Source organism: Argopecten irradians, chromosome 14 (genome assembly GCF_041381155.1).
Source record: "Argopecten irradians isolate NY chromosome 14, Ai_NY, whole genome shotgun sequence".
NCBI lineage: Eukaryota > Metazoa > Mollusca > Bivalvia > Pectinida > Pectinidae > Argopecten > Argopecten irradians.
In genome coordinates this window covers 7,864,757-7,936,845 of record NC_091147.1, presented here as the reverse complement: position 1 = coordinate 7,936,845, position 72,089 = coordinate 7,864,757, and the positions used below count along the sequence as shown (strand labels likewise).

The 72,089-nt window shown below is 37.1% G+C and overlaps 2 protein-coding genes across 7 annotated transcripts in view; one reads left to right on the top strand and one right to left on the bottom strand.

Moving 5' to 3' along the window:
• The window catches only part of LOC138307004 (E3 ubiquitin-protein ligase TRIM45-like), an 11,306-nt gene extending 2,660 nt beyond the window's left edge, over positions 1 to 8,646 (bottom strand). Inside the window, exons 1-3 of the mRNA XM_069247623.1 lie at positions 8,388 to 8,646; positions 1,322 to 2,801; positions 327 to 398 (exon numbers count right to left, since the gene is read on the bottom strand). Of these exons, the coding sequence (XP_069103724.1) occupies positions 327 to 398; positions 1,322 to 2,801; positions 8,388 to 8,390 (1,555 nt within the window). The 5' untranslated portion in view covers positions 8,391 to 8,646. The remainder of the gene's footprint in view (positions 1 to 326; positions 399 to 1,321; positions 2,802 to 8,387) is intronic.
• Positions 8,647 to 20,650: 12,004 nt separating this feature from the next.
• LOC138307006 (peptide methionine sulfoxide reductase MsrB-like) lies at positions 20,651 to 47,485 on the top strand. 6 transcript variants are annotated; one of them, XM_069247627.1, is made up of 5 exons: positions 20,703 to 20,797; positions 30,924 to 31,043; positions 31,271 to 31,530; positions 38,147 to 38,319; positions 38,714 to 38,969. In XM_069247627.1, exons 3-5 carry the CDS (start codon positions 31,307 to 31,309, stop codon positions 38,875 to 38,877), a joined length of 561 nt encoding a protein of 186 aa, XP_069103728.1. In that variant the 5' UTR covers positions 20,703 to 20,797; positions 30,924 to 31,043; positions 31,271 to 31,306; the 3' UTR covers positions 38,878 to 38,969. The 6 variants fall into 6 exon arrangements, with proteins under 6 accessions (XP_069103731.1, XP_069103726.1, XP_069103728.1 ...); XM_069247628.1 differs by lacking the exon at positions 20,703 to 20,797 and adding an exon at positions 27,637 to 27,766; XM_069247630.1 differs by lacking the exons at positions 30,924 to 31,043; positions 38,714 to 38,969 and adding an exon at positions 41,001 to 47,485 and having other exon boundaries at positions 20,651 to 20,797.
• The last annotated feature ends 24,604 nt before the right edge of the window (positions 47,486 to 72,089 follow it).

Below are 72,089 nucleotides of genomic sequence, written 5' to 3'. Positions count from 1 at the left end.
GAGCCATATTATCATTCCTCTCAGCCAATATATATACTTCACAGGCTACATTTGTACATGGTGAGAGTCATAACAGCCAATATCCCCCGGTAATACTTGTTGGCTATTAAACTTTAAAATGCGATTGATCTTTTATCGGGACAATGTAATATCGCCTCATATAACAATCAAAATGTCAAATACTATGAGAGTGAATATTTCAGTGGCAGAAGTACTAGTAATCATTTTAAATGTCGCTAGTCTGACAAGTTTGTAATATATGAAAGCGTGAGCCTAGCAAGGTGCTTTAAACCATTACATATTACAAACGAATGCAGCTTACTTACAGTATAATTCTGGTTCTTTGTGAGACATGGATCCCACCGAATTTGTGCTCTCCTTTGTCTCCTTGGTTCTCGCTGCAACAATACATAAAGAAACCATTTCTAATAAAATAAAATGTGTAGTCACTTGACGGAATTCGTAATGAATAGTAACAATTCAACTGGTATCAGCGCTGCATAAAATAAGAAACATTTGCAGTATAATTTACATTTGCATTGGTTAATAATGCAAATGGATAAAGGAATACATGTATATTGATCAATTAGTATACATAATTATGCAGGAGCGTATCTGCCAATATGCAATGATGCATAATATGCAATGATGCATAAGATGATCACGCAATGTTTTCCACTATGTAAGTAACATTAGAAATCCAGAGTGCAATGTATAGTCAAAGCTATCTATAAAGACCATGGAAGGGATAGAGGCAAAAAGGTCTTAATAGCAGGTGGCCTTTATACAGTGTTGGTCGCTAAGGCAGGTTTTACTGTATATTTACATATTAATTCTGAGTAGAGATTATATGATACCCAACATATTTTATTATTAGAATGACAAAGAAGTGAATGATTTTGAACATGAAATTAATATGTACGTATAGTACCATATTCGAATGACAATGAGGACGTTCTGATTTTCCAGACATATAGGAAATGTTGGAAGCATTTCCCGATATGTATATGGCTGGAGATGTCACACCTGTCTCTTTTATTTGTTATTATTGTATAGATTCTGTAAAAGTATTTATCTGTGCATCATTAAACTACAGGCCAAATCGATATTGAAATAATTACAGCATTGATATGCTCGCGTTGTTTTCGATAATACTGACGACAAATAGGGACTATATACATGTAGATAAGACAAATAAAATAAGACCGATACTATATCTGTTTACGGTTCACCTATACGTCGATACCACAAATGAATATTATGACTGTTTGATACTAATTTAAATATATTCTTTAAAGATGAACCAGTAGTCCATACTTACGTGTTTCTAGTTCAGAAAGATCCAATGAAAGCTCGTCGGATTTTTGCACATAAAATTTGAACCCGTTTTTATTCAGGTTTCCATCACATATCACGACTTTGGCTCTGTGTTCACCCGTCGTCGTTGGTTTGTATAAGGCTTCATAGGACCCGGTGGTCTTAACACAATCCCTGACGTCGGCAGCCGAGGATTTACCCTTAGGATCGGAGATAGTGACAACGATATTCACCCCACTTTCTCTGAGAGGGACATTTTGGCTGTCGTACAGTGTTATTGTTAAAACTAGTCCCTCCTCGCCAACGCAGGCATTATTAGTTTCAACTTTTGTGTTCGGCAGAAATGCTGACGTAGCTATTACGTCATCAACGTCTGGGATGGATTTCAAGAAGTCGTCAGCGGTGGTACGCGGGGTGAATTTCGGAGCAGACGTGATGGGATTGCTGATCTTTGTGACGTCCTTTTGTGACAGGTTGTTGACTCTGTGTAGCACTGGATCCTTTACCACTAAGAACTCGGCAACGTCGCTGTACGTTAGGTGGTTTTCGGCGTACTTACAAGCCTGGGACACGCGCTTACGTTCTCCCTGGACTGTGGCAATGTGCTGATTAATATTAACTTCGTTGTTTTCACGTGCAGCTTGCAGCCTCGCCTTGAGTTCCATCTTTCGCTTTTCGAGGGCATGAACACATGATTGGAAATAAAGTTCGAAATCTTCCTCTACTTTATCCTCTTTCTTTTTCACTCTGTCCCTCTCTGCCTCCAGTTTGCTCATCTTCTGCTCGATAGCGTTTGACTGTTGTCTCAGATGAATGAGGTACCCCTCTAGAAGTCGTTTGTTCTCTACGTAAACATCATTGATGTCTCTGATAATGTGTCCTTCACTTTCGGGGTGGTCATCCACACAGATTCTACATATAGGCTGGTTACAGTCTGGTTTGGCACAGAAATGAACTAGTGAATGACCTTGGTGATCGGGTAACTGGCATGATTGTTGACAATGAAAAGATTCCAGAGGTGATGTTCGGAGTTTCTCTAGACTTATCACAGTATGAGTCTTTGTGAGTTTAGTTTTGTCATGGGTCTGGCTGCATTCTGGACACAAATATTCTTCACATTCTCTACAACGGCCTGAAGCTAAATCTGCACACTGTTCACATTTAATATCTTTTGACGCATGTTTTATTCTATACAAATCAACCATGTGCTTTTTTGAGGTGTCTACTGGAAATTTAGAAATATCTCGGCTTTCATGTTTGAAAGATTCTTGACAATCGGGGCACACTATTTTGGAATGTTTTAAAGATTTCTTCAGACAGGATGAACAGCAGGAATGCAGACAAGGTAGCACGTGAGGAACATGTTCGTAGTTATCAAAGAACTCTTTGCACGACACACACTTCACAGACGCCTCCATATCCGACCTTGACCTTGAGCCTGGATTAGTGACGTTTAGAACCGATCCTCGCTTTCTGTAGGACGCCTGTAATAAGATATAAGCTAATTAAAACAAGAAACTTCTGTCGACATATATTTATATATCCCAAATGATATACAAAAAAATGCGCTCTTAAGTAACTTCGTGTTTTAATAGTAAATTTCCTCATCGCATAAGTTTCTATGTAAACTGTTAACTGTGGTAGATGAAATCAACCTTATTGATGTATAACAGTAATGTAACTCTGGCTACTCGACTTTCAGTCGCGTGTGACTTACTTTCATGAATTTCGCGATCCAAGTAAATTCAGGAAAGATAATCACCGCGAATTAATATCTATATCATTATTGATAGGAATTATGATTCAATAGTTAAATCCGCGAATATTAATCTTCGCGAACTTGTTTTTGAATGGAAGTCGCGAAATTTAATATCCGCGAAAGATAGTTTACAGAATATAACAAGTGTCGAATAAAGGCCATGGTGTCCTGCATTTACTTCAAAACAACAAGTAATACAGTAATATAACTATAATCCAAACATTAAAAGGTATAAACTAAGTACAGATTCGCTCGGACACTCCTGGAATGGAAAGTCACTCACCTTCTTGGTACAAACAACTTAAAGAAACAAGACGGTTTTCAAAGTCCAGAGCCTATCTGCTGTTATATGTGCTATGACATCGCTTGTGATGTATTCCACAAAACCAAGATCGTTCACCAGAACTATCAAATGTAAACCCGGTCAGTATCCTGGTCATATCCCCGACACACGTGGCAACAATCTTTACATGTTGCCATATAAAATTTCATTCAACATATGATATCAGAAGTAAATATACTAATCTATGTTAGGTTTAACAAACTCCTACTCTATAATACGGACGTAACGTGATTAAATACTATGTACTAAAACAGTCATCGCTGACGTATAATAATATCTCTTTCTCTTTTAATGAAAGATTGTAGTTATCAAACGTAACATTCCTGTTCCGGTCAGTGTTAGTAAAGCATTGAAGATATTACGAGGACTTTCAATTCCTAGTAACATAATAATGATTGAGACTGTAGAATGCGTGTTTATTGATTAATGGAATACATTAGGAATGGTCTGCTAAACCTACCTTCTGCCTGAATCATTAGGGTCCCCCAGCCAAAAAAGCCTTATAATATAGACAGGTGTAAAATGGTAAGATCCGACTTCATTTTACATTTCATTCATGTACTTTTGTCTTGGCTCCGATTTCTCGAAACAAAAGTGCAGACTTACTCAAAACTTAATTTTTTCTCCTTATATAACTTTTATGAAAATTTATGTCATCAGTTAGTTTTTGACTTAAATTTATTTCAAGAAATCGGCGCCAGACCGATTTCTCAAAACAACCTTAAATCCAAAACAAGACTTAAGTAAAAATACCATATAAATGTACAATACATGAGGAGAAACCCTTAGGTTTTGAATTAATTGTGGACATTTGTTTCGAGAAATCGAGACGCCAGGTCTATCTAGTAACAAACATGTGTTTTATCAATAACAAAGCATTAATATACATTGTCATCTACACCGAGTTGACGCTAGGATATATGAAAGCCTTTTAAAAATGAGATAAATACGGTATAAAGCTAGTACATTAATAATCCAAAATAAAACTAAATTCAAAGTAAAATCAAAAATCATTTTTAAAATATGTACAATATGTTCGTGAACACAAATAATAAACCAATGTTCTCATACAATTTTTCTACATCAAAAAAGCAAATTATTCAACATTGTCAAAAGACGCCGTCACTAGAGGTTATCACACGACAAATTTAAAGACAGAGAACGAGATAAAAAGAAATCGAATTTTGTCTGCACCAAACAGCTCTTTTGTTTGTTTGGGTTCGACCTCGATTGCATTGTAATTAATGAAAACGATATATGACCTGTTATTAAAAAAGTTAAGAAGACAAATATTGATTAAATCCGTTGAAATAGATCCTGATTTTGCTCGCGCCTTCTTAAAATGATTAATTAGAATTGTTGTTTTATGTCACGGAGATATAACACAAATATCTCAATGTATTCACGGTTTACACTACAGTGGTCCGATTTTTTTGTGATTGTGATTAAAATTAAAAAAGAAAAGAAAATTCTTATAATTCAATTTACTAAAGATAAAGTCTTAAATATTTTTGATAGATTTTTGTTGTTGTCATTATCCAGTTCTATCAGCCTATAAGATGCGACATTACCAACGACAACGCCATTTTCCATTTTATATCTGATAAAGTGAAATCGCATTGCAATGAAAACCCCCGTTGTAATCACGATTGAATTATTAAGAAATAAAAGCCTGATAAAATGCAATGGCTCCATAGGAAACCATGCAATAGTCTATAAAAATAGTTTCGGCTCCTGCTTAGCTCTCAGCATACCGGGAGTGGGACGACTGGTTCGCCCGTTATCAGTTTATTGTGATTGGATGGGTTGTGTTGGTGTATTTGGCGACATGTTTCAGTAATATAGCACTATAAAAAGGGCAAGAGTTCAACTTTACAAAAAGATACAACACGAATATACCGCAGCCTCCCATAATACGAACCACACACTTCATACACGTAACACACAAAGCATACATGGAGTCCTTCCTTACATGACACTGGCTATCAATAGAACGTTAACTTAATCAATCAAACAAACCAAAGCAAAAGATTCTGGAAGAGTTAACGTCCCCTGTCTCAATGGTGGTACTCGTAAATCGAAACTGCTGTAGCACGAATTAACATTGGACTATATACGTACCCGGCCTATTATGTTTTTTTAAGTCTCTTCAGCTACAATATTGAAGCGAGTGTGTTGATTCGGCTTTAACTCCTATATATTAATAACTGATGTTATTCAAGGACGGTACGACATAGTCAATTAATGCTACGGACATTCAACAAGATGGAAATGGAAACGGTACTTCCTGATTGATGTTTCCTAATTCTGACGTCATCAATACTTAATATTTTTAAAATTTCAACTACGCTCTGTCCTAGTGAACTACATGTAGTAATCTCAATACACTTTACTTGTTAAAACAGTTTACAATTATTTGCATGAAGTTCACTCGCTCAGTTAACACAAAAAAGTCATAATCAGTAAATTCCACAAGCTATTTTAATTTCAGAATATTGTATTGTAGTAATATGGAATTACAATTGGGCTACAGGCAATGCCTATATATATTAGCCTCTCTAACCTGTTTCATGCGTCATCAAATAAGATTAACAGTAATAACAGTAATCAATTATATAAACATATCATGACCATTTAACCAAGTTGTCAAAAACGTCTTCTACGTTTTGTAATTCATAATTATGAATAATTTCCCTCCATTAATGCACAATATTTTACATACCTTCATTTCACAAGTCTCTAGATCAGTTTATAAAATCACGACCGTGATGGTATAGTGTAGTATCCATCTGTTTACGGTGGGGCCTGTAACTACGTATCTGTCACCATCCGTGTGATGAGTAAACAAACAATCGCTTTACTGAGGGCTCCGTGTTACCAAGTGATACGCTTATTAAATAATATCTAATATCCGTTAACGATTTCTTAGGCTAATGTGTTGACTTGACGAACAATACTGTCGAATTATTCATCACACACTCTCTCGGTCCAGTGCTTTTCCAATATATACAACACCTATCAACTATCTCTAAAATTACTATATGTGTATGTAGCTGTTCAAATACCGAACCCCTTGATATCACACTTCATGTTCGGCATGCTAAGAAGTCCAGCAGAACCAAATTCCAGAATGACACAACTATATTGGCAATGCATACCGGTTATACCTGACAGAATGTTAATTTATAAGGTCTGCAGATTCTGTCGCGTGCCTCTCTGTTAGAGCATGAGGAACAAATATCACTGTTTTCTGTACATCCAATAGTAACATAATCAATACTATCTAGTGATCCATCACAACACAACATATGATATCTATAAATGTTAATTTGGAATTTCTGAATTATAACAATTGTTTTCTGCACCTTCAACTGTAACCAATACTATCCAGTAATTAATATATAGTCCCAATCATTGTAATATCTGTTCTTATTGCATAACTGTCAAAAATACAAGGCAACAGGTGCAGAAAGGTCGAGTTACACTGTTATTCCTTTGACGGAATAACGAATTAGTGTTCGTTATTAAATTACAATATGAAATAGTATTCATTAATCTGAATATGCAATGACTAAATATCACTAAAATGTTTAGTGTTTGAAAATCGATCAGAATGGTCGATGATGCATGCTTAATGTTGCATCTGTAAGTTTGCTAAATAGAATATAGAATATTATTATCGTGTATAATGATATCTTAATAATCTTATAACGTTATAAATGGGAAAGTTATATATTATACAAACGTATAATAAATCATGTCATCGATTTCTTCTTTAAACAATAAACATTTATATTCCTGAAGAGCCATCAGGAAATGGCGAAAGTACTAGAGGAAGGTCGTTGAGTTTTACTTTTTATATTATACACATGTATATTCAGCAGAATTTGACTACGTTAATTGCCCCAGCTAGGTGAAAACCTCAAATATAAGAAACAATGTGTTTAATGTAAGTACAAATATCAATACTGGGAAATTAGGAAGGACAGGCTTAATTGTAATTACAGTATTTCTTAATTTAAAAACAAGCAGTCAAGGTGAAACCCCACGGAGTACATTAAAGTTTAAACGCTTAATACATCAACGATTTTCAATGAACCGTGATAACTACCATTCAGTTTTAATATGTCGGCTATTTAAATTATATTAAAACTTTATGAACATGTTTGGACATAACTAATGAGATAGGCTATCCTCTCGCCCATTCTACGTATTATTAGCATGTTGTACTGGAAGGACAGTGATAGTAATGTTAATATGGACCTTGTAATGTGGAATATTGATAATTATATACATAATGAAATATAGTTCATCTTCCTTGGCCAAAAAGTCATCCCATGTGCATAACAATTTATGTCAATGTGAGTTTATCAGCATTTATCAAATGATTTCTCGACGATAAATTGGTTATGAGATTTTATTCAGTGCAGTGAAACCAATATCGAATGCATCGATTGAGTAAAATGTGTAATATAGTATAGCTGCACGTAACATAGCGTCTTATTACAATAATGATGCGAAAGTCATTCTTATTTAAGCTGATTGAGATTTAGTTCAAATCAACATATGGACATAATAGTTGATTTAGTCATTCATTCACATTGTTTACCAAACGTCCCTGTGTCCGAAAGTTTGTACAAAAATATAAAAGAATGTACGATTTCCCAAACTGGTTTAAACCACAGGTATCAAATAATACTCGAATGATATTAAAAGTTAATTTAAGTTAATTGAACAGAATTTTACTAAATTGTATATTTATTAAGAAAGACCTTTCATATAATCATTGATGTTTTTCCTTTTTCAGAAAATAAAGATTTTTGGGTGGTCGCTTGTTATTTTTATTTTACTTTCATGTATAAGGATAAGAGAATTCGTACCCGTAATTACTCGTCAATTATACGTATCGTTTGTGAAATCAATTCAATGGTATCAAAAGAAAGTTATCAATAAAGAAGAATGACTTACCATGCTCTCAAGTCTTCAGTATAAACCCTAACACATCACCCGACCCTTCTATACCAGATTACAGTGGCCGTCAACAGGTTCACTATACTAGTCATACACACATCTTATCAACACAACTTAAGGACCATTTAAATCATACATCACTATTTTGTTGACAGGAAATTGGTTTTGAAGATTGCAGGTTAAGACGTGAAATTGAATTTTGAAATATAAATCGTTAATTCATGCATAAAAGTGTTTTTTTCCCCTTCACGCTGATGAATGTAAATGTTCCGTTAATAACGCCTATTTACCTGCCCATATAAAGCAGAGTGACATCGACCGGTTGATTCAGTGTTGTGAAATTTATTGGGTACAAAGTTACATCCGGGTAATATTTTACCTACGGTATATATATCCACAAAGTGTTATTGACATGGAAGTTTCTTGAGGGAAAAGAAAACTGGAACCAAATTGTTAAATATCAAAAAATAGGTATGGCAACATAGAAATTGTATAATCATTAGCCAAATAAGTTATTGTTCGATTGTTAAGGCAAGAAATTGTAATAATCAACAATACCATTCATACTCATTTTGGTCGAAACTTTTGTTTGTTGATTCAAGGCATTTGAAACATTTAATGTTGATTCAAGACATTTGAAACATTTAATGCTCACTAGCTGAGATAACATGGTTGCTCAAAGTTGTTCTGCTGGACTTTTTCAAAGCTATTTTGAAGTCCAAATCGAATAATATGCCTTTTTATGCCATAATCATTCACGCACTACCGTCTCAATTGCTTAGATGATTATTAATTCAGATTCTATGTAGGCTATACTCACCTAAAATGGACAACTGTAACAAGATATCCCCAAATATAAAAGACGTGAGGTCGATCAAATCCTCATTTAGTGTCAATTTGACTAATCTTATCGAATTGGCTAAGTCCCTAAGTTCAAATATAAAAAATGTGAATACATATTTTATGACCAATCAGATTGGAAAATCTTTATCAAATATTTGAATAGGTCCGTTTTTTCATTTGTCCATAATGGAACCGGATGGGGGTTACATAATTTTCAATAAGATAATGAAATAAAATAAGTTCTTTTTAATTTTGTCGCTGAAAAACATCACTATTTTAATTGATTTGCTGGTAAAATCTTATGCCAATCGAAAAAAGCAATGGACATCACCATACATGGTACTCAGTCAAATTTGTGTGATATTGGAGCTTTTACTTCTAAATAATGTGTGCACAAATGAACACAATAATAAAGTATAAAATATATATATAAAAAAGATGTAACATATTTGGAAACATTTGCTTTTCAATTTTCTGAAATGTTGGCTACCGAAAAAGGCATTCTATTCAATAAATAGATATAAAAGCATTTCATTGCATGATTAGTCAACTTGACAGATTGATATCTAGTTTTTGCTGGGGAATGTAATATCGGTCATACATTAATATCAAAGATAAAATCATCCTTTAAGACGTAAATCGTAAACTGATATTGTCCAGGTTCAGATTTTATATATTTCTTTGCATCTAAAAAGCGTAAAAAATGGTAATGCTGGCTAAATTCAAAAGATTTTGAGCCGTTTGCATCCTTTAATATTTCTTCAATGGACTGGAATTATTGTATCATTTCAACTTAAAGGGACAATTCATTCTAAGAGAACATTAAAATTTGTACATATATCGGAAAAACCCAGTTCTAATGGAATTTAGATCAGTCAGTTTTACTGTGATGTGCCTGAAAAGCCCATAGTGGTGACATGTGTGTGAAATTTTCAAACTCGCTCGCTGTCCGCCATTACACATTGTGGTCGAACTTCTTGTATGCCGAACCCTGTCCCTTGCTCGTAGAGTAATGCAACTTTTGTCTATAACTGCTCAAATCGCTCTGACTATAGTTTGTTTACCTTATTAGGTGAATTATCTTGCCTCAAAATCATTTTATCACCTTCGCAGTGGTTATGTAGTTCATTTGTTTAACGTGCGTGACTTTGGCTCGGGTATAGGTACAGCGCCCATATTCTACCTGCTTAATCGTATTGATCAACGATTTGATATTTCAACGATATTAATCAAAATACTTAACAATGACGTGGAATTTGTCAATGTTTAACGTTATTTGTTTCATAAGAAATATAGAACAATACATTTATACCATATTTCACTTCTTGGTTATGTAAAAGAATTAGCCTGAGTGAATTGTCCCTTTAATACTCCAACCTAAAATTGTTCGATTTTATATTTCAGTTATTGCAAACTAGCAGATATACTTTAAAAGTGGTTAAAAGTGCGAATTTCTTTATATTCTTCATTTTGGGGTGTTGACAAAACGACTTTCCGAACATATGATTTTCGGTGACTTTTTTCGTGTTAAAAAAATGCTAAGAACCTCCAACCCAAAAAGCAGAAGACAAATTCTGTAGCAATTATTTGTATTTTTTATTTTTATTATTTGAATTATTTTTCGTATTTACACTGGACTAATAACGCCAATATTAAGGATGCGCTCAATGGTTTGATAAATAAAAACTTAGCAAAAATGGTCAAAATTACAGTTGAATCAGGGATGTACTAAACATTACTTGGTCTCTCAGTTAAAAAATGAAATTATGCTGAAACACTTCGAACTTCTTTAATTCATTCCAGAAATCAATAGCCCAAAGCGTTGATGTTTGAGGTCGATTTAAAACTAGTTTCTGCAAAAACCCATTCACCGAGACATTCGATCACAAACCATCAAAATGTATGCAATAAAATATATGTTATCCCAATAACGAATGTCTGTTAACACTTGAAAAAATATATTGATTAAAAAAGATGTCCACTTAGGTTCGAACTCAAGACAGTGTTTACCTATTCATGATCAGTTATCAGTGTTGATAACACGAGAGAGTGATGCGTTCTGTACGAGTTAAGTCCGAGTTCCAAAAACTAAGGCATACGGTACGTTTGATGATATTGTAACAAATACTTGTCTCACCATAACTCTAAATGTTTAATTGCTATTCTAAATTGTTTTTCTTAATTGTGTTTATTGCTTTGTATAAGTTTGTTTACTATACATGCAATGCATGTGTTTCTCCTAAAATAGTCGTCTGCTACGGCACTGCTCTGTTCCTGTGGTGACTGGCTTACCTGTGTCATGCTTGATTGCCTCTCAGGGGTCAAGCATGTGCATGAGAGGTCAGTCACCCAAGGTAGACAGGCAGAGCTGTAGTAGACCTCAGTTGGTGTTAGAGAGAGCTACAGTGTAGTGCACGTGGTAGTAGGAGAGCCAGCATGCAAGCCCAGCTACAAAGGGTGAGTTCCACCAGCGTTCTTGGGTGAAGTCCACCCCTGAACTTGGTGATACTTCAGCCAGGGTGAGAGGCCCCTGGTGAAGGTGTGGTGAAGGTGAAGGTGTGGTGAAGGTGTGGTGAAGTCAGTGGTGGACTTCACCCTATCCAATGGTTCACTTGTATTATTATTGTACCAGTATAAATGTTATAGATGTAATGTAAATAAATAATAGGACCTTCTGTTTTGTGTTGTGTAGTCTTTACTGTAGGGCCCACCGTGGTGACTCCCTGCAGAGAGTAAAAGTCATCACATTGGCGCCCAACGTGGGGCCTTGCAGTAAACATTACTACAACCATTTAATTGGGCTAATTGAATTGTGTAAAACTAATAAAGTTAATTAATTTACTGATATATTCTCACCTTTACACCTATTTGTTTGTGATACAAATCCTTGGTACCATGGCTGACACCACTCGTGATAATTCATTGACAGATAAGTTACTCTGTGATTTACACACCGAATTATCTCTACTTAGAGAAAGCACCATAACAATCCAGAAAGATCTGGAGTCGATTAGATCTGACGTAAGTGATCTAAAATGTCAGACCTCAGATCTGAGAGATGAGGTGGCACATCTTGGTGTTCCTCAGACTGAACTGATTTCCTTAGATGCCGACGTCGAGGAACACCAGAGGTCATATAGCAAGGAGCTCTTTGACACTCTGTCTGGCTTGTACCCTCCATTGAATACGGGTCAAAGTGACCCTTCGGCAAAGTCCAGTAATAAGCACACGGAGAAAAGTGTCACGTTTAACCTTGATACTGGGATGGGGTATACTGGCAAATCCACCATACCTGCTGATGAGGATTCAGAGCCATTAGTAGCAGAACAACAATTCTGTAGTGGTATAAAGGTAGACACAACTAGTACCCCACTTCCTCCTGTTAAAGTATTGATACCAGACACCTCTAAGTCAAGCCAAAAACATGTCTCCATGCGACCAGTCATCTATGACGGATCTGATGACTGGGATGAGTATGTTTCTCAGTTTGAAATCTACTCTGACATCAATTGTTGGAACGATAATCAGAAGGGACTGTACTTAGCTGGAAGTCTCTCAGGTGCTGCTAGGGCTATCTTAGGTGAACTTGACCCAGATAAAAGGAGAGATTATGACACTTTGACAAAGAAATTGTCTAGAAACTTTGGGAGTGCTGCTAAGTCAGAAATGTATAAGGCTAAACTCCAGGCTCGTATCAAACAGAAAGATGAAACAATTTCCGATCTTGCAAGGTCTATAAAGAAGCTAACTCGTCAGGCATATCCAAAAGCAACATCTGACATGATAGAGATCCTATCCTTAGATTATTTTATTGACGCATTAACCGATGCTGACATTAAATGGCGGTTACGTGAAACACAGCCAGAAAGTATCACACAAGCAGAAACACTGGCAGTGAGATTGGAGACTCATAAGATGGCTGACAAGTTTAAGAATAGACCTGTGAGGTCAGTACAGGTGAAAGATGATGAGTCTGACGAGAACCAGCCAGACACACCATGTGATCAGGTGAAATCATTGAAAAAAAGACATTGATACCCTGAAAAAACTGGTTGAGAAAAATCTATGTCAGTTGTCAAATCCCGCTAGTCACTCGGATAAAAAGGGTAAAAATCATGATGGGGAAAAAACGTGATCGAACAGCAAATAATCCACCCTCCGAGAAATCATGTCCGCCTAAGAGTGGTCCTTCTAAAAAGGGAAACTAGACAAGACCGAGCTGGCGGACCACAGGTCGGTCAAGATTAGTATGAGAAGGTCCAAAGATGTGTTAGTTTGTAGTTCATCCCCCTTTGATGATGGTGAATTTGTTAAAGCTAAAATAGAAGGCTTTCCCATCACTATGTTAGTTGATACTGGAGTAACATTTACTGTCTTCCAGGGAAGTGTCTTAAGACGCTTACCTAAAGCTTTACAGGCAACTCTGGGACATGACAGGAAGGTGATGTTAACCGCAACTGGAGAACCTACTCCAGTGTTAGGTTTTCTGCGAGTCAGGATTGAAATGAACGGCTTTGTGGTAAAGCGAAAAGTTTGGTTTGCGGACATAAAAAATGAGGGCATTTTGGGTAAAGATTTTTTGCGTGGCGAAGGATGTAATATCATGTTAAGGGACAATGTTTTGGATATTAAGGGTGCTAAGGTATCATTGCTACCTTCAATGCCAGAGGTAGAGGATACATGTTGTAGGGTAGTTTTGAAGGAAAGGACAACTATACCTCCAAACAGTGAAATGCTTGTCACTGGAGCAACAGTGAACTTGGTAAAAGATAATACCGATTATCTAGTGGAACCATCTCTAAGGTTTCTCTCCCAGCACCGCCTTTTCGTTGCTAGGACTGTGGCAAAATCCTCCCATGGGGAGATACCACTACGTGTTATGAATGCTTCAGAGAGACCTATTACTGTTCCTAAAGATACAGTAGCTGGTTTTTGTGAGGTTGCTGACGTTCCCTCAGCTCAGTCTGACCCAGTAGTTAATTTAGACAACACAGACATACCAGATTATCTGAGCGATTTATTTAATCGTTCCACTGATAATCTAACTGAGATCCAGTCTGTAAAGGTTCGGAATTTTTTGGCACAGTATGCAGATATCTTTTCCTCTTCGTCAGCTGATATAGGGAACATTAAGCTTGTCACTCATACCATTGACACAGGTGATTCAAAACCATTCAAACAGGCCCCAAGGCGAATACCGATTGCCAAAAAAGCTGATGCAGAGAAGGAGGTTGAAAGCATGTTAGCTAACGACATCATTGAGCCTGCCAGCGGACCTTTTGCCTCACCGATAGTCTTAGTTCGTAAATAAGATGGCTCATTGCGGTTCTGTATTGATTATCGGAAACTAAATAGCATAACGGTGAAAAATAGCCATCCTATTCCCAGAATAGATGACACATTGGATACACTGGCAGGGTCCTCATGGTATTCAACTTTGGACCTAAAAAGCGGTTACTGGCAGGTTGATGTGGCTGAACAAGATAGGCATAAAACAGCTTTTGTCACTGGCAATGGAGGCTTCTGGCAGTTCAAAGTGATGCCCTTCGGCCTATGTAATGCCCCTGCAGAATCAGATCTGCTAACCTCAAATTGAACGCTAAGAAATGTTTTCTTTTTCAACGGGATGTCAAATATCTCGGCCATGTTATATCAGGGGAAGGTGTTTCTACTGCCCAGAGAAAGTGTCTGCCATAAAAGAGTGGCCGTTACCTAAAGACCTTAAGGAATTGCAAAGTTTTCTTGGAATCTGCACATACTATCGAAGGTTTGTATCTGGCTTCTCCAAGTTGGCCAAGCCTTTGTATAGACTGACCGTAAAAAAAATCCCATTTGAATGGACAAGTGACTGTGATGATGCATTAGATGCACTTAAACATCATCTCACCTCAGCCCCAATCCTGAGCTATCCACAGCAGGATGGTCTCTTTGTGCTGGATACAGACGCCAGTAACTATGCTCTTGGTGCTGTACTATCTCAAATTCAGGATGGCCAGGAGAAAGTCATCAGCTACTACAGCAAGTCATTCAGTAAGCCTGAAAGGTCATATTGTGTCACTAGGCGTGAATTGTTGGCTGTGGTCACTGCAGTAAAACAATTTCACTGTTACCTGTATGGACAACACTTTCGTGTCCGTACTGATCATGGATCTCTCCGGTGGCTTCAAAACTTCAAGAATCCGGAAGGTCAGTTAGCTAGATGGCTGGAAAGACTGTCAGAATATGATTTTGAGATACAGCATAGAGCAGGAAAGCTCCATTCAAATGCAGATGGTTTATCTAGGAGACCATGTTATGATTTGCATTGCTCGCATTGTGAGAAAGCTGAGGAGTTAATAATAGACACTCCTGAAAGAAATGAATTCATCGTAAATGTAGTTACTGACCCAGGTCATGATGAAATCTCAGACTTGCAGACTGATGATATTTCAGATCAAGGAACGATTACTCTGGACAACCTTAGGGACCTCCAGTTGAAAGATGGCACGATAGGGATAGTTTACAAGTGGGTAGAGGACAAAATAAAACCATCCTGGTCAGAGATTAGTCATCTCTCACCAGGAGTGAAGCACTACTGGGCTAGGTTGTAGATGGGAAAGTTCCGATGGACGCAAAAAAGAATGGCAAATTGTACTTCCTGAAGCATTAAGGTCATGGGCAATGAGAGAGTTGCACAGTAACATCACCGCAGGACATCTAGGTATGAGCAAAACCCTAGCTCGAGTCCGCCTACGGTTTTACTGGCAAGGGGTAAGAAGGGATGTTGAACACTTCTGTAAAGTATGTGACGACTGTGCATCCAACAAAAGTATAATGTAGGTGCACCAATGGAGAGGGTAGCCATAGACATTTTAGGACCCTTAGCACCAAGTAGTGATGGTAACAAATATATCCTTATGGTGGTCGATTATTTCACTAAATGGAGTGAAGCTTATCCATTACCCGATATGGAGGCAACAACTGTAGCTAATATCCTAGTAGAGAGATTCGTGTCAGAGTTCGGTGTTCCGAAACAACTGCATTCAGACCAAGGTCGAAATTTTGAGAGTCGTGTCTTTGCTGAGATATGTCAGATTCTAGGTATTGAGAAGACACGAACCACCCCATTGCATCCACAATCTAATGGGATAGTAGAACGTCTCAATCAAACTCTTGAAAACATGCTTGCTCTATTTGTCAGTGAGAATCAGAGAAATTGGGATCAGCTTCTTCCTGTGTTGATGATGGCTTATAGGTCTTCGGTCCATGAGTCTTCTGGGTACTCACCAGCTCAAATGATGTTTGGCAGGGAGATTTCTCTCCCAATAGACCTCATGTATAGTCATCCTGAAGGGGAGGAGCCGGACCACCTGACAAATTATGCTCATGATTTGGCACAAAAGCTTGAGAAGGTACATGGATTCGCACGCGAAAATCTTAAATTTGCAAGTGATGCCATGAGAAAGAGTTATGATGCAGGGGAAAATTTCAAGGCGTATCAAGAGGGAGACTGTGTGTGGTTGCACAATTATATCAGGAAAATTGGAGTTTGTCCTTAACTTCAGAAACCCTGGAGAGGACCATTTGTAGTGATAAAAAAAACTCAGTGATGTCACTTACAGAATCAAGGAGACATCACGGTCCAGGACAAAAGTCGTTCATTACAATCGGCTGAAACCTTATAAGGGAGACAATCCCCCTATCTGGTTCCGTGTCAACCTGAATGTAGATGATAGTCTTGAGACATCCATTGATCCTAGTACGGAAATCCATCTCCTTGACAATACCATTGATAATGAGGCCATAAATGATAATTTGGATAACCTCTCATTATCTGCAGACCTTAGTCATAATGAGCAGGGTACATCTGATGATGATACAGAAAATCTTACTGTGTCAATGGATTCCTCACAAGATGTCAATCATGGCAACCAAGGTCCTATTGGGAATGACAATACACCATCTCCAACTGTTTTTAACCGTCGTGGGCGACGCATACGTCCCGCTAAACGTTTTGCTGATATGTAAAGTTATATGTAAACAAACACATGAAAACTTGTTGTAAACCAACATTTATTGTTGTTATTGCAGGATAAACGGGATGCGGCAGGTAGAACCTTATGGCAATGCCGGATCTGTACCGACAAGAAGGAGTTTGGTACCATGTCTGCAGCAGAGCGGCACATCATGGAACAACACACCTCTTATGGATGGAAGTGCACTTATTGCGGATATATCTGCTCACGGGCAGACGGCAGACACAGCCGCTGCACTAGAGGTGACCAGCCTATATCAACAAGGTGCTACAATAGGCTCAATGGCTGTGAAGGTGACGAAGCCTTAAAGGAATATGAAAGATTCCGTAAAGAGGAGGCCTGGTCTCGACTGACACGCCTATCAGGTCAAACTTTTAGCGGTAAGTTCAAAACTGGACGTACAAAGGATCCTAGAGGTTCATCAGCAGTCAGGGAAACCCGTGTAAAATCACATATCCGGGGCAGGGAGGAGGACAAGGGCCCGTGTCTCTCCCCTGTTAAGTCCAAGGGTAGTAAAAGAGAATTACACTCAAAGTCTAGGTCCCGGAAAAGGTCAAGGTCGAGATCAAGATCTAGGTCAAGGTCCATGTCATTGTCTAGGTCAAGGTCAAAATCTAGGTCAAGAAGCCCTATTCTCTCAAAATTGATAAAAGAGACTGTCAATTTAAAGGAGAATGACGACATTGACGGCATATCCTGTGAATCCACGTATGGTCCTGTGTCACTCCAAAAGACACCTGTAATAGAGGGTTTCCTTAAGAAAGAAACACTTGCACATAGGCAAAGAGCATTAGCCGACCGATTTCGAGTCATCAATAAAGCAGCGATCACGCTTGATGTGGGAGGAAAAGTGTTCAAAACCTCTTTACCAAGCCTCCAAGCTGATCCTGAGAGCGTATTTGCAGTATTAACTGACGAACGATTTGGCTATATTGGAGAAAGGCGGTTCTTCATCGACAGGGATCCTGCGCACTTCGACCACATCCTAAATTATCTTCGCAACAGATGTACGGTAGACGCAGAGACCCTTCCCAGAGATAGGAGTACCGTAAAGAAGATCATTCTGGAGGCTAAGGAGTACCGTCTTAGTGGGCTGGAGAGGATTCTAGAGGCACATCTTGAGAAGATTTCGTTCCCATAATTCCATCGCTAGTTGTCGTACCAAATGTGACTGGACATATCAAGGATCTGGCTGAAGGAATTTCGCGTTTCGCTCTCAATGACTATCGCGCATCAGTTGGATAAATATTCGTGTTTCGCGCAACGATTGTGGTTACAGTATAACAGACACAAAGTGACTTTTTCCAATTAATGTGTCTTCATTGATTGTTGTGTCATCAGTTAAGTTTGTTTAAAACATTGTAATTCCTGCATTATATTTGTAAATAATTTTCAAATGTTCATAATTGTTTTGTAACACCATTATTTTGTATCATTTAAAATTTAATTTAAAATTCATTGATCATGAATTGATGATCATTTCACACATTGATGGTTACATTTGTAGTTATATAATTTCATTTAGGATTCCATTGTGTCATATCTAATTAGTTGAATCAAATAGTCTATCGTTATATTCATACATGTCATTTCCTCAATGTAATCTCATTTTGTTTAATTTTCATATTGTTTTAAGGTCCTCAGGTTTGTGAAATAATCAATTTTGTAATGATGTGTTATCAATTTCAAAACTAAACTTTCTGGTGAATAGATTGTTATGAGATGGTTAATTTGGAGTCATTTAAAGTTATAAACTTGCAATATTATGCTTACAGTCTGACTAATTTGAGACAAATGCCAAGTTTTAGAGGGGGGCAATGTAACAAATACTTGTCTCACCATAACTTTAAATGTTTAATTACTATTCTTAATTGTTTTTGTTAATTGTGTTTATTGCTTTGTATAAGTTTGTTTACTATACATGCAATGCATGTGTTTCTCCTAAAATAGTCGTCTGCTACAGCACTGCTCTGTTCCTGTAGTGACTGGCTTACCTGTGTCATGCTTGATTGCCTCTCAGGGGTCAAGCATGTGCATGAGAGGTCAGGCACCCAAGGTAGACAGGCAGAGCTGTAGTAGACCTCAGTTGGTGTTAGAGAGAGCTACAGTGTGTAGTGCACGTGGTAGTAGGAGAACCAGCATGCAAGCCCAGCTACAAAGGGTGAGTTCCACCAGCGTTCTTGGGTGAAGTCCACCCCTGAACTTGGTGATATTTCACCCAGGGTGAGAGGCCCCTGGTGAAGGTGTGGTGAAGTCAGTGGTGGACTTCACCCTATCCAATGGTTCACTTGTATTATTATTGTACCAGTATAAATGTTATAGATGTAATGTAAATAAATAATAGGACCTTCTGTTTTGTGTTGTGTAGTCTTTACTGTAGGGCCCACCGTGGTGACTCCCTGCAGAGAGTAAAAGTCATCACAATATGTAAATGAGCTGCGCAACGTTCATGCAACACATGTTTGTATAACACGAATAATACAACATGTTGGGAGGGTAGGATATCTTGTAGAAAAGCACGTGAGAGAACTCCAGCTTGATACGCCATGTTACTGCATACTTCCAACCTCTCACAATGGAAAAGAGTGGCCAATAAATAAATGTCTTGTTACCACAGTTGACCGAAATTCCGGAATTATAAAAAATCGCATACGAATTTCCTTTAAACACAAAATTTGGAGAAAATTATAAAAACAAACAGACATAAACCAGATATACTATCACAAAAACATATGAACTGATGTGGAATGTTTTTTGCGGCATGATTTTAGAAAAATAGTCAAATATGACCCATCTTAGCATTGGATGAAATGGGGGTAGGGTTGTGAGTTACAAACTTCAAGCTTACAAAATTGTGAAATCTTGATCGAGGACCCCATGTTTTTATATGATATTTAAAAAATATATTATCTTGGGCATATCATATACAAATATTGTGAAATTGACATGGGTTTTTATTTCCTTTTTGACCTATTCATTGATTTTTTTACGGGCGAAAATATGGCAAAACATGATAATTACGTATAGAAACGGTCCTGGAAAATAACAAAAATTAGTTAGCATTTGTAAAAATACAAGAGTTTTGTATATTGTTCTATCGTTAGAAATTTAGGACAAAAAATCAACAGGATCGAGACTACATTCACCCTGATATTACAGAAAACATAATTTTACGATTTTTTCTATTTTCGGCAAGCAAATTTGCATGGATGGTATATTTCAAGCCCAAATATCTCAAAAAGTAGTCCGAGAACACCCATTTATCTTTACAGAATTGAAATCTACATGAAAAATGCAAGAAAATAAGACCTGTTATACTGAAAAGTGCTCACAAGCTTAATAGGTACAGGTAAATCAAAACAGAGAACGATGGGAGAGTGTGGGTTATTTACAGATACAGGCCTAGGTCCCCCGTCGGAGGCCTCACCACCGGATGCGGAAATGCTACAGCGCTGTGCTGTGTATTCCAAAAATGGCGACTGGGTCCTTCCAGAAAGTTTTGACATAAGCCCTTCTTGGCTGTTTTGGAATTGGAACATTTGCGATCAGGTAAATCATAACCGAAATGTAATTATTATACATAGATGTAGTTGGAGCATATTCACTAACACTCTAAGTATGAAGGGCTTTGTGATAGACGACTTTGTAGGCCTAATGTTTGTTTATCTCGCATCTTTTGACAGGTCGCGATCGGACATCAGATACGTCGTATTCTATTACACATGTATGATCCTTGGGTCAGTTTATGTCTTTGGTTACTCCGTGGCTATTTAGCATTAATTTTATATACTTCCAATCCTCGTGACTAATGATGTTGCCACACAATAAAACAGCACAGCTTATTACCTTTCCCAGAAAGAGTAAACACATATGTAGTCTACATCATGTAACGTCGTTATGACTGACAAGTGTCTTCAGTGCGTCACCTGTTTTGACGGATTCTTTGTAATTCAACGTGCGTCGCTACATACATGTAATTATTTTCTTCTGGTGTAAGATTCATTTTGTTTTGAAATCTGTACTCATTTTAAATAGATTTCTAATGTTCAATAATAGATGTATTTAAAAAAATCTCTTATTTTATGATTGAAAAATACTATATGATTTTGACAGCTGGATCAGATGTAACAGGGATTGAACAGTGTTTTCATTCAATACAGTGGTTTTGAGATCCCAAAATGATGTTGGAAAAGAACAATTTACTATCTTTTTAGTAGTCCTTCCTTCCGTTGATTGTGACATCATCTTTTGACCTGAATTTTGTGACGTCATAATCACTGAAAGATGGGACTAATCAATGGTAAATGGTACTTTACCCATATTGTTTTGGGATATTGAAACCCCCGTATTGTCAACATGCTTCATTATGTCTGTGTCCAATTGCTTTCATACCAAGTTGCTAACACAATAAAAACACTATAGTACTCAGCTCTTATTTTAACATAATTGCATGGTTGTCATTGAATTTTGATCTAAAACAATTGTTGGTTTAAATTTAAGTTGGGTATATGCAGAAGCATATATACATAGAGATTGGCAATCCTCCATTTTTACGATCGACAGATGAACCTCTGTATGTGCTTAGGGGTTTTTAGATAAACTCTTAAATAGTTGAATATAGAAGAATAGCTTTGATATGTTGTAAAAGTTCAGTAATTTTCAGATGGTTTGAGAATGATTTTGGATAGAAAAAATAATATTTCAACTTATTTATTAATAGAACAAAACACACTTCCGATTTTGAATGCCTGATTTTCGAAAAACCAAGTAAAATTGCTTATTTTCTTGCTTTCATAAATCATATTAAATATCAATCATCAATTGAACTGATCACATCAAACCATGCTTTAATGTTGAAACTTATTGTTGATGCAAAAATAATATTTGTCAAAGAATACACTTAAAAGTAGTTAGCCAAGGCAAAAAGCCTATAAACTGAAGGTCCCTCTGCCTGTCAACAAAGACAAAGAAGGGGTTTCCAATCTCTATGTATATATGTTTCTGGTATATGGTAGTCAGGCTGAATCAAAGATATTGTATTTCCATATCTTGAATATTATAGCTGCCGTTTGATCAATAATATAACAATGATAACTCTCAGATGTTTTAAAATCATATAAATAATATCATTAATTTTATATCAGTAATGTTAACTTGAAAGTCCTTTGGAGATTAGAGCTAAGCTATAACGGTACAAAATTTTCGCCCTGGGTACTCGACAGTAGTAACCCGTCCCGTACTCGGTTACCCACACCTTATAAGAGTAATAACAGAACATTAGACATTGATAGTAAGATCAACAATAACACATTCTTCTTATTATTATACGAAAAAATTGACCTTAAAGAACTCTTTAGTTACTAAAAATGTGATCATTTGAACTGTTGTGTGTAATATCCAAAAGATGTAAACAATACTGATATCGAGGGCCTTTCAGCAGTTCTGTTTTTCTCGCGATCGACAATCAGGCACGAGTAGATATCGATGTTAACAGCTTGTGAAACAAGGCAACATTTAATCACTGAAATACTGTTTAACTATAGAAATATGTGTCTAGATGAAGGTACTTTTGTAAAAGATTTTATTTGTACTTGTAATTTGGAGTAGTTGCTAAAAATACAAAACTGCTTCAGGGTTCGGGTACACATTTTCGGATCCGGGTATGACTCAAACCCCACCTGTAACAGGTTACCCGGGTACTCGTTACAGCCCAAATTATAACCAAGGGGGAATGATTAAGTATCAATCACTGTCACTAGTGTCAGGGAGATACAATCGTAGGTGAAGCAATTTACGCCATATTTCATTTTTAACTGAGAAAATTTAATGTGAAATACATGTGTAATAATAATTGATGGTATGGCGGTTGATCCGTCTACAAACATGAAATGGATCCAAAAACCTTATTTTCATGACCACAGCATTAAACTTTGATTTTCTTGTACAGAGGAGAAATGGGTGTTTTTGAATGTAAGCCTCGGGTTTTACTACATTTTGTGACCCCGAGGGTAAAATATCCCTATCCTTCATATCCACTTATGAAAGAGTATTTTTCTTTGATACCTCGACGTTTTATTGCAATTTTACAACTATAATATCCCGCCATTTTGAAATAAATTCGAAGAAATCCACGACTGAAAGTCAATTTTCCAAACATGAAAAATTACGCGATATTTTCAACCAAAATTCCGTTATTTGCATCTTTTATAGTAAAACCAGTCAAGTTTGTGGAAAAAATGTTTAAATTTTACCGAAGAAATTGAAATTTTGTTGATGCCGTGACGTCAAGAGGCTTTATTGCGTCACGAGGCTTTATTGCATGGATAGCCATGCAATACAGCCTCAGGCGACATGAGTGTATTGCCCTTGACCAGCCAGAATTACACCCGTAGGTATGAAAGAAAACTGTATACAAAGATGGAGAGTCAATCTGATTAAGGTTTGGATATTTGCAAGGGAACCTGCACATGATTTGTTTATATATCTACACAACTTTAAAAGTTTGCTTGAATATTGATGCCAAGAGAAGTTCTCAGTTCTCCTGTATCTTGTATTGGGATGATCGACCCCCGCCCCTCCTCACCCCACATCCTACCCTCGTTGTGCTTGTGCTTAGAGTTTTACATGTGTAACTTAATTCACTGCTCCAGTGTAGAATAAACTATTTTAGTTAAAACATGTTTATCAAATGGTGAACTAGGTGGAGTGTAGTAAACTGCTGTACATTATATATAACTGCCACCACACAAGTTTATATCTCTGACACAAGTAAATATATAGGTTGAGGTCTGTGTTTATAGATTGGCATTACAAGTCTTGAACAGTCCTGATCAACCGATGTAATGGAATATTTACTGACTTAGTAACCTATAAACTGATGTAATGGAATATTTACTGACTTAGTAACCTATAAACTGATGTAATGGAATATTTACTGACGTAGGGGCCGCGGTGGCCGAGTGGTTAAGATGTCTCGACATATTACCACAAGCCCTCCACCTCTGGGATGCGGGTTCGAATCCCATGTGGGGCAGTTGCCAGGTACTGACCGCTGGTCGGTGGTTTTTCTCCGGGTACTCCGGCTTTCCTACACCAACAAACCTGGCACGTCCTTACATGACCCTGGCTGTTAATAGGACGTAAAAATAAACAAACCAAATTTACTGACGTAGTAACCTCGGATGAACCAGTAGTTACAGTGATTAGAGACAATGGATACAGGTATATGTAGCATTGTCAGCTTTCAACTAAAAAACTTTTATAAATAAGTATTTTAAGATAGAAAATACAGGAATTTTATGTCTCATAAGCCAATTTTATGAATGTAAAAAAATCTTTATGTTGTTATTCTTCTGATTGGAAAATTAATTTAGTAAATTTGCAATTTTTCATTACATATATAAGCTGATGATTGCTCCAGTGTAAAATTTATATCATTTATAAGTGAAGTATCTGACAAGTTAAGATAGCTCTATCAGCTAATAGTGACAGCCTTATATATCCTTATAGAAGTCAGACATAATTAAAATGTACATCCTTAAATGTTAACTATAGACACTAATGTTCCAAGTTTTCATCCAAGTAAACAAAGTTGATTAAGTATTTACCATATTCATAAGGAGAGGTGTCAACCTGATTTGTTCAATCTGTTGTCACTCCATTCTAACTAAGATAGTTCAGTGTACATTAATGTGCTACATGTGTAGAGTATGATACTCCGAATGTCTTAGTTTTTAAATCAATTTTTGGGCTATGTTCATACATTGTATTAGAATAGGTCAAAGACAAAAAGGTTATATATTTAAAGTTTCACAAATATTGACAATAAAATTTAATTTTTGGAATGAACATAAGAGCATAGATTCTCTGGATGATATCAGGTACAAGCCATGGTTTTGGGCTTTGACCTCAGCTTACACATTAACAGGTTTTATTGTTATGGGTTACCAATGTTTGTTATGAAAATGGAAACAGCAGGATTTTCTGTAAGATCTTAGAGTCTAAACAACATGATGAGAAAACCACAGAACTCTTCTCAAACTCTCCAATTATACCAGGTCTTACAGAATCATCAGGGGCCCCCTGTAGGGAACTTTGAATGTCTTACACAGTCATGTTATTGATACATTGTAGCAGTGAAAGCTTGGGTCAGATATAGAAATGTTTTCATATATCATACGCTTACATATACAATCTACCATTTCAGAACCTGCTCAGTCTACTACCACTATATAAACTAATTACCAAGAAAAATGAAGTTAAAATTAATCATGCAGTAATTGATATCAAAATATGACCATTTTGACATCAATAATGTCAATATGGAAAAATAAATTGATCACCGTGAAAACAACTTCCGTCATATAAATGAAATCTTCAATATTAAACTGTTTTCTTCGCATAAAATCTGAGATCCTCTAGTTTAGTAAATAATGTTAACATAACTTAGATGGTAGGAGAGCTGAGCAATTCAGGCCCTAGACTGACCATCAGACCCTAAGTTATTGATAAGACTTTCTCAGCCGAGTTCATCACAAGAATATCTCCCCTTAGTTTGAAACTAATGTACCAGGTAGTAGGGACAAAAAAAACACCAAGCCAAGATTTAGTGATATTTTCAATATTCTAGAGACTTACAAGGGGCCAGTCTATTCAGTCCCTTAATTAAGTTAGTGATATATCTGAAATATCAGGTGGAACCTTGTTTTTTGTTTATGAATATTCATTAGATCATGTTAATTTCCCTAATGAATAAAAATGTCCTGTCATCTGTGTCAATAGTACATCATATCAAATGTTAATCCATATAATTTAAATATTCACTGAGGTCAATATATTGATTTAGATTAATGTTTCCTTATATTTTTATTCAGTCAGTCTTCCTCTTGTTGTAAACCTGATAAAAATACTCCAGCATAATACTTGTGTTGATGCTATAGCTATAACCGACCCTCATGTTAATGCTGCGAGCTCTGACCGAGTAAAGCAGAGGTAGGTATACATAAAGTTGTGAGAGATCTGTATATGTCTTGGATATAGGAAGGTTACCTGATCATTTCCATGTAAGTTCTGTTGATATTTTAATTGTAAACATCTTTATAGTTATAGACCTGCCTTAGCGACCACCTCTGTATAAAGACCACTTGCTTCATAAAACATTTTTTCTTTAGGTCCCACCATAACCTACCATATTTTTCAGACAATTAATTAGACCGGTATAAAGACCGCTTGGCTATATAGAGAGAGACTGTTTATTTTGAAATCACTTACACTCAATCTTTTCAGTGTATACAGTCAAACCTGGTTGTAATGACCATGGCGGGGACCCAAAAATAAAGTGGTCTTACTAAGTAGATGGTCTGTGTACAGAGGTGGTCGCTGTAGAGGCAAATTTTACCAAAGCTGTGTATAGTAATCATTTATCAAATGATATATATCTAACAGTTAAGTAAAAGCCACACTATACGTAACTAACAACAAAAATTCAAAGTTAAATTCGACTCCAATATTGTTAGTATTTGTAGATGTAGTTGAAATTAAGATATATTAACGAATATTTATAATGCTTTTTTTTTATAACTTTGGTACAGCAGTTGTTGAAAGTCGATACATGTCAACATATGCCTTCATTTAAACTGGTCGCCATAGAAATTACGATTATTGCCGAACGGAAGTCGGAAAGTTCATGACCCGTTTTCGGAAGAGTTCGGACAGACGTTACATAGTTACGGTAGTCACATGATGTTCTCGGCAATGACATTACAATGTCGGCTAACTTCGGCTTGTTTGACTAAGTGGGACCCACCTAGCAATGTTTAATATTTATTTGATTTTTTCAAAATATTCCGAATCATAATCTCTCATCTTGACTTCGATTTAGTCCTGTCTCTGCATGATTTACAACAGGATTTTTTTTCCACATTCTTCTAAATAATGAAAAAAATAAGAAAGATACGGATATTGGGCCTTTAAAGATCAGTTATATACACAAAAGTGTTTCCCACCAAATGTTACATACCTTTCAGTGTATGTTATCAATTTTTAGTTATATATACAGTGTCAGTGTATATATAGAGATGTAGGTGAACTCTATAAACACAGCCTGTTTGTATTTTCTGTATGCTGAAGGTGTTATCAGTATTGAGCACCAGTAATCTGTGCAGTGCATCATTTTATAGGGAAATTAAATTTAAAGCACACATGTGACGTACACAATTTGATTTGATAAACACCTCCCAATTACCTCACTGTTTTGCCAACTCGGCAGTCATTTGTTCCTGGCTGACGCAGTCAACAAAAACGAAATTCACTGTCAGAGTTATTCTTGTCATTTTGTTGCGAGTAAACAATGTGTACTTTCTATTTGTACATCGTCTGAGTCATATATGTAACACTATAGAAACAGTGTGTTTTGAAGACCTGTGGCCTAATGTTACTGTCTAGATCTCTATGAGGGTTTTTCGCAGTATCATAGTTTTACACCATGAACCAGGATGTGTGTTGATATATAGCTGTAAGGTACAGATTGTGGGTATATACTAAGTGCACTTTGGTTTTCATATGAAATTCTGATTTTACATATATGGTAAGTATTAAATGTATTATTTGATGGTTATAGCTGTTGTAGCTCAGACCAGGCATAGATAAGTACATTTGTAAGTGGGCAGAAATAACCTATAGTTCTCTAACTGGTGTAACTCTAAACTGTCTGATAGGACAAATGCATCTGGTTATTAGAAAAAAATACACTAATAAGCATCTCATTAGTTCCTTGACAACTTGTCATAAGCTTGTATTGTTACTGTTTTAGGACAATAGGCCTACTGAAAACCATTGGGAGTGAGGTAGCGCTAGCTCGATGTAAAGGTTTATGTTAAGTCTTGTCTGCATCAGTCTACCTTAATCTGAACATTATCTTATTTGATAAATAGGCTCATCTAGAGGTGATACAGTGTACTGTTAGTACATATGATATTTTGGTCAGTTTCTGTTAAATAGATGAAATAGAGTGCTGCATACCAAAACCAGGTCACTGTGACCTACGTTTTATTTATATAGACTTCAGTTGAGTCAGAAAAGACGCTTTATGAACCTATTAAGGATCCGTCCATGCATGGAAAATCCATCCTTATGTCACAACTTTATAATTAGGAGTCTATATAATCAATTCAAATTGTGTCGCTGGAATAGGGAAAACCAGTTTAGAAAATATTAAATGATAAAACCTGTCATGGCAATGTATCACCTCTGTATAAAGACCACCTGCTTAATAAGATCACTTTCCTATGGTCCCAAGTGACCAACACAGTTCAATCTGTGTACTTGGCTATAAAGACTGTTTATCCTCTGTCCCCTGGAGGGTCTTTATATAGACAGGTGTACATAATGTAACTGTAGTTGTATTTTAATTTGCTATTACTTTTGTGTGAACTTCTGTATAGATATGACAATGTAATCTACTATATACAAATCATACAATGTTTTACCATATGTATGGTAAACCTGATTTGATCAGTATCCACTAAATATTGACACTGTCCGCAGTGACATCACAATTAAAGGCTGTGGGTACACACTACCATAGAACGGTGTATATAACCTCTACATTCATTGTAACAGCTGAATTGTCTGATCATTTAAACCCTAAATCATGTTGACTTTATTTTATTTACATCAATTGTGGTCATCGGTCACCCTGAACTTGACCGATTTGTCCAGCCAGGCAGGCAAATCAGTGAAATGAGAGCCGTAATACAGACATATATGGTAATTGATTGTAGCTAATGGCCGTTATAGGGTTGAATTGGGAATAATATGTAAACGTGGACTATAGAGGAAGTTGAAACAAACCGAGGTATCTATCCTCATCGCATAACTATATGATCTTAACCTGGAAGCAGAAGTTATATATATATATATATATACATGCTGTTCTTCACTTTAGAATATTTGATAATTGAAGCTTGGTAGATACGTAGTTAAGGACTACAGGGAGAACATCTTTCCTGGATTATTTTTTTGATAAATATACAGATATATTGTCATCTAATATATATGTCTGATCCACCAAGGACTTTTATCAGTGATCTAGAATGTAATAGATTTACTGGTATTACGTAGAACAACTTATTTTAATTGTGACTTAATCAACATTTTTGTTCCGAACTGTTTTCTAACGATGATTAGATGTATAGAGTTTTAAAAAGTCTTGTTTCTAATGTCCTTTTTCTGGGCACATTTTTAAAGAGTTTTATTTTATCTTGACATTCTGCCCCTGTACATTCCCTTGAGTTGCAAATATATGAAACCCATGTGGGATAGTTGCCACAATTCTATATTTTTTCTCTGGGTGCTCAGGCTTCAGTTCCATATTTCCAATACCTGCATTAGGTATAAGGTACATCCTTAAAAGGAACTGACTTTTAATAGGAAATCAGACTAATTAACCACACTAAACTGTATCTGAGGTCAAGGAAAGATCTGATGATTTCACAATTTCACTTTATAGTTAATTGTCATTTATACTCTTGACACCACAAACTGTGACAGGTTTTGGTCCCTCGTGTATCAGAGTAAAGTCCTTAGGGTCACCCCTGACCACGGTATAATGGTCACTCCTGACCACACACGATATAATGGTCACCCATTACCACGGTATAACGGTCATCTATAGATCTGACCATGGTATACTGGTCACCCATGACCACACACGGTATAATGGTCACCCCTGTCAGGGTATAATGGTTTCCGCTGACAACACATGGTATAATGGTCTCCCCTGACCACACACACGGTATAATGGTCACTCCTGACCACACATGATATAATGGTCACCCATTTCCACGGTATAACGGTCATCTCTAGATCTGACCTTGGTATAATGGTCACCCATGACCACACACAGTATAATGGTCACCCCTGACAGGGTATAATGGTTTCCGCTGACAACACATGGTATAATGGTCTCCCCTGACCACACACGGTATAATGGTCACTCCTGACCACACATGATATAATGGTCAACCATTACCACGGTATAAACGGTCATCTCTAGATCTGACCATGGTATAATGGTCACCCATGACCACACACGGTATAATGGTCACCCCTGACAGGGTATAATGGTTTCCGCTGACCACACATGGTATAATGGTCTCCCCTGACTACACATGGTATATTTATGGTCACTCCTGACTACACACGGTTTAATGGTCACCCCTGACCATGGTATAAATAGCTCTATCAGGTGCCAAATCTCCTTGTGTCACCCTTTATGGACCAATTAACCTCATGTCGTGGTCAATTTGTTTTCGTGGTCAGTGAGCTTCATCAAAAGCCATTCACTCTTGATTTTAATTTCGATTTAAATGCTAGGTTGAAGGCCTACAGCCCATTTATTGTGGGACAATTGGCTATATATAGAATTGATCAATTTCAGTTCATGTCTCGATCAGTAGATTTTGGAGTATATATATATATATTTCAAACCATAGGGGATCATTTAAGTGTGAATTTTACAGTGAAAAGGTAAGTAACATATCTACCTCTGTCAACAGTACATGTACTTTGTATGTTTGATTATAGGAAGTTCCTCGATATTATAATGATGCATATTGAATTGTGATATCTATTATACTTTGTTATATTGAAACATTTTATTTTATAATTTGGGCAGTTGTGAGGTATTGTTGGTCTATTGTTGCACTCTGGGTACTGAGGTTTCTCTCCACATCCCAAACTGTGGACAACCTCTTGATCATCACACATGGAACATATCCATTGATTTCCAAATAAGGTATATGTTTTGTGTCACATGCTAATTAACTCATCCACCCCTGAAATGTCATAATGGACTGGTCTAGTCTTTGATTTAAAAGAGTCTAAATGTGTCTTCAGGAGTAAAAGAGTTAATCTCATCATTTTGATGTTTGATCTCTCAAAGTTCTGTAAAATATGTTTGTGGTTAGATAAAATCTAAATGTTTAATGTTAATGGAACAGTTAAAATTGTTATACATTACAGGTTGTGACTGATTAAAGCGTCCCTAGACCTAGGTACATGCCTATTCTGGGTTTGCGACTGGCAGGTTCCTTGATCGTCTGGATGAACATCATACATTTAGTTACCTCACAGCGTGAAGCCTCACCCACCCTAAAACGTCTCCAGGAGGAATGTTCTCCACCCGGGAGCTCAAAATGTCCCATCAAAGTCTCCAAAACTGAGCTCAAAGAGAGGCTCACGCCGACGCAATACCGTGTCACGCAACAGCGTGCCACTGAAAGGTAGGTCAGGGAATTGGATGGTCTGTCTGCTATTATTGGTTGATTGCTAACTATACAGTGTATCCAAGGTTATGTTTGGCATCATGTAGCAGTATTATGGAATTTATAATTCTAATTCTAACTTAATCAGAAAGATTATTAGCTCACCTGGTCCGAAGGACCAAGGTGAGCTTATGGGATACCGCAGCGTCCGGCGTCCGTCAACAATCGACTTCTTCTCCATAACCGCTGGTTGGATTTCAACAAAATTTGACTGGTAGCATCCTTATGGGCTACTAACTGAAAATTGTACAAATGATGGGGCTGATCCCCCGGGGGCCTGAGGGGCGGGGCCAAAAGGGGTCAATTTGGCTATTTCCATATAAACGACTTCTTCTCTGAAACCAAGCATGGGATAGCACCCATAATGCAATGGTAGCATCCTTATAGGGTGGGGATTCAAAATTGTACAAATGATGGGGCTGACCCCCCCGGGGGCCTGAGGGAGGGGTCAAATGGGGCCAATTTGGCTATTTCCATATAAACGACTTCTTCTCTGAAACTAAGCATGGTATAGCACCCATAATACAATGGTAGCATCCTTATAGTGTGGGGATTCCAAATTGTGCAAATGATAGGGCTGACCCCCCGGGGGCCTGAGGGGTGGGGTCAAAAGGGGTCAATTTGGCTATTTCCATATAAATGACTTCTTCTCTGCAACTAAGCATGGTATAGCACCCATAATGCAATGGTAGCATCCTTATAGGGTGGGGATTCCAAATTGTGCAAATGATAGGGCTGACCCCCGGGGGCCTGAGGGGCGGGGTCAAAAGTAGTCAATTTCCATATAAATGACTTTTTCTCTGCAACTTAACATGGGATTACGCTCATAATGCAATGGTTACATCCTTATAGTGTGGGGATTCCAAATTGTGCAAATGATAGGGCTGAACCCCCGGGGGCCTGAGGGGTGGGGTCAAAAGGGGTCAATTTGGCTATTTCCATATAAATGACTTCTTCTCTGCAACTAAGCATGGTATAGCACCCATAATACAATAGTAGCATCCTTATAGTGTGGGGATTCAAAATTGTGCAAATGATAGGGCTGACCCCCCAGGGGCCTGAGGGGCGGGGTCAAAAGGGGACAATTTGGCTATTTCCATATAAATGACTTCTTCTCTGCAACTAAGCATGGTATAGCACCCATAATGCAATGGTAGCATCCTTATAGGGTGGGGATTCAAAATTGTGCAAATGATAGGGCTGACCCCCGGGGGCCTGAGGGGCGGGGTCAAAAGTGGTCATTTCCATATAAATGACTTTTTCTCTGCAACTTAACATGGGATTACGCTCATAATGCAATGGTTACATCCTTATAGGGTTTGGATTCAAAATTTTGCAAATGATGGGGCTGACCCCCGGGGGCCTGAAGGGTGGGGTCAAAAGGGGTTAATTTAGCTATTTCCATATAAACGACTTCTTCTCTGCAACTAAGAATGGAAGAGCACTTATAATGCAATGGTAGCATCCTTATAGGGTTGGGATTTGAAATTGTACAAATGATAGGGCTGACCCCGGGACTTAGACGGCAATAGATGCGAGGTCAAAAAGGTCAATTAGGCTACTACTTTCATATAAATTACTTTGTCTCTGAACCTATGTATTAGATAGCATATTTGTATGGTATCAATATCATGATTGTATGGTTGTGATTCAAAATTAAACTTTGGGAGTCAATTTTGCTTATTTTTCTAATTGTCAGAGTCTTGTGATAATTACTAACAAAAAACCAGGTGAGCGATACAGGCCCTCTTGGCCTTTTGTGCAGTTAGAGTGACAGTAATAATGGTATGAACATTTGGATGTTAACTGAAACTTGATCAAGTCAATCTTTGCATCGTCAAAACAGATTGAAACTTTGTTAAAGAAGTTCTAGTTCTTTTGGGTGAGAACTGAAAATTTTGCAGGTTTTGTGATAAAATCCACTTTTTCTGTTTGTAACTCACATTCAGTTTTACTAAAAATTGCATGTAGCTACTATTTGTATCCATCGATTCACATGGACTAAGATTGAGTAAAATATTGTTACGTGATTTTTGCTTTAAAAAATCTCAGAAAACATTACCGAAATACGATCAAATGGGATCAATACGATAGAGGAAAATTGACTTTCACATAATTATACAAAGTGGGAAAGATAAGTCAGGTTTATCAAACTCTTTTTAATTGTAAGTTCCATGAGGAAGAAAGACACTGTGTTTGTAAAGATGATATAACTGCTTTTGTGAAAGTGGTATTGTTAGTTAGGTATCAGGTAACATAAGATAACTGTGAAATACTAACTCTAAATGACATTTGAGTTGATACATTGTTAAACTTTAAACAATCATGGTTTTGTTACCATACCAAGATCACACAGGATGATATATTATCTAGGAAGCTTCCTGATTGTTTATTGTTTTTATGTTTCTGGTGTGTAAACACTATATAACATTGCCATTGATTTGACGTTCATTTTTGTATGAATGTTATTTTGACGCATACAAATTCATTGATAGTGAATGAGATTGAAGCACTGATTTGGCAAATAAACACCTTTTATGTTGTAATTTCAAAATCACAGAGATAGTGACAGGATAATTACTATCACTATATATTGTTTACGGAGCGATTGTTTATTGTTGTTTGTGGAGATTTATTGATGTTTATAAACCTGTTGTACAAGTTGTGGAGATGAGATTCCCACAGATCTTTGACCCTCGATATCTATATCCGTAATGTTGTGCACAGTTAACGCTTGATTAAACATCTTGTAGGTGAGAAGTAAACGATGTGCTCCACCCGCCATTGTGTGGTATAGCAACAGTTTGTCAGGCGATACACAGATTTATGATACAGATAGAAGGGATGGGTTTCATTGCTGAATACACTTATTTGTATACATTATCTATAACCGATATCAGCAATTTCAATCCTTCGTTTGATCTCCAGGCTTTGATAGTGGGTCTATAAATCTTTCTGAAAATATATTTCTTCTTAATATTAAATCAAAGTCTAATTTTTACTTATTATAAATAAGGATTTCCAAATCTAAGATATTATCAACAATTTTTCCCTGGAAATACGACATAGGTGACCTGTTAATGTACAATTAAACCAGCCTATTACCAACCACCTCTATATAAAGATCACAAGATTGTCTCTCTCCCTTTACAAGGCCTTCTCTGGGATTGTTTGTCTCCCATTACAGGGCGTTCTCTGGGATTGTTTGTCTCCCATTACAGGGCATTCCCTGGGATTGTCTCTCTCCCTAATTACAGGGCCTTCTCTGGGATTGTTTCTCTCCTGTTACAGGGCCTTATCTGGGGTTGTTTCTCTCCCATTTTAGGGCGTTCTCTGGGATTGTCTCTCTCCCTTTACAGGGCCTTCTCTGGGATTGTTTCTCTCCCTTTACAGGGCCTTCTCTGGGATTGTCTCTCTCCCTTTACAGGGCCTTCTCTGGGATTGTCTCTCTCCCTTTACAGGGCCTTCTCTGGGGTTGTTTCTCTCCCATTAAAGGGTGTTATCTGGGATTGTTTCTCTCCCATTACAGAAATTTCTATGGGATTGTTTCTCTCCCTTTACAGGTCGTTCTCTGGAATTGTTTCTCTGCCTATACAGGGCCTTCTCTGGGATTGTTTCTCTCCCATTACAGGGCGTTCTCTGGGATTGTTTCTCTCCCATTACAGGGCGTTCTCTGGGATTGTTTGTCTCCCATTACAGGGCATTCCCTGGGATTGTCTCTCTCCCTAATTACAGGGCCTTCTCTGGGATTGTTTCTCTCCCTTTACAGGGCCTTCTCTGGGATTGTTTCTCTCCCTTTACAAGGCCTTCTCTGGGATTGTTTCTCTCCCTTTACAGGGCCTTCTCTGGGATTGTTTCTCTCCCTTTACAGGGCCTTCTCTGGGATTGTTTCTCTCCCTTTACAGGGCCTTCTCTGGGATTGTTTCTCTCCCTTTACAAGGCCTTCTCTGGGATTGTTTCTCTCCCTTTACAAGGCCTTCTCTGGGATTGTTTCTCTCCCTTTACAAGGCCTTCTCTGGGATTGTTTCTCTCCCTTTACAGGGCCTTCTCTGGGATTGTTTCTCTCCCTTTACAAGGCCTTCTCTGGGATTGTTTGTCTCCCTTTACAAGGCCTTCTCTGGGATTGTTTCTCTCCCATTACAGGGCTTTCTCTGGGATTGTTTCTCTCCCTTTACAGGGCCTTCTCTGGGATTGTTTCTCTCCCTTTACAAGGCCTTCTCTGGGATTGTTTCTCTCCCATTACAGGGCGTTCTCTGGGATTGTTTCTCTCCCTTTACAAGGCGTTCTCTGGGATTGTTTCTCTCCCTTCACAAGGCCTTCTCTGGGATTGTTTCTCTCCCGTTACAGGGCCTTCTCTGGTGGGATTGTTTGTCTCCCTTTACAGGGCCTTCTCTGGGATTGTTTCTCTCTCTTTACAAGGCCTTCTCTGGGATTGTTTCTCTCCCATTACAGGGCGTTCTCTGGGATTGTTTCTCTCCCTTTACAGGGCGTTCTCTGGGATTGTTTCTCTCCCTTTACAGGGCGTTCTCTGGGATTGTTTCTCTCCCTTTACAGGGCGTTCTCTGGGATTGTTTCTCTCCCTTTACAGGGCGTTCTCTGGGATTGTTTCTCTCCCATTACAGGGCGTTCTCTGGGATTGTTTCTCTCCCTTTACAAGGCGTTCTCTGGAATTGTTTCTCTCCCTTTACAGGGCGTTCTCTGGGATTGTTTCTCTCCCATTACAGGGCGTTCTCTGGGATTGTTTCTCTCCCATTACAGGGCGTTCTCTGGGATTGTTTCTCTCCCTTTACAGGGCGTTCTCTGGGATTGTTTCTCTCCCATTTACAGGGCGTTCTCTGGAATTGTTTCTCTCCCTTTACAGGGCGTTCTCTGGGATTGTTTCTCTCCCTTTACAGGGCATTCTCTGGGATTGTTTCTCTCCCTTTACAAGGCCTTCTCTGGGATTGTTTGTCTCCCTTTACAAGGCCTTCTCTGGGATTGTTTGTCTCCCATTACAGGGCGTTCTCTGGGATTGTTTCCCTCACAAGTTATATTAAGTCTTTGTTTACCTCCTGTTATAGGGCGTTCTCTAGGATTGTTTCCCCTCATAAGTTATATTTTATCCCCACCAAACGAAGTTGGCGGGGGATATGCAAATGGGTTCCGTCCGTCCGTCCATACGAATGGTTTCCGGAGCATAACTCTAAAACCAGTAGAGATATTTCCACGAAACTTCATACACACATTGGTCTTATGGTCTAGTAGTGCCTTTTGCTATTTTTAGGTTTTCATTTTTTGCATTTTTTCCGTAACCATGGAAACATTGCTGAAAATATCATATTTTTGTACCAGGTTCGTTTCCGGAGCATAACTTTAAAACTAGAAGAGATATTTCCACGAAACTTCATACACACATTGGTCTTATGGTCTCGTAGTGCCTTTTGCTATTTTAAGGTTTTCACTTTTTGAACTTTTTTCTGTAACCATTGAACATTGCTGAAAATGGCAGATTTTTGTGTAAGAATCGTTTCCGGAACACAACTCTAAAACCAGCAGTGATATTTCCATGAAACTTCATAGACACATTGTTCTTATGGTCTAGTAGTGCCTTTTGCTATTTTAAGGTTTTCATTTTTTGCACTTTTTCCGTAACCATGGAAACATTGCTGAAAATATCATATTTTTGTACCAGGTTCGTTTCCGCATCATAACTGGAAAACCAGTTGAGATATATGCACGGAACTCCATAGGCACATTAGTCTTATGGTCTAGTAGTGCCTTTTGCTATTTTAAGGTTTTTTACTTTTTGTACTTTTTTCTGTAACCATGGAAACATTGCTGAAAAACGCAGATTTTTGTGTAAGAATCGTTTCCGGAGCACAACTGTAAAACCAGCAGAGATATTTCCATGAAACTTCATAGACACATTGTTCTTATGGTCTAGTAGTGCCTTTTCCTATTTTTAGGTTTTCACTTTTTGTGCTTTTTTCTGTAACCATAGAAACATTGCTGAAAATATCATATTTTTGTAACAGGTTCATTTCCGGAGCATAACTCTAAAACCAGCAGAGATATTTCCACTTCATAGACACATTCATTTTATGGTCTAGTAGTACCTTTTGCTATTTTAAGGTTTTCATTTTTTGCAATTTTTTCCTGTTTTTTTTTTTCATACACATAAGTCTCCACAATCAAACTTACTTCAGCTTTGATATCTCCATTGGCGGGGGATCTGAATGACTATGTCCTTGTTAGTCTTTGTTTCTCTCCCTTTACAGGGCATTCTGTGGGATAGTTTCCCTCACATATAATATTTAGGCTTTGTTTCCCTCTCGTTACAGGGGCATTCTCTGGGATCGTTTCCCTCACATATAATATTTAGTCTTTGTTTCCCTCTCGTTACAGGGGCATTCTCTGGGATCGTTTCCCTCGCATGTAATATTTCGTCTTTGTTTCCCTCTAGTTACAGGGCATTCTGTGGGATTGTTTCCCTCGCATATAACACTAAGTCTATGTTTCCCTCTCGTTACAGGGCATTCTCTGGGATTGTTTCCCTCACATATAACACTAAGTCTTTGTTTCCCTTTCGTTACAGGGCATTCTCTGGGAAGTACTATAAGCACAGTGACCAGGGTCTATACCACTGTGTAGTATGTGGGAACCCTCTCTTTGACTCCGACACCAAGTTCGACTCCAAGTCCGGATGGCCTTCTTTCTCCGATGTCTCCAAGAGTGACAGTGTGAAACTGATGACGGACACGTCGCAAGGTAATTAAATATATCTGGGGAAAGTCCACAGGGGTGAGATATGTCACAATCGAAAGGTATACATATACCTTATGATATAAAATCTACAGGGCACTAAGGGGCAAGAAACGTCACAATGAAGATAAATATATTTGTATTTAAAGTGTATGAGGGGTGAGGAAACAAATTTATTCGACAAGTATTACTATCTCTTCTAGTGTGGATAAGATGAAATTTCATTAAATGTTATTTAGAAAAAAAAAATCTTTTTTTCACAGAAGTCAGTATTATGGCTATAATTATATTATTGAGCGGTGTGAATCATATTTCAGCTGTATAGAATCTGCTCTAGCATTAAGTCATCATCAAATAAAAACCCTCAGAAATCTGCAGAGCTATACCCTGTCTTTACTAGGTATGACGAGAGTTGAAGTCACATGTGCTAGGTGCGGGGCTCATCTTGGTCATGTGTTCAATGACGGTCCAACAGAAACTGGTCTCCGTTACTGTATTAACTCTGCTGCTCTCGACTTTACTCCCTCCAGTAACACCAAGAACCTTTACAAACCAGAACTCTAAACTGGCAGAATAAATTTTAACTGAAATAAATAAACCAAACAAGAGCAATACTCAGTTGTAATATTCATATTCTAATAAAACTGAATTTCTAAAGAAAAGAGTTTTGTTTTTCATGAAATATTTCACTAAATCAACTACCGTATTCGCCCCTCCCTCTATAAGCACCTCTCCCTTTTTCTGCTCTCCCTTTTTCTGAAGAAGGAGTTGAAGTTATGTAACTGTCCACTATCCAATAGATTAACTGGTGCTATACAACTTATAACATTGGCACTTTATCCAGTATTACACGAAATTTATGATATTAATGACATCTACATTTGTATACTAGTATCCATGCAAATACCGTACCTCTGTATATGAAGGGAGATAACTCCCAATATGAAGCTTGCTAATGCTACTGCTTGGAGCAGTCTGTTTTGTTTTGTTTTACATCCCATAAACAGCCATGGTCATGAGGATGTATGTTGAAATGTATGAGGTGGTGAAAAGTCAGAGGACCCAGAATAGAACCACTGACCTTAATGCCCCAAGGTTCCACATGAAATTCCATGGATGGTTAATGGTAATATAAGGTATTGGTAGCCCCAACCTCCGAGTCTCCAGAGCTCTAATGAAGTAGATAGACTCTTGTTCTAACCTTCTTTGACTTGGAGTAAACATTGGGATACAACATCAATTTAACTGGATTTCCTTTTCTTTTCTCCTTCATGATGTGCACATCCAAGAAATCAAATCTAATCAATTTGTAAAACACTTATAAATGAGTGGAATTTGTCCAGAAGTCTGTGATTTAAGGTTGGATATGACAACAATATAACACACCAACTATGAATATACACATTTCAAGTCTGGAGTTTAGCAATAGACACTGACTGCTGGTTAATTGATAGATTGGGAAACAGATTAATTACCCCACAAGTAAGTAACATGAGTTGGGTCACCAGTCTCTGGCCAAAGGAAAACATACAATGTTTCTCTTGCTAATGTCCAGAGGAGAACATACAATGTTTCTCTTACTTACATCTTGCTACATATGTCTAAAGCTATGAATCCAAGTCATACAATGTTTCTCTTGCTTATTATGTCAAAGGAGAACATACAATGTTTCTCTTTGCTAATGTCCAGAGGAGAACATACATATTTCTTTTGCTAAAGTCCAAAGGGGAACATACAATGTTTCTCTTGTAATGTTACAAAAAATGTTTCTCTTGTTGTCCAAAGGAGAACATACAATGTTTCTCTTGCTAATGTCCAGAGGAGAACATACAATGTTTCTCTTGCTAATGTCCAAAGGAGTACATACAATGTTTCTCTTGCTAATGTCCAGGGGAGTACATACAATGTTTCTCTTGCTAATGTCCAAAGGAGTACATATAATGTTTTTCTTGCTAATGTCTTGCTAAAGTCCAAATGGGTACATAATGTTTTTCGTGCTAATGTCCAAAGGAGCACATACAATGTTTCTCTTGCTTATGTCCAGGGGAGTACATACAATGTTTCTCTTGCTAATGTCCAAAGGAGTACATACAATGTTTCTCTTGCTAATGTCCAAAGGAGTACATACAATGTTTCTCTTGCTAATGTCCAAAGGAGTACATACAATGTTTCTCTTGCTAATGTCCAGGGGAGTACATATAATATTTCTCTTGCTAATGTCCAGGGGAGTACATATAATATTTCTCTTGCTAATGTCCAGGGGAGTACATATAATATTTCTCTTGCTTATGTCCAGGGGAGTACATATAATATTTCTCTTGCTAATGTCCAGGGGAGTACATATAATATTTCTCTTGCTAATGTCCAGGGGAGTACATATAATGTTTCTCTTGCTAATGTCCAGGGGAGTACATATAATATTTCTCTTGCTAATGTCCAGGGGAGTACATATAATATTTCTCTTGCTAAAGTCCAAAGGGGTACATATAATATTTCTCTTGCTAAAGTCCAAAGGGGTACATATAATGTTTCTCTTGCTAATGTCCAAAGGGGTACATATAATGTTTCTCTTGCTAATGTCCAAAGGAGTACATACAATGTTTCTCTTGCTAATGCCCAGAGGAGTACATGCAATGTTTCTCTTGCTAATGTCTGGAGGAGTACATATAATGTTTCTCTTGCTACAGGCCAGCGGCGTATTGAGGCTATGTGTAGCCAATGTGGTGCTCACTTGGGCCATGTGTTTGACGACGGACCCAAGCCTACGTGTGTCCGCTACTGTGTTAACTCAGCCTCCTTGGACTTTAAAAAACACACAACAGTTTGACCTGACCCCAGCTGCCTGTGTCACCACTGTGAGCTGTGCACTTACCATCTCGCACATTTCTAAATTCAGGGATGTAATGTCATTTCGTTTATACCTGTTTCAAAATGGTTACGTTGGACAGGAGAAAAATATTATTTTTGAGAATTACGAAATTTGGGAAAAAATATATCTGTTCTTTCTAGTTAAGATCTTTATGCAATTATGTGTTCATTTGGAATTGTACTTCAATTATCATCATTTTGAAATGTTTTGCATGAGCAAGTTATTTATATCATAGATGTGATATTCAGCTACCATTTTGTTATAACACATAAACCAACTGTCTATCGCATGCAATTTACTTTCTTGAATTTTGCGACCCAAGTAAATTTGCGAACGTTGATCGCCATGAATTACCATTTATATCATATTTATTGATAGAAATTTCCATTAATTTTTGTGATCCACGAATTTTAATCTTTGCAAACTTCATTTGAAATTAAAATCACAAAATGTAATAGCTGTGGAAGAAAGTTGGATAACAGTTATCAGATGAAAAAGTTGAAATTTAAAATGATCATGATCCGTGCCCAAAATAGGTGCAGTCTATCTATCTACGAAATTGCTTAGTTATACATATAACCCTTCCCTTCATTTCAGCTGAGAGTGGGTTTTATTGGTAGAAGACCTTGAAATTTTATGTAGGTTATGTTTTATGTTTAAAATTAAGCTTTTAAGTGAATTGTCAGGCAAATGAAGGCTAAAGTCGGTAAAATGGTGTTGATGTATCTCGTAAATTTCTCATGAAATAGAAAATAAAATTTCATGTCAAAATTGCTCTGCATGCAAAGAAATTAATTTATATCAAATATAATAGGAATCCTAAAATGTTCTCCCTGCTTAATATGCTGTTTTGAGATTCCACTGCAGCCTTGCTTTCAAAGAGTTACTTTTAGAACTGCTAAATTTACACGGGGCTTTTCCATAGATTCAATGATCAAAACTGGACAAAATAAGCAGAATATGACGGGCCTTTTTGATATGTAAAGACGTTTGGAATGCCAATGAACACATTTAGACTGGTTTTCTTTGCCCGACTGTTCACTTTAAATGACATGTATGAAAAAAAGAGAATATGCAAAAATTTCACAAACACATCACATTATACTATCTTTAAATTTTACTTTAAAGCCCTTCAGCACAACATAATTCCATGATATGGTGAAGGGCACTTATTGAGTTTAATACATGTACAGTATCTTCAATAAGACTTACAGATGCTGCTATTCAGAGTTTGAAAGGTTTGAATTATAGACACAATGTAGCGAGATGTTACATTTTTTGCTGTTTGTGATACAGGCAAACACTTTGTTAGAAGGTGAATTGATAGGTGCTATAAGTTGTACTGTACACATACAGTGTAGATTGTAGTATATTCAAGGAATGTATACTGCCATGGGTACTCTGTGGATAACTTAACTGTGTGAATTTGTTGTCAGGTGTATAACTGCAGTAAGTTTATAACAGGTCATCTAAATTTCAATGAATTTTAAACTTTAATTATATTATAATTAGTTCTTCATTTACATTGTAATTTGTACTTCAGTTTGAATTTATAACTACGTGTTGTACTATATTTACTATGTATCTGATGCTTTAATCAGAATGTATTTGGATCTTTACAATTGAATAACTACTTTGTTTGCAATCTACAGAGATCTTGAGTAATAAGTTATATGAAATTAATTTTCCCATATAGATAACATAAATTGTAGTTAAATATTTCAATTACATTTAAACAAGCTTAATTTACCAGACTTTGATTACTTGATTAATTGATGATTGTGGTATTTACAATAACGATAAATTCTGACAGTAATTGGTTACCATAGTTACATTAATGTAATTTGTTTATTAATTAATGCTTTTATGATAGAATATCTAATTTATTACTTAATTTAAATGAATATTTACACATGTTTGTTTTAAAGTCACAGTGTGTAAATGATTAATATATTACATGTTGTTATTGTATTACTTTTGTATGCTAGTGAAATTTCTGGAGAGGCATTGGGCATGTAGCTTTTTACAATGTTCCATTGTATCTTCTCACAAAGTTGATCTTATTCTAGCTATAGACAGGAATATACAATTCAAAACTTTAAGACTAAAACTGAAAATTGATAAATACCAGTAGATATTACATTAATGTTAGCAGAAGTTAGACTAGGTATATTAATCTTAATTAAAAAAAAAGATATTTTTTATCCTATTTTCAATGTTGAAATCCAGGTTTTTTTTATAAGCATAAACATTTTGGAGATTTTTGTCTTGAAATATTTCTCATGGTGGTATAGTTTTTAGCAGATAAATCATTTACCATTACATATATCTGCTTTTGTTTGTAGTTTTATTCTCATAGTGTTAAGACTTTAAGGCTTAGAAATTCTTTATAACTAGATGTCTCATACATTGTGCCATACTTTGTGTATTTTATACACTGATTACAGTACATTGCTGTATGTAGATTTAGGATGATTTACATAGCTATCATTGTACTTGTAATAAGGATTTTACTTGTGATTTTGATTTGTTTCACAATGATCTGTTGATGGAAGTTTGTTTTTTGTTTTCTAAGTTGTTAGGTTATATAATTACTAAAACATTAAACACATGACTTCCTGGTGATTAAGGAAACTTAAAAATTTCATTATCAATCTCCAGTCTTGAGAGCGGATGGAGTGGGGGTTGAGAAAAAAAATCCGTAAAACTTGATAATTAAGTCATACCCGGTATGTAATATCATTTCCGGTGTAAAGTCTCATTATAGACTATTTTCCTGTAAACTTTCACCATAGTTTATATTATTTCTTGTAAAATTTCTTCAGATATTCTTTCATATAGAATCTTTACTATTTTTACAGACTTTGTCTATATATAAATTTCACATGTGCAATATAGAAAAAGTAATTTTATTTTTCTAAGTATTGATTTAAACTGTTATCTTTAATAAATGTGCAATAAAAGGTTTTACATTTTAGCAGTAAGATATTAAGAAAGACTTACCAGAATAATAAGTAGAAAGTCATCTTATTTTGATCAGAAAGATATTCCTATTTTAATATTACATTTACCTCCCTTTCAGGTTCCCTTGGCTCGGGGATTATTCCATCCCTTGATAAAATTATGAGGCAATACTGCCCTCACAACCAGGCCATGATAGATGAATCTTTCTATGTAGGAATGTCATATCTGGACATGATTCTTAAGAGTTAGATTTGATTTGTAGACTACCACTTTCATGTTAAAAATGAAAACTTGAAAACTTGTCATTTTTTTAATGTTGATTACCAGAAATAATCCTGGCTCTTATTTCTCGAAACAAAAGTGTCGTTTGTCTTCAATTTTTCTTCTTATTTAACTTGTATGAAAAAAATGGTGACTTTAAATTTGTTTTGCGAAATCAGAGCCAGTTTTTGCTATTGAGATTTCTGTCATTGCTGAGATGCAAACTGTATCTAAAGAGAAGTGTGCCTTTCACATCAGCATTTATTGTCATAACATACATAAAGCTTTGCTTGTGGTGTCAATTATTTTAGACACATGTATGTATCTTATCACAGCCATGGGGACATGCTCATGATTATGTCCAATCACAGCCATAGATACAACTGTCCAATCACAGCCATAGAGACATTTATCCAATAACAGCCATAGACACATGTATCCAATCACAGTCATTGACAGAAAGTAAGTGAGGTTTTGCTCTCACATCGTGTAGATTGGATATGGGTAATTATAGTCTATAATTATAAGATGATTGATGCGTTCTTTCATGCTTTTTGTAGAATTTCAAGTGAGTGGGATTTTGTAAAATTATAGTGGTTGGACCTCAGTCTTGTATATGTTTACTGTCTTGTACATCAGTTTGGTTTACAAACCATAAACACATGCCTGCACTCCTTGTTTTTTAAACAAAATATCGTTCAATAAATGTGAGGTGTTCCTGGAGCTATTCACTCACCCTTAAGGGCAGTAATTCCTGTCTCTTTGTAGCTTAGTCGGCTTGGTTGTTATAATTAATGTTTAGTTATGTATATAATTGACATCCACCCACTTTATTGCCTCTTGATCTCGCTTGCTTTCTATGAAGAATATGTATACTCACTACTGTAAAAGTGGTTTTTTTTGATAGGTGAATGTTTCGATTCCACCAGGTTTTATTGACAGAATTCAGTAAGTCTGTGGGAAATTAAGCAGAACCTAGGTCCTCAAGGTCTCCACTGTAGCCTTGTCTTTGAAGATGAACATTTCTAATTAAAAGTTGTTTATCTAAGTGGAATGAACCTTTTAAAAAATCATTTTTACAATAGCATATTTTAATTTCTATTTTTGTTTTCTTTTTGATTTTCTCCTTTTTGTTGTGGATGTATTGTACATATCATATATCTTTATATCATAGTGTTTTCTTTTTGAATTACCTTATTTTTATTAGATTTTTTTAACTTTTAACATTTTCATCATTTACTTTGGTTTTGATTTAAATTTTCCTTCATTATTCATATCAATAAAGCTCACATGATATTAAACCTAAAAATCATATATACAGCTACAAAATATTGTCGTAAACTAGATTAAATTGTTCTCCACATTCTGCTTTAAAATTGGAAAAATATAGATTTTCTAGACTTTTTCTTTAATCTTTTACATGTATGATAATCTATTTCTTACTAGACTTTTTGGTGGTAGAAAATTACTTATTGCTAGCATAACTGTGATAAAATTATTGGCTTTTAATTTTGTAAGTGCTTTGTAGATCACTTTAATTTGACACAAATATTTTATAAGTTTTCTGTCGAATCGTATTTATACATTGGCACAGATTTGTATGGATTTTCTGTCGATGTAACACTAGTATCTGCACATTAAAAATAGCCTGGTTAACTTGCCTTCATATAAATAGGATTTTTAGTTTGCCTTATATAAGGCAAGCTAAACAACGTATTTAAAGACAGGTTAAGCTGACTAATTGAAACAAGGTCATTTTAAGTTCTTCAGCTGTGTAGTGATATCTTAAAAACCACACCGCTATGCAAGCTTGACCATTATTGACATGTGCGGTACTACATGTGGTTGTTGTTCCTTTGTTTGTTGGTGTAAACATGTTGTTTTCCTGTCCTGTTTGGTTGTCTGTGTTACAGTTGTATGTTTAATAAATTTCTTATTTCAGCCGTAATCTTGCTTATTTCCATGATAACAGAAATTAATTATTATATTTATTGACCAAAGTAAATACAGTAAACTAACATCCTTTCCTGAATTTAGTTTGATAGGGATTTCCATTCAAACTATAAATTTCCAAATGTCCATCTTCACGAACTTATTTTCAAATGCAAATCTCAAAATTAAGTTAGTTTTTCTTTACATGAAAAACAAATGAAACATTTTGCACCAATTGCTCTCATTTCGCCATCTTTGGTAATTAAAGTTTAATTGTTAGCTCTTGATCTAGTGAAATACAGAATTTGTAAAACAGAAAAAACAAAGATCAAAAGATTTAGAACTGATATGGGCTTTTTGTATCAGTAGTTACAGTTGTCTCCCTTTGGCTGTGTGGTAAGTTTTTGTTTAATTGTTGTGTTTCTGTTTATCTATCGTTTTTCTTTATAGTTCAAGTTAATTGTAGCTTATTATAAAACAGATCCAATTTAGTAAGGTATTTCAACATATGATTTGAAAGTTTTCTTCGCTTTTCTGAAAATCATGATTAAGTTTGTGTTTGTAACCTGTGGTTATGATACTAGGGCACCATTCACTTTCATGTATAACCATTATATTAGACAATTCACACTGGTATGGTTTGTTTTAATTGGTACACAATCCTAAGTTCCAAATTGATTATAAGTTCTGTTTACATGTAAAATAAGACAAGAATCCTACTATACATGTACTGAATTATTAACAATGGATTCAAAACCAACGGTCTTTGTTCATAAAAGTTTTGAAAATTGTAATTTTAGACACAAAATTAACGTTTTGTCAATTTTTCATATAATCTCTAATATCTGTGTGTATACAGCTTCAGAATGCTCCTAAACCCGAGGGAACAGTCAGCAAAACACATAATACCTTCGCTATGTGCTTTCTATTTTAATAGCTAAAGCTAAGGAAACGTAAATGAACTTATAATCTCAACTCGTCATATTTATAGAAGTGTGATTAATTAATATTTATAAATGTGTGGTTAATTATTCTGATTAGATAGCCAGTGATGACATGCAACGTCTGTTTACTGGGGTATCTTAATGGTTATCTGCTTACAACGTAATTTGAATGCAAAATTGAATTAAATCTTGTTTAAATGTATCCGCTTTTGCCTTTTATATACATTCAAACCGCAGATATCCATCGATGTGCAGTGTTACGATACGATACAACATTTAGGTTTTAGCAACAGTTGAATGAGAAGTTTATTTTTCTTTCTTTAATCTAGTACAACATGCAAAAAAAATTTGTTCACTACAAATCAACACATTTATAATCGAAGTTCCTTGGAAGTTTTATTACATCGTAAGTCGCAATGATGTTCATGCCTTCTCGTCCCCGTTCCTCAAGGTTTCCTTCGACATGTGTGAAAAGCAATAAACGAAAAGTTATAATCATTCATTTGATCGGTAAATTACTCTTTACTCTTTTATAACAAAGCAGGTCAGTGTATATATCAAGGAAAAGACTAGTTGTAAAAGAAAAATACACTGAAGTATATTCTATTCACAACTGGTTCAGAAAATAATCGGTAAATGATAGAGATCAAAAACCGTAACAGTAGCGCAATGTTTGTTTGTTTGAATAAATTAACTTCCTGTTAACTGCCAGGATCATGTAAGGACGGCCTTCGTGTATGTGGTGTGTTGTGTGTGTGAGATGCAAGGTTTTGGGAGACTGCGGCATGTTTCCCTTTTTATAATGCTATATCACTGAAGCATGCTGTCGAAGATACAAGTAACAGACCCCACTTGGTCACAATATATTCACAACGGGCGAACGCAGTCGTCCCACTTGCTTTAGGCTGAGCGCCAGCAGAACCCAAAGCCTTTTCCCCAGAGGTGAACGCTCAGCCGAAGGCCAAACTTATAGTCTATTTGGCGGTGTTAAGGAAGGCGTTAGGAAGAGAAAAGATCAGATCCTAAATTTAGTCGTCGTTTAAGAAACATGCAATATGGGTGCAGCAGATACAAATCAAACGCCCTAACTGCAGGGTCTATAACAATACCTATAAAAGGCAAAGCTGTAGATGTCAAGCTCTAAAACAAAAGCTATTAAAAGATTGGCCTTCAATATTAGCTTACTGAATCTTTGAACTTTGTGTGTTCTGCTCTACGACTGGAAATAAGCCGAAATGTTAAGGATGGACTGGGTTCTGACTATGGAAGTTGAAAGATCCAATTACAAACCTTTGAGAATACCCAAAGAAATACTTGTAACGGATTAACGGTTCTTGTCAGGATTGTTGAAAGGATGCAAAGTAAAATCAAAGTTGTCGTGTCGGAGGCGTCGTTACCAAGTTCAAAAACAGCAAACAAGGTCATCCCAGATGAACGTGGTTTAGCAAAAGTGCGTGATGAGAACTAGGGAGGACATTTATTCGACAATTCTTTAAAATCACCATTTGACGGATATGCATGGAGACACCTGTCAGGGATGGGACGTTTGTGAGCGGCGATAACATATTTACTTCCTTATTCGAATCACGGTATTGTGTTTGGTAGTGATGATTTAAAGCATTATTACCATGAGGAACAACACTTTCTAGAGCATCAAAGAAAGAAAGAGGGTTTAGTTTAGTCTATTTTATTTACGTTCTAGTAACAGCCAGAGTCATGTAGGGGACTGCCTCCCGTGTATTTGGTGTTTGGGTGTGTGCAGTTCTATAGGTGCTGGAAGATTGCGGTACGTACGTGTTGTGTCTTGTATAGTGTAACTCTAGTCTTTTTATAGTGTTATATCACTGAAGCATGCTGCTGCCGAAGACACTGAGCAACGTTCCCCACCCGATCACATTATACTGACAAAGGGTGAACCAATCGTCCTAGTGAGCCCAGAGCCTACCTCACAGGGACGAGCTCTAAACAGAAGGCCAAAATTGTGAGGTTGTGTCGAGGGAGACATTAGCAGGGAAGCATGGAACGAATATGAAATAAATAAAATTATTGCGTGGGAACGAAATACAATTGCGTTCGAATGAAATACAATGTACTGTTGCGTGGGAACGATTATTATTGCGTTCGAACGAAAATACTATTGCGTAGGAACGAAATAACAAAGGTTCGTCTTTGGCTATTTCCAATGTCGCAGTCTGCAATTATTCTATATCTTACGTTAGGAAGAAAAAAGATATTAGGAAGATGAGAAGAGATAAGATAATAAATTTAGTTGCCTTTGATAATTTACAGCCAGGGTTATTTTGGGAGACTGTGGTATATTCATGCAGCATACCGCATACACAGGAGGCCTTTCTGTTACAGTATAACTTGTCTAAACCGAACCCTATATAAACCGGAAACTTGTCTATACCGATTAATTTGTTTGGTCCCGGCATTTCTTAATAAACTATAGTACCCAAAACCTGCATAATCCGGAACCTGTCTACTCTGTAAACCGGAACTGTCTAGGTAATGTTACTATACCTTTCTTTGTAAAATTAACTTGGGCAAACCTGTGCCGGCAGCAATGTTTTCACAAAATGGGACTGATCTTGAGGTGCCTAAGGGGATTTACCTGTACCGGTATACTAAGGGCTAGATAGTGACAACTTTTCACTTTTCATTCAACGGTTTTGTTACATGTACATTGTATTTGTGAATACTTTTCACGGTCAATTCTAACAATAAAACATACACATAACTTCTGAGAGTTCATTTGAATGTAGCACACCAAGAGAAATGGATCGTACATGTATACACCTCAGAAACCAAGAAAACAGTAAGATGGAATTCTGTGTTCTACCATGTACATATGTGAGAATAAATGTTTGTGCTGTAATAAAAAAAATCCTTCTGATGATTTCCATGTGAACATATTGTGATAAGGTTGTATCCTCTATAAACCGGACACCTGTATAAACCGAACAAATAGACTGGTCCCGTTCACATCCGGTTTAGACAAGTTATACTGTAGTAGGACGTGTATTACATATGTAATCAAACAAACGATAAAAACATTAACAGTCAGGACCATGAAAAGACGGCCTCCCATGTAAGAAAGAATCAGGATTATGCCCCATGGCCGAGACATATCAGTCAATAAAGCGGTAGCTTCTACTCCTGCTTAGCATTCACCATAAAGGATCCGTAGTCAGAAGTCCGGCTGAAATGTTGTTTTTGATATCTTCGATGGCATACTTAAGTGATATAGCACCGTGAAAAGGGCAGGAGCTCCACTATACAAAAAGGCAACACGAATACACGACAGTCCCCCAAAACACGAACCTTGCACCTCACACATACAATTAAGACACCACATCCACAGGAGGCCGTCCTTAAATGATCTGGCAGATAATGTTATATGTGCTGTAGCAGGGCGAAATTTAATCCCTTTTGCGATTATGCAATATGAGCAACATGTACAATTCTATCGCCCTACCTGCAGGGCATTTTAAAAAAAATAATCAATTGAATATATCAGGTTTGATGAATTCAAGCTGTGGATACCATTCACATTTGTTTGTTTGTTTTTGTTTGATTTATCCTTTTAACAGCCAAGGTCATGTAAGAACAGCCTCCTATGTATTCGGAATGTAGCGTGTATGTAGTGCAAGGTGCGTATTTTGGGATACTGCAGTATTGCTCCTGCTTAGAGCTCAGCATACAGGGAGTGAGACGACTGGTTCGCCCGTTGTCAGTATAATGTGACCGGGTGGGGTGTGTTGCTTGGTGTCTTCGGCGGCATGCTTCAGTGATATAGCACTGTAAAAAGGGCAACAGTTCCACTATACAAGAAGACACAACATGAATATACCACAGTCTCCCAAAACACGCACCTCGCACAACATACACGCAACACACCGCATGCAAGAGAGGCCGTCCTTACATGACCATAGCAGTTAATAGGACGTTAATTAATCAAACAAACAAACAAACAAAAGCCTTGAAAATCCTCTTGTAAAACCCTGTTCTAAAAAACAAATGACGCTTTTGGATTAACTCTGTAAATACAAACCTAAACTGTCAAATTTAACTGGCGTAATGTCACTTATTGGTATTTGTTGATGTGGGTTTACCCCCCCCCCCCCCCACCCCCTCCGAAGATTGAACTATTGAGGATGCATTGTGGGAAGAGTCGCCTTTGTTGCTATGACATTTCAGAAAGGAATGGTTCCCCTCAGTTGGGTCTATTACACAAAACCCTTTTTGAAAGGCATAACAAACTTTGTTTTGTAGGGCTGATGAGCTTGATTGACCATTACTACTTTTATTAACTCCGTTATTGGTCTTAGCCCAAAAGCTGACTGCGAGGTCATGGCCTCACAGTACAGTTCTGTATTTGCTTGATCATAAGGCAATAAGTGTGGGGATGCCTGTCTCCATTTACGAAAATTAATGTCATACATAATCGTAAAGACACAACATGAATATACCGCAGTCTCCCAAAACACGCACCTCGCACAACATACACGCAAATCACCGCATACATGGGAGGCCGTCCTTACATGACCATGGCTGTTAAAAGGACGTTAATTAATCAAACAAACAAACCAAACAAAAGGTATGTTCGTCTTGTGTATTCTTGTATAGTAGAACTTACTGTTGCCCTTTTTATAGTGCTGAAGCATGCCGCCGAAGACACCAAGCAGCATACCAAACCAGGTCACATTATACTGAAAACGGGCAAATAGGTCACATTATACTGAAAACGGGCAAATAGATAACGCATTTCATCGTATCAGTAGTTAGAGTTGTTTCCCGTTGGCTGTTCATTTCTTTAATATAGTATAATGTTGGGTTATAAGCGGTATGTAGCGTCTATTAAAGTTGTATTGCTGCTAATTTCACTGTAACGATATGTAACTTAAACATTTGATATTTAAACATTGACATGTAACTTGATGATTTAGCTCCCCAAAAGCATATGTCGGCCTATAAGAGAGCCGAAATCTAGGAATCATATATTCCTGGTTTTGAATAAAGCGCCTCCAATCACCGCCATGTTCGATGACTTCGGGTTTTGTCGGATTCCTAATCGTATCACGTGACTGACGTTCGACACGACCTGCACGTGGTGAGCCAGGTAACTAGCGTAAGCACACATGTGTTTGTTTACGTTTTCCTTCTGGCCTATATGAGCAAATCATGCTAGTATATGTCCACAGATTGAGTATTTGAAACATCCAATTTACACATTACCGTAAAATGTTGTGTGTATCAAATATTGTAATGTGCGAGCATTATTTTCTTTGTAGATAGAGTCTGATGAGGTCGACCACATATTTTGTTTATGAAAAATTGTTGATATTTTCTCTTGGTTTCACAACTCTCGTTTTACTTCGAGATTGTCGCGACGATGTTCGGAAGAGTTCGGAATGATTCGGCATCTTTCGAGCCTATTTTTCACGTGTACACGTTAAAAAGATTTTTTACTTTTATAATTAAAGATACTTCCAGTGCTGCAACTTTATAAAAAGTGGTAAAATTAGAAAGTTTAAACCTCAGACAGACGGAGAAAAATATGTATAACACTTAAACAGTTTTCACTATGACAAAAAGAGCGAAAGTTATAGACCATACAACTTAAAGTTTGTGGTGCATGTTTTCTGGTAATATATTCGTGTCGGGCCTTCATGTATGGTGGAACCTTTTCCCTTTCTACAGTGCTGTACCACTGGAACATGCCGTCAGAGAACCTTTAACACATCCCACATGGTCACAATATACGGACAACGAGCGAATCAGGCGTCCATTCTCTTAAAGCTGAGCGCTAGGCAGGAACAGAAACTACCCCTTCTATAGACTTTGGTGTGTCTCAGCCAGGGAACAGAACCCAGAGCCTACCTCACAAGGACGAGCGCTCAACAGAAGGCCAAAAGTTAGGCGATGTCAAGGGAAACGTTAGGAAGAAGAGCAAAGATACTATCCTTAAATTAGTCGCCTTTTACGATTACTATTTTAACGCCCTACCTGCAGGACAGACAGTAGACACGTTTGAATAAAAAAGTTTCCGATACTTTAAAAAAAACAAAAACAATTACCGTGAATACTTGGTGCAAATGCTTCTATCCCAAGTCACTGGTATGTTTTATTATCAAAACGCACCATACATGTATAAGTAGCTGAAGAAAGCTCAAACTTGGCCTCTAAGGGTTAAAATGTAAAAGGTAAACTGAGAATGAATCGAAATCCAAATTCAAGTGATGATGATCAGCTGTTTCGAATTCCAAGGAAAATGCCTAACAAACAATCAACAGAAGAAATTAACAGATAGGATGATAACTTTAGTCGCTCTTTACGATGGTACAGCCCTACTTGTATGACAATGAATCGAATAGACGCACAGATATAGCTTTAAGTATCATAAGCCTTAGAAATACAATACATTGTTTTGAATATTTCGATTATTTGATGTTAACTTAACACGTTTGGACAAGGTAGACCAATTGACAAAGTATTTCAGGTTAGCGATCACGTTTCAAAACAAGAAACATCATCATCACGCTAAATATTGGATAGTATATATATATGTACATTTGTGACTTACTTATACGTCATTGTAAACACACAGGTGTATATCAGTAAGTAAAGCACGTGACTGTCGTACCTGCATGTAGCCATTAACCATCCAAAATATTCTAAACATGTATCGCCTTTTTTGTTACTAAGCTACTTTACAGGTGAGTTTCATTTTCCTCCGTGACTTTAATTATTTTTCGCACCTGTGGAATTTTAGACTTACTGTTAACATACCAGATCAGCGTCACACCTGCGGAGACCGGGCGGGCAAAACGGCAAAAACGAGAACCTTAAAGAAAAGGTGTCCATGGTGTTTTTTGTGTGATTAAAACCGTATTAGGTTTAATTTAGCACCGATTCGTGAGGGCATGTTGAGGAATGTACTACCAGTTTGATATTTTTAAACATGTGATCATCATACATATATAAGACGAGATTCAACATTCCTTCGTGTTTACAATTCATGGCTTCGTTATTATCACCTGTAAGGGCGAACCAGTTCACACGGTGTAGGGTTGTAATGACAATTAATGGCCATGTTTGATTGTATAATTACTAGTGCGCAATATTTCTATGTTTTATGTATATCCCATTATTTTAGCTGTTTGTTCAGTAAAAGTCCTCCCATCAAAAATAGAATAAACCTGTTTTGCTATTGCACTATAAAATCATTAAAGATGCTCCACCGCCGACAGAGCATAAACGTTACTCATCATTTGAACAATAATTGGTGTTTAATCATATATAGAATCTATACGTCTAATTAAAACAAACGAAATGATATAAAATAATTAATTTTAATTTTGGCGCATGCGCAATCAGTACTTCAATCCAAGGACATAGTGCCACGGATTTTTTTCGGGACGAAATTAATTATTTTATCTTGAAGTAAAATTAGATGCTCAAACTTTGCAATTGTGGTAATGGTGTAAAGTTAGTAAGTTTTGTAACTGAAGAAAAATACGTCTGCTCTTTCTATTGTCAGCAGTGGAATATCTTTAAGATAATTTGTTTAAAAAAGAGGTCACTATTTTATCGTGTGCTTTACGTACTAAATAACCAGTAATTGAATATTTGATGTTAATGTATTTCGATAGATATAAATTTCCCCTCGGCTATGATAACTAAGTATAAAAACCACTACCTAAGCGGGTACGGTTGACTTCACTGATGAACCTTACATATAGTAACATAGATAGCAGAGTGTCCACATCAGCTGTCGGAAACCTAGGACACTGCCAAAGACATACTATAGTTAAATTGGAGTTATAACCCATTTTGTTTAACACACAAATGGCACCTGTCATCTCAAAGTTACAAAAGTTAATTAAAGGTAATATTAAGCCCAAATGTTTAACGGTATAATTAGAGACCATGAACCTTTATATGTGTCATAATGGATACGATACCAAGTAATTTGAGTCTAATTTTAGGAAAGATGTGGCTATATAAATAAACTAAATAAACACTCGTATCTGTTATTTAGGTTGTATGGAGATAAATTAGAGGAGATGAGCGCAACTCTCGCTGACTTTGTATAATAGTGTCAGATAGCAGGGTACTGTTCACTTTAGGGTATCGATTGGTCACAGTCCATAACTTTTAGAAAATTAAAAAAACAAACTTTGGGAGGGAGGTTGGTCGACCTATTTAGGAGAATCTAGTCACGGAAGATGTTAATTAAGGTAGAACAAGTCTCTACCATCCCGCCCTCTATACACACATTGTACAGGTTTGTTTAAATGTCGTGTGATGTGTTCGTATACAATAAGATATCGGACTGAGATATATAAATGACAATATTAGGTAGAATCGTGCTGATTAAGTTTGTTTATTACCGTACTTAATGGAATCGGACACGGTCTTCGTCTTGGGAGGAAACGAAACTAAGGTCACCGAATCTAGTTGTGGTCAGCAAAATTCTCACACAACGACTGACCACACATTATCAGACGGACTGACGATATGGTCTCGGAACAAAGTGGACTGTTATTACCAATTTTAGATTTGATTGAAAATTCCAATAAAAGTAAACTACGTACATGCGAACGTATGAACGTTTTTATTTCGCAACAATTTGAAAACATCACTGACGAAATTACTAATAAAATCTCATGTGGAATTAAAATTGGTATTATTTAACTCGTGAAACTAAATTTTTCAAGGAAAATGACATGAAGTTATGCAGAGGCGAATATTACGTTATTGTCATAGGGTCAAATTGATGTACGTGTGTATTTGTCTATGTTGTGCTGTAAAGTCCGTTTATGTGCGTTACTGTTTACAGTCAGTGAACTTTGTTAACAATTACATGTGTTTGTCTAAATATAGTGTGTCCAATCTATAACCTGTTCGTCCAGTTGTGTTCGAGTATGCAAGTGTGTGAATAGCATGTATGTGATCGGGTGTGTCTGTGAGTGCATATCTATCGCGGACGGTGTACAATTCACTCTCTAGCTGTCTATATTTGGTATGCTATAATCTGGCTTGTTTATTTGCAGGGTTTTTTCCCTCTGTCCACTCATAACATGCGATGACGTACGGTGCGCTCCCGTAATAAATAAATAGTGGAATAGACATCCGTGTTTTGTTGTATCTATCCCTGACATTATGATATGCTATAAGACTCTTCCATATGTATACATGGAGGACACGAGGGGTCATAAAATGTGGTACAACCCAAGGCTTGCCGAGGGTTTTGCCACATTTTGTGACCAGGAAGGTGGAATATCCTCTATCCTCCATGTGAACATAATGAAAAAGTATTTTTTTCTCATATCATTACCAAATTTCCGTTAAAATACCTTCCGGTCCTTCATTTTACTTCATTTTTCAGATTGTTTATTACATAATAATACATAATATTACATAATTTTATGCAAAACAAGATATTCTTAGAGAGCATACCTTTTTTGCAAAATGAAAGTTTGTGGACAAAAAAGATAATTTTATTTTATCTTATCTTGGAAAATGTATAATTCTCTGAAAAATAACTAGATACATTTTATCAACTTGAAGCATATTGTTATAACAAGAGTCTTAACTTAATTATGATAATTTAGGTGAAGAGTCGTCGATCTGGAATCAAGCACCCGGAGACAATTGCTCCAATATTACGCTATCGGATTAGAATATCAATTGGTCAGTGGAGCTAAATCATCTTAGATTATAACAATTGCAGTTTGTTACCACAATTTCTAAGAAAATACCAGAGTTATTTTACTGAGGACCAGAGGTTCATTGTCCCTTGTTCTAAGTTGTGTATTTTCTATTTCATAATCAATCAGAAAACAACATGGCTGACAGGTGGCTATCTTGATATTTTATTCATTGAAAGTTTATTACTTTTATATAGACTTCACTTTTAGTTTTCCCATGTTATAAAACTTTTTCTAGAGGAACGAAAGGGGTAAAGAATTACAGAAATAGTACAAGATCCATTTTTATTGGACTGATTTACATCTTTTAGTAGTGGGTACCAAGTTTCTTCTGGGATGGCTTATTTCAAGGAGTTATAGCCATTAAAATTTAATTTGCAACTGTGTAAGATATATCTAGTTATGTTAGCTATTCAAACTATCTTCTTTTTCAGAGTGTAAGACTGTCGCAGATACCGACATGTGCAATTTGTAAAGATCGGTACAGTGACTCGTTTTTGGACCCATGCGGTCACACCTTGTGTGCGGGTTGTGCTGCAGAATTGGAAATGAGGAACCGACGTTGCCACATATGTCGAAACATATTTGACGAAAAAAAATCTTTGTATTATTAGAAACCAATTATTCACCATCATCGATCTGTTAAGATAAGAACCTGCTTGTTATATGCATTATTTTAGGTTATTTGTTATCTTTTTATTTATCAAATGTTTGATGCTGTTTCACTTATTCAGTCAATAGTGAAATTTTATTTTATTCAGTATACATGTACATTGATGAGAGATCTGGAAGCTAAGCTTACATGTACAGTTATCCATGATAGTAAATTCTTGCTATTCTTATGATTGAATAATGGAAGACCAAGGCAGTTTTCAGCTGATGTGTGTGTTTATTTACACGTGTCCTCTGTCGCAGAAAGTGGCTTGGTTTTTTCCCCACTAATGCAATTAACAAATACAAAATAAAAGTGTTTCAAAATACTTTACTTAGGCGACATATTGCAATTATCTTTTTGTCGGCATCATCCATGCAGTGTCTATTGTAAACAATTCACATTTTCGATTTCTCTTAATAACCAAGAACCCCATGCATAGACATGATATTGTGTCATAGCATGCTGGGATGAAGGGATACAAAGCTTGTTCAAATTAATGATCTTGACCTATGTTCCAAATCACAGGGCTGAGACATATTCATTGTTTGATTAAAAGCAACATATTATTTATAAGTGGGCTTATCGGAATTCATGTGACTGTTGAAAGCCTCTATCAGACATACATGTATATATCCTTATTGCTTTCTACTCATTCTCTACCGCCATCCATTTGTAATCAATGCAAATTATAACAAAATTCTACTTAACAACTTTTCATGTAATATCCATGGTCATAATATGGCACCATGTAATATGCTAGGATCAAGGCCTTGGCTGTATGTATCAACTTTGTTCACCTGCTACAAAAAACTCTTTGGACAGGAGATTGATAAATCTCCCAAAATGGATTATGCATATATCACATTAACAAATACTATTCAGTCTTTAAAATGATCTAAATTCTCCATAAATACAAACATATCCTGTGGATGGTGGTTTGCTGCATATACAGTGCTCCATGAAAGAGTGGCATTTGATTTTTACTTTCAAAACCAGATGTCGACATCTTTTAGTTTAGATGCCGACATGAATTACTGACAAGTCGGTGTCATACCCAAGCATAAACACGATTAATCGCCGAGTTTCCGACTTTGTACATAATTATCTTGGAATTATCATGTGGGCAAGTACATTTGGTGCTACTGCTTAGCGCTCAGCATAACGGAGTGGGACGACTGGTTTGCCCGTTGTCAGTATGATGTGACCGATGGGGTGTGTTATCGATCTTACATGGGAAAACACTATTTGATAAAGCGTGATATGAGAGAAAAAAAAACATATCACTTTTGATGACGTTTTAAAATTGAAACAGATCTTACCATTGACGCGAATTTGTCTTGGTTTTTTCTTCCCAAAAAATTCAATCAATAATTTACAAAAGCTAGTTTGTATTTGTTTAACGTCCTCCTAACATTGTTTATGTTTGTTTGTTTGATTAATTAACGTCTTATTAACAGCTATGGTCATGTAAGGACGGCCTCCCATGTATGCGGTGTGTTGCGTGTATGTTGTGCGAGGTGCGGGCCCTGCAGGTAGGGCGTTAGAATTGTACCTGCTGCCCCTATTGCATGATCGTAAAAGGCGACTAAATTTAGGATCTTATCTTTTCTCTTCTTCCTAACTGACTTTATCTTTCCTAATGCCTCCCTTGGCACCGCCTCACTTTTGGCCTTGGTTGAGCGTTCGCCCCTGTGAGGAAGGCTCTGGGTTCTGTCCCCTGGCCGAGACACACCAAAGTCTATAAAATGTTTAGTTTGTCTGCTTAGCGTTCAGCTACGGTGGGACGATATTGTCAGTTAATTGACCGGTGGGTGTGTGCTGTGTTTCGGCGGCATGTTCAGTGATTAGCACTATAAAAAGGGCACGTTCCACTATACAAGAACTACGATACGCGTCTCCAAACGCACTCGCACAAAACTACATGGAGCCGTCCTTACATGACCATGCGATGTTATAGCGTTAATTAATCACAACAAACAAACAAATTGGGAGACTGCGATATATTCATGTTGTTTCTTCTTGTATAGTGGAACTGATACCCTTTTTATAGTGCAATATCACAGAAGCATGCCGCTAAAGACACCAAGCAACACACCCAACCGGTCACATTATACTGACAACGGGCGAACCAGACGTCCCACTCCCTGTATGCTGAGCGCTAAGCAGGAGCAGAAACTACCACTTTTATAGACTTTTATAGAACCTTCCTCACAGGGGCGAACGCTCAACTCAAAGCCAAAAGTGAGGCGGTGCTAAGGGAGGCATTAGGAAACATAGTCAGTTAGGAAGAAGAGAAAAGTTAAGATCCTAAATTTAGTCGCCTTTTACGATCATGCAATAGGGGCAGCATTTACAATTCTAACGCCCTACCTGCAGGGCCATAACATTGTTTAGATGGCGATGAAACCCCGAAGTACCCGGTGAAGGCTTAACGGCCATTATTTAGAAGGTCGACAAAACTGTACACGATACACAGAACAAATGCATGACAACCATCCCTCGTGGGATTCCAACTTGCTTTTGTTCCACTTTACAAAAAAACACAACACAAATATACCAGTCTCCTAAAACACACACCGCACACAAGCAACATACGTGACACTGGCTGTTAATAGGACGTAATTGAATCAAACAAACGAAATGTTTGTTTATTTGATTCAATTAACGTCCTATGTCCTTACAGCCAGGGTGATGTATGGACAGTCTCCAATGGATGCTTTGTGCTGCATGTATAAAGTACGTGTTGCATGTTTTTGGAGACTGCGGTATATTTTTGTCTTTTTGTATAGTGGAACTCTTTTTATAGTACCATATCACTGAAACATGCTGCTGAAGACACCAACCTCACACCCCACCCGGTCACAATATACTGACAAAGTGCGAACCTCTCACCCTACTCCCTGTATGCTGAACGCTAAGCAGGAACAGAAACTACCATTTTAAATACTTGTTCAACTTCTGTTCCAGATGTGTCGGGCTACCTTTAACCACTTACACTCCATATGACCTGGATCACGTCACCCTTTCGTTGACTGACGGAGTACCTGCTTCGTCAAATGGCTGGCTGGACAGCCTACGGAAGTGATATCCCTTACCCGGGGATATCCGCTGTCCCCTCGAGGTAGGTGGTACAAGGGTACGTCCTCTCGACTTACGGTGGTACGGTACGGACCTAACATCTACGGTTACGAATGGGGGTCAGGTTACGGTCCATGGAGTCGGACCTGTCACTTAGATGGAACCTGGGAAAGGGGTCAAAGTGTATCCGGTACTACCACCTAATACGATACGATGGCCAGACATTTGATATACGTGTGTTTGTAAACATTAAGGATGATGGTATAATTGGGACAAATGCGTTTTTGCGCACTGTTGAACAAAAACTTACTTCATAGGTGACCTGAAGTTCTAGTATTCGTGATATGATTTAGTGGGCAGCCAAATATCCAGACTCTCGCAAAGTACCGCATAACGGGAGTGGGACGACTGGTTCGCCCGTTGTCAATATAATGTGACCGGGTTGGGCGTGTTGCTTGGTGTCTTCCGCGGCATGTTTCAGTGACATAGCACTATAAAAAGTGCAACAGTTCCACTATACAAGAAGACACAACATGAGTATTCTGCAGTCCCCCAAAAGACGCACCTCGCACAACATCCACGCAACACATCGCATGCATGGGAGACCGTCCTTACATGATCCTGACGGTTAATTGATCAAGCAAACAATCGACAGTTTCAATGGCAACCTACAGCGTTGACATTTTTTTGGATGTCTGCATAATCTACGTCGATAGTCGAAGAGCCATCGTCATCGCCAACGCTGTCTTGGTGATATAACCAAAAGCAATGCCATGAGCTACAGATGTCTGTACTAACGTTGTTTTTAATCAAAAGGAAAACAAAGTTCAACATGAATTTAAGAAAATATCCAGTATTGTATTTTGAAAATAAGAGGCACCGACCTAGTTTTACAGTTATCATAAACAACTCTTAAAATTAGAAAAACAACATTGGCTCCATGATTAACTTAATTTTGAATCCCCACCAAATGATGATTTTATCAATACCATATGACTATGGGTGTTATTCAATGCTAGGTTTCAGAGAAGTTGTTTACATGGAAATCACCAGGTTGACCCTTTTTAGTCTCGCTATTTGTACAGTTTTGAATTCCCTTTCCATAAGGATGTTACTGTTGCAATACGAGTGATATTTAATGTTTGTTTTCAGAGAAGAAATCATTTATACGGAAGTAGCTTAATTGACACTTTTCCCCCCGAACCTCAGGTCTCTGGGGTCATCCCCACCATATGTATAATTTCGAATCCCCACCCAATAGGACGCTACCATTGCAATATGAGTGATTTTCCATACTTACATGTAGTTTCATATATGAAGTCTTTTATAATGAAATAGACAAATTGACCACTTCTGTAATTTTCAGTCGGCCCCCATAAGGATTCAAATTCCTACCAGCCGTTATGACAAAGTCGAATGATAATGGACGGACGCAGCGGTATCGGACAGTTTGAGCTAATGACATTCTTCCTGAAACTAAACTTTTTCCAATAACGATTCGAATTTTGCAAAATATTCAAATAAAAGCAGATCAGAAATACATTTTGTATACTTTTAACCTAATAATTCGGCCACGTGACGGGTAATTATAAACGATACACCTGGGAAGTCCTCCTTGGGTATAGAGTTATAGAACCTGTTACCGAAGTGGTCTTCAAACACACGATGATTGACACGACTTAATGTGTGGTCATTTCCCTGTAATTAATATTTACCTCACAATTACTCACAACCCACTGATCTCTGTGTATTGTCTATCTAAGCCTTGGTGTAACGTCTCAAAATGTATAGATCAAAGCATTTTTTACAATCGTTTACTGAATTCTGTGAGATTGTCATTTGATTCTAGGTACAGTTTCGCTGTATTTTATGTGTGCGTCAGACCATTTGCCATTGGAAACGATTCTTCACATTGACTTATCTTAAAGCGAAAATAACACTTCAAATGGTATGGCGATATTGATCATGTTATAGTTTTACGAACAAATTAGAATTATCTGTATTAAAGCATTACAAAAGTTGAATGAGAACCCTTTATTAAGAAACTTTTCCTAGCTTCTGTAATGCTTTATTGTGGAAAATGTCATGTTCAGGAGTTTCTTTAAGGTAAAGAATTCATTCTGATCCATTGTCAGTATAATGTGACCGGGTGGGGTGTGTTGCGGGGTATTTTCGGTGGCATGCTTCAGTGATATATAGCTAGCACTATAAAAAGGGCAAGCAATTCCCCAAACACAAACACCCTCTCACTTCACAAACGCAAGACACCACATACATGGGAGGCCCTGGCTGTTAACGTGACGTGAATATAGCTTGTGTGAAGATTGTAGAACTTAAGGGAGCCACACTGCTACTCCGAATTTACATGTTAAGTATTACTTTTAAACCCAAAATATAAACTCAGTAAACTGAAGTACTATATGTATTATTATCCTCCGCTTTTGGCAAACACACATGTCTGAATAAACCAAGTATGGCATATCGTGATTATTCACAAACAACTCATTACTGTCAAACTAAATCATATGAAAACATAGGGAACAACCCATCGATATATTGGTACCAATGATGTACAGTGTTAGTTGGTATTTAGTACGTTCTGCCGTCGTCTGTACCGACTCGTATCTATTCCTTCCGCCAGATGGCGGTATATCGCCAAGGTGTCAGACCACCAAAGTATCACGGGGAGTGGGTAAAGGGTCTCACTAACGACTTCCGGGAATCTCTGCTAATTCCGAATTTAAATTATACAAGGATTCCATCATATCTTGTTTACCGCTGGAAAATAAACAAAACATAGTCCAGACGCCATGTCAGTATTTAGTTAAGTCTGTACATGTCAGAAGTTGATCGATTGATAGAATATGTCTTAAAGTACAACATTGTTTGCACATAAATATAACAATACATCCTTTTACTAAGGTAAAACAAACATTTAACACCACGACGTCAAACCAGACACGAACTACATACGACCACAGTGAGTTTGTCAATCATCCATGAACGGGTTAATAATGCAGGAATTTAAATTTAAATAAGTTTGAATTTCATTGGAGCCATTTGGTGTTGTTTTTGAGCCTAAATCATGAATTAATATCTGATTCGAGTTAAAATGAAAATAATATCTTATTATCTAATTTGATTTAAATTACCTTTTGCGCCTGCTTGGATGAATAGCATGGACGTGGAACCAGTTATGGTTTACAAATAGACTAAGAATGTTAATTAATTTGAATCAACAGATGTGACTGACATCTAGATTCAATGAAGATCTTGAAGATATAAACAAAGTGTTGATGTAATAAGTCTTTTACTGCGTACATCACTTATGTAAGTCAAAATAAAGCGAGGGCAAGATTAAGAACCACAAAATTATATATGTAGCCTGCTAAAAAACCAAAAGACAAAATATTTAATCGGAAAATGAATGTGTCTTGGGCCGCTCGTTTAATATTACGGTGACAAAAAAGATGTAAAAAATATTTCTTTCGGGTCTTTACCCAGACATTAATGCACGTAGAGGGCAAGACGGTAGATTTCAATTAAAAGGTGTTTGAGATGGTCTTCAAAATAAACATGAACGAAGCAGACTTAAAAACTTTATTTACCCTCGCCTGCGGTATACATTAACGGGAACTCATTTGGGTAAGCGATCCATATAGTCATCCAACATACCGTATATGGATATGCATTGCACGTGTTAAGTTGTGACGTAACCTGCGTTATGGACTTGATTTATGAGTGTGTATCGATATAATATCTCATAAATTTGACGATAGGGGATCTGTTTATTCTCACCTGTCAAGCTGCTGACGAGATCGATGGCCCGCATCCTCTCACGATAACAATGGCATAGAAACAATGCTACGAAGGAAATTTCCCAGGGTCATAGCATCAACGTCTTTTCATTTCACAGAAACCGAAACAGATTTGTAATGTAAAATCATACACGCGATTCAAATCCAGCAGCAGTTGTTTAATAAATACTATGCAATTATAGCATGTTGATGACGTCGATCAATGAATTTATTGCACGAATCTCAACTAAGAGCAAAATCGACCTAGGATGAAGTCCGATAGTGGGATGTATTTATTGTATTGATACTGACTTTAGTTTGAGCGATCCAATCATGCCGATCGCTATATTTCAACATGTTACAATGCCTTTAACATTCCACGATTTAGTTATAGGAAGAATAGAAATGATTACTTAGTCGCCTTTAGGGTTCATGCTACGGGGCAATAGATACAATTCCAGAATTTCCCAAATAATTTTGCTACATAGTTTTTAACAATTAGAATCCACGTGCACGTCTACAAATAACTCCTGTGTGATAGCGATGACCAATATCGGTCACTTTAGACTCAATATTCACAGGCAATCTCGGCTTAAATATAACTAATGATGCTAATTATCACTCCAGGTATCGCATACATTGCTGTATCAGTATAAAATACCACACAAGTCCCTAGTTCTCGTGTTGGTAACTTAGACACGGACAGTGAGGGACCACTAGAGGAAGCGTGAGATTGTCATTTAGATTGTAATCATTGTCCCGTGTCCCGCTCTGAACTGAAGTGTTTTTGAACACCGGTCAGTTTAACACAGGTCAAGTGTAGGGGTCAGTGACCAGATCGGAGAGTGTACGGTCAAGTCGTGTTTTAAGAGCACGGTCAGATGAGGAGAAAATTAAGTGAGACATTTATGACACTGAAGTACTCTTGAAGTCAAACGAGAGTTTCTCATTCTTCTTGTACATGTTAAATTGTACGGGTATTTAATTCTGTTGACAAGTGATTGCTACTGTGTGTTATAATAGCTGGTAGGGAACATAGATCACTGTCCTGGGCGTTAGCGAATGATTTATTAATTCCAGTGTCTCCCCCACTTAATAAACACTTACCATAACCAGTACTAGAATGTAACCTACAGAACGCAGGCACTGTATGTGCTTCTACATATGTATATTCAGATCGTAACCCATATACTCATTTACACAAATGCCGTAATGAAGGTTTTCTTGTGACGTTACACCGGCGTTGTTTTGAATTTCATTTCTTCCCTATCACAAAATTTGTCCAACCGTTTTTAAAATGTTTTAGATAAGGTGACTGTATTATACTTTCAGGTAAAGAGTTCCAGTTGCCAACAATACACTACGTTAACAACGTTATGGTAGATATTTCGTCAAACGTGTCTTCAATACAATAAAAATTAACATGGAATATTTTAACGATTAGCCGTTGCTCTAATTCGTGTCGATAACCTACATGCAATTTGGTGTTTTCTTTAATCACAAGACTAGGTCTCGACTGCCCCTTGGCCACATACCAAGTACATAATGTATCTACTCCTGTCCGAATATCAGACTTTCGGTCACTGCCCATTCTAGTGTCCGGACTAGGACCCCGTTGGTCATTGACATACTAAAACGTACGCTGGTATATTAGGATGGTTGATGTGTCAGTCTGGTGAAATATTTGACATTGCCTTCTGCCCTTGGACACAGAGGGTCAATTGACCAAGTTGTCTGGTACTCCAGAACTGCTACCCCACCATATGTTGACCACTGTCAATCGGTTACCAGAGATCAGCCTTTAGAAATGTGCCTGCTACCTCAGTAGCCCGATATACGTAAATTTAGGATATTATCTTTTCTCTTCATCTTAACGTTCTTCTTTCTTAAGTCTTTCTTGACACCGTCTCACATTTGGCCTGAGTTTAGGTACTTTCTCCAGGTGGTAGAGTCTGCATGGATCATGTCCCCTGGCCACGGGCATCATAGTCTATTTAAATGCTAGGTTTTTGCTCCCGCCTGACGCTCGACACGAAGTGGGACGACTGGTTTACCCCTTGTATGAACAATATGACCGGGTGTTTAGTGTCATTGGCGACATACGCGATGAGATAGCACTTTAGATATGTTAAAAGCTTAACCTAATGCAAAGACACACAACACGAACATATTCCTGTCTTCCAAAGCAGGCACGCATCACACAGCATGCACGGGACTCGGGAATGATCCTTGCTGTACATAGGACGTAAATGTTATAAATCAACCAACCCTTTACATGAAGGCACAACATGAATATACCGCAGTCTCCCAAAACACGCACCTCGCAAATTAGGCCTTGTGAGGAAATATGATGATCATATTGGCCTAATGAGTTTCAAAATGTTACGATATTCCGTTTTGTTTTGTGTTATTAAAATCAAATTTATACTATCATTTTAAACTATCAACCAGACATACTTGTATTTGTAACTAAAAAACCTATAGCCCGATCTTAATCAATTCTTTATTGTAAAATCGAGCATTTATGATATTTTTTGTATCTATTGTAATATACCTACTCCACAGGTCTTTGATATACTACATACATATAAACATATCGCAGTCTCCCAAAACACGCACTACACACTTCATTCACGCTACACACCGCTTACACGGGAGGCCGTCTTTACATGACACTGGCTGTTAATAAGACGTTAATTTATCAAACAAACAAATCCACAGGTCTCCTTTTATGTTTTTCTTTGAGCGTGTTTTCATTTGATGTTTCCTAAGTTTAAATCCATCTATTTTACCTAACAGACCCATGATGTTTTTGTATGATATCACGGAGACCTGACGCGGTGTGCATCCATCATTACGTAATGACCCTAATAATGACTGCAGCCCATACAGCGGGGCCATGTCTTCCTGTTGATGCCTTTGTGTACCTAATTGGCACGTCCCTGATAAACACCATACACTGGATCCGCCATAGACAGAATTATACCCGTCCCGGCGCCGAGATGTTCGCCCTGGTCTCCCAAACTCTTTGAACCTTGGTTAAGCCAGCTACTGAATCTTATCAGGCACATATGGACATGCTATTTATGTTATTATTTTTCTGTCATATTCATTCATATCCCTTCCAGTACAGTTGTATTGGCAGACTTTTTCATTTTTTTTTAATTTCAATTTTTTTTAAAGAAGTGCATTTCACATTGCATTTTGATGATCGAAATCCTATATTTACAAAATAACCTGGTAGATAATATCATAAAGCTCCGTCATCCGGGAAAAATATTAAAACTAAAAATATGAAAATAATAATCAGTCTTTGGTTGGGGTTATCAGGTTTAACCCTGTATAAAAGTAAATCATTGCATTCTGACTGATAAATACAATATATTGGCCAGCGCAAGAGATTCACTCGCAAAGGTAGTATTTATTTACAATTAGTACATCACGTGACAGAATACAGGATTCTGATTGGCTACACACATGGGTACTATTTGCAATAGTGCCCGGGCAGGCGGGAACGTGAATGTATTGTGACGTCATCATTAATTGACGTCATTATAACGTTGCGCTTCGACCAAGACGTCAAGATGGCGGACAGGCTGTTGTGTGCGGGGATGGAAGCAAATGTTGCTTTTCTACAGAGCACTAATTTTTACTGATCTACTTTTAATCTTCATGAAGCTGAATCCCGTTTAAAAGAAATACAGATTTCTACGACAATTCATATCTTGCACTTTTAATGTAACAAAGTGGTGTGGAAATGAAGATAGCGTTGCAAGGTGTCGCTTCATGTCTGGCTTGACGTGATTCTGTTACGATGACATGAAAACGGGTCTCATGTGAGGGTGATGTACTAAACCCATTATGACCTGTTTGAGAGGGCACTATTGCCTCATAGTATTGTCTCGAGATGGGATAGTGCCCTCGCCTTCGGCTCGGGAACTATTCCATCCCTCGACAATACTATGAGGCAATAGTGCCCTCTCAACCAGGCCATAATAGATAATTAGTACATCACGTGACAGAATGCTGGATTATGATTGGCTACACAAATGGATACTATTTGCAATAGTGCCCGGACAAGCGGGCACTATTGAAGTGGCGCAAACTTGAAAGTGAATGTATTGTGACGTCACCATTACATTACGTCATTATAACGTTGCGCTTCGACCAAGACGTCAAAATGGCGGACAGGCTGTTGTGTGCGGGGATGAAAGCAAATGTTGTTTTTCTACAGAAGACAGTTCACTCATGTTCAATATTAATCTACTTTTAATCTTTATGAAGCTGAATCCCGTTTTATAGAAGCACAGATTTCTGCAACAATTCATATGTTGTACTTTTAATGTAACAACGTGGTGTGGAAATGGAGATAGCGTTATGAGGTGTTATTGACATGCTTCTGTTACGATGACATGAAAATGGGTCTCATGTGAGGGTGATGTACTAAACCCATTATGGCCTGTTTGAGAGGGCACTATTGCCTCATAGTATTGTCTCGTGATAGGATATTCCATCCCTCGACAATACTATGAGGCAATAGTGCCCTCTCAACCAGGCCATAATTGATAAATATGTCCGTGTCCTTTGTTGATCACTAACATCTTCAGAAAACCTAAAATAATACTAAAAAAGAATCTATGGTATAATGTTTTCCGATAGCAAATTGAAATTCAAAAGATTAACTGTAATGCTTTCAATATCGAAGTACAGATACTGTTAGATTATTCCTTTAGGTGCTGTACTACATACTACGGTTGGGTGAGATGAGGGTATTGGATTGTACACTTTTCTGAAACTATCATGTAATATGTTGAATACACTGTATGTAAGGGTATTGCACTGTCCCATAAAAGAATTATGATCGATATATCAATGTGATTAGACATATGCTTATTCTAACTCCGTTTTAAACAGATTGTTGAGAAATGTTAAAGATGCTCCACCGCTGACAAATGGTATTTTTTCACTATCAAAAACAGGAACAGACGATTTAGTATTTTTCTTCAGTTACAAAAGTTACTTACTTTACACCATTACCACCATTGAAAAGTTTGAGCTTCTTATTTTACTTCAAGTTAAAAATATGAAAAATAATTAATTGCATCCCGAAAAAATTCCGTGGCACTATATCCTATATGGAATGAAGTAATGATTGCGCATGCACCAAAGGCGAACTAAATTATTTTATGTTATTTTTTGTGCTAATTAGGCGTATATATACACGATTAAATGCCAATTATTGTTCAAATGATGAATATCATTTATGCTCTGTCGGCGGTGGAGCATCTTTAAGGCTTTAGTTTGAGAACTTAGAGAAACGGATCCGTCTGTGCTAGCGTGGTTTTACCCTTAAACATGGCATTTCTCTCGAATGATTGAGATCTCGGTTTGCGACCCTGGCTGCCCATGCGTCGGTCTAGAGGAAACCCCAGTGACATCATGACCTTCCAGTAATCTAACTAAAATCTAAATCGGTTCATTAGGTTCTGACTCGCCAAATATAGTGTTTTACCGTACACCAGGACACCGGGATGGTTGAACTCTGTGTGAGGATATTAATCTAATTACCCTTATATAACACGTGCTCGAGGCATACTTAGCATGATCACTTACATAACATCCTCAGCTCGTTCCAATTTTAGAATGAAACAACTTTTACTACAGATGAACCATAACTGTGAACTACCAGGAGATAAGCCGTTTAAAGCATTCCAAATATCAGATAGGACCGATGTATTTTAATTTTAATATTTAGTAACTTAATTGCTGCACATTTTCTCTAGTCTAGTGCCAAACTGTGATATTAACTGATACATAATGTCGGCAATTTCCTGTTTATAAAATAGGTTTCATCATCAAACATACGCGGAATTCAATAAAAAATTGAAAGCATATAATGGTATTTTTATAATTTTAAAAAGGTCATATTTTATAATACCAAACTTAGTAAATTGGATAAGCGTCAAATGTAGCGCCGATCTAAATCGTCTGTTCCTATCCATATAAATCACTGTTATCTATTTTTTGTCGCCAGAGCTTGCTTTTGATATTCTTATAGGTCAAAATCCACAACTGACGCCATTTTCAAAATATCACAACACACAAGACAAAGTCTGAACAAATTATTAGTAAATCCCAAAGCTGGCATTTTGTTACCTTTACGCATGCGAAAAATTTCATTCATTTCTAAAAATTGAGCTTGAATTCCATTGCTTAAAAATAAGATAAATGATCAGCATTGTACTGCATTGATAATATTGTTGATGGCAATATCAATTGTGACGGATAACTGGCCTGCAGCTAGGGCTTTATAATTGTACCTGGTGCCCCTATTGCATGATCGTAAAACGCGACTAAATTTCCCTTACGTCTCCATTTACAACACCTCACTTCTGGCCTTGGGTTGAGCGCTCGCCCCTGTAATGAAGCCTTTAGGTTCTGCCCCCTGGTTGAAACACATCATAGTCTATAAAAGTGATAGTTTCTACTCCTTCTTCGCTCTCAGCATTAAGGGAGTGGGACTACTGGTTCGTTGTCCGTTGTCAGTATAATGTGACTGGGTTGTCGTGTGTTCCCTGTCTTCGGCTGCATGCTTCAGTGATATAACAATATAAAAAGGTCAACAGTTCAACTATAAAAGAAAAAAAAACAATACGGATATACTGCTCTCCAACATCACACAACCGCAATTCATACACGCTTCACACCACATACATTCGAGGTCGTCCTTATATGACCTGGCTGTTAATGGGACGTAAAGTTTATCAAACAAACGAAATTGTATTGCTCTTAAAATGAGATAAATTTATCGTAATATGCTACAGGGATAACGTGTCGATGGCGGCATCAGTTGTGGCGCATAACGACGTGCCTGTAATGATGGCGGTTTGTGTTTGTTGGCCAAAGTCTCATACCTGGGTTTATTCCTTCCACTTGACAGATGTAGGATTCTATAATCCATGGACACATTTAATCACTATACTTGGAATGCACCAACGTCTTGCCCTAAACAGTCAGTGCTAAAACCCATGTGGAATATTACATGACGCTAACGGTCACATGGTATAAGCGTGGATATGTGGTTTGGGCTAGAACTTTTTCGACTTATTCAGACGAGATATTCATATCGTAAAGAGCCTTAGCATTGTCGACGAGTCTTGGAAGGACGATTATTGTAAGGTACAGTTAAATTTTGTAGGGTTGATTAAGAACCTGTGTTCATGTGTCTGTATTATCTAAGAATTACGGTCCATGACTATCAAATCACAGTTGTTTTACTATTTTTATTTCATGCCTAGATGTTATAAAGGCTCAGAAATTTGCCCCAATGCCATGTCAGAAATAGGTCGTGCTGGTAACTGTTCAATTTAAGTTAAATTCAGAATTCCCCGCACCAAAACCTACGTGGTCAGATATATACTCTGAAGTCTCTAAACAATGTGTGTGTTAACAAGCTGATCTCTCACACGACTACTGTAAATCACTTATCTTCGCCTAATACATTTAATCTTTATCTTCGTTATATTCTCCGCAAAATCACACTTTCGAATTCGCGTTTTA

Coding starts and splice junctions, on each gene's coding strand:
- LOC138307006 (XM_069247627.1), top strand. CDS start 31,307: ATGCCTATTCTGGGTTTGCGACTGGCAGGTTCCTTGATCGTCTGGATG. Junction 31,531..38,146: donor CAACAGCGTGCCACTGAAAG/GTAGGTCAGGGA, acceptor CTTTCGTTACAG/GGCATTCTCTGGGAAGTACT. Junction 38,320..38,713: donor GATGACGGACACGTCGCAAG/GTAATTAAATAT, acceptor TGTCTTTACTAG/GTATGACGAGAGTTGAAGTC.